We start from the raw sequence: 72089 nt of genomic DNA on the forward strand, positions 1-72089 counted from the left end.
AGCCATGCCGCATTAAAAGACTCTGACAAAAGGAACAGTACAAAAGACACGGACTCCATGGGGCATACACAATCTATCCCCCAGACTTATGGTATAAATAACAAGTCTCAAGTACAAGAAAATTCTCTTTGATCCCAAGATTCTCTCACTTATTTGCAAACTTTCAAGAGAATTTACTTACTTTGACATCGGAAACTCTCCGGCCCCAAGGCTGCCCTCTCCTAGTTGCCTCCATTCCTATCTTTTGTAGGCCCAAGTTCTGAAAACCTGAGTTGTCGGAACCTAATCTAAAGGCATGCGAAACACGACGTTAACACCACCTACATTTTTCCCACTGTTTGCACATCGTTCAAATGCTGATCCTTATCCATGGACAAACGAGGTGATAAAATTTATGATTCTGAAGTTTCTATGTTTAAATCCACTTTGTGAAGGCTATATTTATGATTTTTTATTGTAAATTGCAGCAGCCAATGGGAGTACCATTTAGACCACCAGCTTTCTATCATTTGCTCCTCCAATTCCCTATCCGGGATGTTCAAGTAATTCTAAAGAGATCACAGAACTCACCTCGTCTACTAGGCGGTTGCTGTTTTCTTATAAAAACAATACTTATCAGGATAGCTCAAATGCGGGAGACGAGTACATTGAAAAACAGTAGGTATACCACAAACTTTGCATTGGGTTTACACTTACATTGCCGTGATCTATGTTATGGAATATTGCAAGAGGCTAAAAATGCACTAGTTAAGGAAGTAACATCGATGGCTGAGGAAGTAGCACCGAGAAATCATGGAAATGATGATGATGGTGTTATGGAGCCAAGGTTGGGAATGTCACTTAAAATTAAAGAATAGTTGTTAGACTTCTACAAGCAATATAGAAAACAAACTGAGTTTGGCGTAATGACCCAAAAAAGTAAAAGAGAAGATGATGTGAGTGTTAGATATTTAAAACTTGGTTATGCTCATGGTGGTAAGGTAAGGAATTGTACTACTAATGTTTCTAAACTACGTCCGACTACGAAGACGGACTGCAAGGCAAAGATTAATATTATTTTCCTTGATGAGGTATTGCATATAACAACTGTTGAGAATGCACACAACCATGGGCTAAGTCCACAAAATGCAAGATTCTTTAAATGTAATTGACAAATTGATGAGTCTATAAAAAGACAATTAGATACTAACGAAAAAGTAGACATAAGTATGGCTAAAAACTTCAGCGCATTGGTTGTCGAGGCAGATGGATTTGATAAGTTTCCATTTGTTGAGAAAGATGCACGGAATTAGATTGACAAGGCACAACACCTTAGGCTTGGTAAAGGAGGTGCTCATGCACTTCATCAATATTTTGAGAGAATATAGTATAAGAATCATGGGTTCTATTTCTTGATGGATTTGGAAGACGATAAAAGATTAAAAAATGTTTTCTTGGCCAATGCACACAGCATAGCAACATATGGGTATTTTTGGGATGTTGTGACATTTGATATAATGTACCTAACAAATAAATATGGCATATCATTCACCCCTTTGTAGGAGTGAACCAGCACCATGGCCAATATATACTTTTTAGAGCAGGTCTGATTTCAAGCAAAAGTTATCATCATTGACCAAGACAGGGCCATGAAAAATGTGATAGAATAGTTTTTCTGAATACTCAACACAGATTTTATTTATGGCACATCATGTGAAAACTACCAAAGTAGTTGGGTTCGCATTCACAGTATAGTTGTGGTTTGAAAAGTGTATCACAGAAATGTGTGTATGATTGCCAGACTTCTAAAGATTTTGAGAAGTGTTGGAAGATGTTTATTGGTACGTATAATTTGCATGACAATGCATAGCTTCAAAGTCTATATAGTGAGAGAGAGCATTGGGTTTATGTATATCTGAAAGAAACATTCTGGGCTGGAATGAGCACAACTCAGAGGAATGAGAGCATGAATGCATTTTTTGATGGTTTTGTGCATTCAGGGACGACGTTAAAAGAGTTTGTCGATCAGTTTAGCATTGAGGAAGAAAGTAGAGAATGAGATTATTGCAGACTTTCACTCATTACAATTCCATGTATAACTCATTGGAGAAGCAATTTCAAGAATTTTATACTAATTTTAAGTTTAAGAAAGTACAATCCAAAGTAATGAGGATTATTTATTCTCATTGTATTCTCATTAGGACAGAATGAGCAATTTCGACATATCAAGTTAATGATCAGTTGCAAGTTGAAGAATGCATCAAACGAGTTACATACCAAGCATACTTCAATGAAGATGAGTGTGTGGCGAAGTGCATGTGTGGACTATTTAAGATGAGAGACATTTTATGTAGACACATTCTTGCTATTTTCTCAGTAAAAGATATTTGATCGGTGCCTACAAAGTACATTATGGACAGGTGGAGGAAGGATATTAAATGTAGGTATGCTCTAATTCAAAGCAGTTATGATGATTTTAATGGTAAACTAGTTGTTGGTAGGTACTCTACTCTGATTATGCTATGCTATAAAGTCGTTACAAATGCAGTAAAAGATGAAGATAATTAAATGGATATGGTGCAAAAGTTACGGGCAATGAATTTGCTTTACACAAAAACCAAGGTCCTGCCTGCACTAGCGAATACTAGTATTTTGGTCAATGAAGTTGAAGTTAGAAGTTCCAAAAAAGTGTTAAGTCCTCGCATTGTGAGGGGTGAAGGGAGGCCCCCGTTGAAGATGATGGCACCTGCAATAGAGAAGATTACAAAGAAGTCACAAACTAAAAATAAATAGTCGAGACCGGTGCCAGGAGGAAAAGAAAAAATGTATTCGATTTGTTTCTCATACAATTTTTTTAGTTTGTTTTCCAATTATATTTAATTTAATTTTTTATAGTTGAAATGTAGACAAACAAACTTTCGGAAGATGTATTGAACAAAAGTGGCGCTGTAGCAACGACATATGAGGTCTTGAACAAAAGTGGCGTTGTAGCAACAACGAACGAGGTCTTGAAAACAAGAAGAAGAGGTCTTGAACACAAGTGGCGCAACACCAACAATAGATGAGGTCTTACTTATCGGCACACAACAAAGTGTTATTATACAGGTATGTAGTACTTCGTTTGAACTTTTAGCTGTGATTTGGATGACACAACTCAGGGGATTTTTTCTAACTTTTTTACTCTAATGTTACAGGTGGATCCTCAACATCATGCCTCTCTCGAGAATAAATGAGGATTCAAACTCTAGTTGTTTATGCTCATTGTTGGCATTATGATCATGTTTTGATTTGGACTCTAGTTGTTTATGCTTTAGAAGCTGGATATAACTTGATGTATTATTTTATAAGTTGATGTACTAGGTTGAACTCCGGTTGGTTATTCCTTGATGGAATCTAGTTGTAACTCTGATTGTTAATTTAATAAAAATGTTTTATATTTCACATTCTCCATATATTAGGAATTCAACTTACTTATTTGATGTAGAGTATGTTATATTGAAGGGATGAGAAGCCTAGTACAGTTGGAAACATAAACTTTATGATTACAAATTGAGAACACTGCATATTAATGAAAAAAAGGTTTACAAGTTACCAGTCTAGCTACAAGGAAGCACTAACAAATTTAACAATCTCGATAAACCTATTAACAACATTCAAAAAATTCCTTAACACAAACTTAATCCTCCATTGATTTTGATCCTATCAAACATTTTCTATTTTCACAAGTTCTTTTTTTCTTCTTCATTGTTATCTACCCATTTGAAATAGTTGCAGTGTGGTAACTCCTGCTTATAAACAAACAAACAACATGTATGTAAAATATCAAAATTTTGTATAAACCCGAATGCACGTGAAAGTAGAATGAATAGTTGGGAGAGTCATATGAGCAAAAAATACAAAACAAGAATGTATAATTATACCTTAAGGTTTTTGTATCAGCTCCTCTAAGATGAATTTTCTCAATAGCCCTAAAAATCCAAAGGTTTTAGTCGTAAAGTATATGCAATGATTGCATAAAGTAATTGAGTACTCTTCAAGCAAATTTGCAATAGCAGTTCTAACCTCATCATGTATTTCACCATCAAAATCAAAAGCCCAACTTAGTTGCTTTCAATTGAGTATTCTTCAAATGAATATGACTTCCTTCATTAAGGTTGATACGGCTTCTTGATTAATTGCAAATTTTTTTTTTGCATTAATAAAACATTTAGGAGGACCACACAATACCATCTAATTGTAGAATCAAACATCTTGGTGACAACATGACTGCCCATTTTTGTCTGCAGGTGATCAAGTGGATGGAGGTAATCATATTCTAGTTTTTTTAATGAATGAATTTGGTGGCCAATTAATTTTTTAAAAACCTATGGCTCAAGGAATTTTGATCATAACAAATGGATACAACAAACTGAGCCTACTAGTTGCAGCCATTGCCAACCAAATCTATAAACAAAATCAACATGACAGTGCAGGAAATCAACCAAAACAAGCGGCTACAGGCTGCTTTTGAAAATGACAAGAATGTGGAACAAGGAGTAGCTGGGGAGATACAAGAGGAAGAAAGGAAGAAGTCCTACAAGTTGAAGATTTGGGCACTAGGTCGGAATCTTGCAAGTAGTTAGCATCTCAGATGAATGAGCTAACAGTTTCCCTAAATGCCAATATAATTACCCCTCCCTTGGAAGCTATTGAGGGTTCAAATTCAGGAAGTCCAATTCAAGAGATTGATAAATGGATACGAGCACTTAAAAAGAAGATTTGACTTGCAGAAAGACAACAACAGAAAATTACACAAGATATGAAGCCAGAACGGTTGGACAAATTGACAAAGGTGGAAGGCTTTCGTAAGTAGCTAAAACTTTTGGAGGATAAAAAGGCAGAAATGGCAGCATCATAAACAATTGTTGGGGAAGATAAACAGATCCTTGATGCTTTCTTTCCTTGATCAAGACAAGAAAGAATCCTTGTAATGGTCAGAAGTGAAGTTCTATCTATCCAAGATTCGGTTTCTTAAAAAAACAAATGAAAGGAAATTTTCTTTGTGAACTTTTCTCAAACACTTCACAGACTCATTCTATTTTCTACTTTAACAAACCTCAAATAAAATTTTCTACTTTAGTTCCTTCAATGAGAAGAAGTACTAACACCGGAACACGTACCACAGGAAAATCAAACACCAAGAAACAAAGAAATTCTCAAATCTAATTTCTTGGGAATGACTGAGAAATTGTTGGGAAACACCAGAACGCACCTGAAGCGTTTTATTTCCTCAGTTGCCGACCAGACTGAAAATAAGTGAGAGAGATTTGACGCAATTGGGCCTTGAAATAGTTGATAAAATACTGACAGAAGATATAAGAGAGATTAAGCCCTAGTTACAGCTGCAAAGAAGATGGTGCAAAGAAAAAGGTTCAGCTCCATTTAGCAAAGAGAAGAGGAAAGAACATCTTGGTACGCACTGTTTTGAAGAGGAGTTGCGAAGAGAAGAGGAGTTGCAAAGAGAAATTGTTCTCAGTTCATGCGCACGATCATCTGCGAAGAGGAGGAGCTGGAAAGACGTTTGGGGGATTTTCGTTTCATTCCATGCTGCGCACTGTTTTATTTAACAAGTTGGCGGTCACATGGATTTCGTGCCCAAGGGCTGCACGAAATGGACTAACTTTAGCTTTTTCCTTTTCCTATACGACAATCACTAACGTTTGTCAATAAACAAACAAAACAATTAAAAAGGAAATACTTAGAAAATTAAAGAAGAAGAAGGAGAAGAGGAGAAGGAAGAAGAAAGAAGAAAGGTGCAAGTTGCAAGGTTAACCAATGCAAAGATTGTGCACGCTTGGCCTCGTTTGTTATTGCAGATGAGATGAATTGAGATAAAAGTTGAAAGTTAAATAAAATATTACTAGAATATGTATTTTTAATATATATATTTTTTTAAATTTGGAAAAATTAAATTATTTATTTTATTTTGTGTGAAAATTTAAAAATATTATAATAATTAAATTAGATGAGATGAAATGAGTTGAGTTGAGTAATTTTATGAAATTGAACAAGGCTAATGTAGTGTTGGTGTATTTTCATATACCATACCAACCATACCATACCATACCGTTGCCGTACAAATATATTTGCCAATGAAGCATTGGAAACTAGGAACATCTTGAATGGGATAGTGACTGGCAAGAACTTACCATTAAGTTTAATAAACAATAAAAATGAAGTAAATTAAAAAGAAAAGCAAAATGCCCCTGCACTTCAAAACCTCACTTCATTTTGCTCTCTGTCTCGGCCCCTCTCTCTCTTTCTTCCTTTCATTCACATAGATCAAATTCAAAAACGAACAAAAAATTCGCTCGTCTGCCAAATTTATCCTCAGTCCTCTTCTCTTAGTCACCCACACCAATCCCTCTCATTTTCTGCATCTCTGTTTCTCTCTTGTTTCCTCCGTTTGTCTTGCTCCAATTGTACACACAAATACAGATTCACTCAGAAATATATAACATACAAATATACATTTACTGTCCGTGGTTTTTTTTTTTACCGGCGGTTGCCAAGATGAGCGGTGGTGGGTCCAGGGTTTCAATCCCAACCAGTGCGAGGAAGATGATCCAGAACATCAAGGAGATCGCTGACCATCACAGTGACGAGGAGATTTACGCAATGCTTATGGAATGTTCCATGGATCCTAATGAGACTGCTCAGAAGCTCCTTCTTCAGGGTACGATTGCTTCTATTTTCAGCTTGCATGTGGTCGTGTTTTGATGGCTCTTTTGGGATCCATACGTCGGGGCTCCTCCGTTTCTTCTCTCCTGGGTTGTGTTAGTTCAGCGTTGTTTTGTTGTGTCTTCGATTTTATTCTGAGTTTGATTAAGCTTTGGTTGTAGAGGAAGTGGGAGTTTTTTGAGTTTGCTATTATGGGGTTTAACTGTTGGTCTCCTTTTTGTAAGACTAGTTGGAGATTCTGATATCGTCTTTCTGTTTTTGACACCTTTTCATTTCTGAAAGAGAAGCTCTTTTTATTTATTTATTTTAATAAATTTTAGTTTTGTTGGATGCTAGGAATGATATTCTGGACCTTTAAGGGTTTATCTCATAATTAGATTGGTCTGTTTAATTTTATAAAATAAGGACTAAGTTACGAAATGGCGTTTTATTTCACAGCCATTGTGGGGCTCCTCATGAATTGCTCCCAAATACATGAAGCTCGTCCGTAACTCGATTTTGCGTTATTCTATCTGATACCATCTATTTGTTTGCCCAGAAAGCCCAAGCAAGAGACTAAACTAAATCTAGAAACTTGATCAAATAGAATCTTTTTTTATGTATAAAAAAACTGGAAACTTCTGTACCCAGAGGAGAGAGGCAGCTGGGGATTGTGGGGAGGTAATAAGATTAGATTGACCATGGAAGTTAGTTGCATTAGGTGTGGTGAAGTTCTGATTTTTGCATAACCGGTTCACAGGAAAGGAAAAATTATTTTCAACATTTTACCTCCCAAGCCCCATATCATTTTGTAGCAACCCAAATGATTATTGTCGTAATGATCAATAACCAGTTCACAGGAAAGGAAAAATGATGTTCAACATTTTACCTTACAAGCCCCTTTCATTTTGTAGCAACCCAAATGATTATTGTCGTAATGATCAATACTTTATTAGAAGTAACAATCAATCCTAGTCATTAGTCTGTACTCAGTGATACATGCCACAGTTGTGGTTGTGAAACATATCTAATTCATAATAATTATTTTTCATTGGTAGCTTTCCTCTCGTGCTTGGAGAAAGTTCGTTATACTGATTACTTTCTGCAAAAGCTTGTATTGTAGTTGTTCAAAGAATCTTTACTTCAAAATAATTATTTTTCATTGGAAGCTTTGAGTTTTGGTTATCAAGAATTTATTGCTACCTCTAGTGCTTGGAGAAAGTTCGTTATACTGATTACTTTCTGCAAAAGCTTGTATTGTAGTTGTTCAAAGAATCTTTACTTCTAAAAAAAAAAAGTTGTTCAGAGAAAGTACTTTTTGGTTGTTGGTTGAAACAGTCCATGGACTATTTGTTAGTTTTACATGTCGTTTCTGTTGCATATAATTACAAAGTGGTTCATCATGAAGTGAAAACTATTAATTTTGGGATTGTAGAGAGCAGTATTGGTCTGGATTAAGACCCATTTTGTATGAGGAACTTACTGATGATGTTACCATGCAGTGAAAATATTTGTGCATCTCTTATGGTTTCTTGGTTCAAGCAAGTGGTTGGCAAGTCTTTCTGATTTTGTTTCCTGTTTTGCGTCACTTTATGCCCTCTTATAATTTACATCTGATTTACATGTTCTGATTTGAATGGCTAAGATTTTGTTTACACTATTGACCATATAGCATGTTCTTTTTTTGCCTTTTTGCCCTTTTCTTTTCCTTCTTGACCAAATTGAGATGTGTAATTTGTTGTTCCACAGACACATTTCATGAGGTCAAACGGAAACGTGAGAGGAGAAAAGAGGTAAGACGTTTCTATTGGAAGTTGCCAATGGAGCAAGGTACTTTTGAATTTGTATATTTGAAAGTTTTATAGGATTGTGACATGAGTTATCAGTGTTATCATATTGGTGCAAACATATATTGGCTGCTAAGCCTTACTTTATTATGCGAAATGTCTACAAAACTATGTGCAATTACAGTGCTTGTGATCTAAAATAATGGCTCACCATACTTCCTCACAGGCGAATGAACAGGCAGAATACTGTGGGATTTTATGCATGAGCTTGTACCTAGTTGTTGTGATCTATACCGTGCATCACTTTAATGAAATACTGATGGGCATTCCTGTAAAATGTTAGTTGAGAGCACTTGTGATCAGTTAAGTTAAATGTTTCTAATCCATACAATTGGAATATATATGCAGTGTAAACGGCTACAAATAAGTGTGTGCCTGCTTTACTTTGCTTTATTTTTTGTTTCAAATAATCTTTCTGGGATAGGGTCAATGGTGGAAAAGGCTGAAATTTAGTGATGGATCAAGGGATTTTTATTTTTATTTTTCTTAGGTTCTATAATTTAGTGATGAGTATTTGTTATATTTTTCTTCAGACATTAGTACTAAGTTTTCAACTTTGTTGTTTATATATATATTTTTTTGATAGGTTACTTTGTTGCTTTTATTCTTGCAGAATCTGAACAACAAAGAATCAGCAGAATCACGAAGAAGGCCAAGCATTCAGGGGCGAGGTGGCAGGGGTGGTCGAGTGAATTTGACACCTCGTCTCTTGTCCCATGGTGAACAACCAATTTAAACTAAAATTTCCTTTAGGATTATTGGCCGGAATACTTTTTGCCATATCCCTTTGTTCTAATATATTTAGGCTGACCTTGTTGCCATTAGCTGTCTTTGTTGGTTAACTATCTCCACATATTCTCTTGCATTGACTTTAACTGGCTTACTTTTTTGTGGAATATGATTCTGTGCTATTGGCCTGAGTCTGGGGCCGAGGAGTTCCCCTCCCTCCTGGTTGCAATTATTGTATCATTGGGGTCAGTCTTTTGTCATAACAGCTAAGCTGACTGGCTTCTGTATACCTCTTTCCAGATGCTGGTGGTAGGAGGAATTCTGATCCTGGAAAGGAGAATGGAATTAACCAAGCTGCAGAAAAGGCTGTCATTCAAACTCTACCAACTTCTCAGGACACAAAGACTAAAGATAAAAGTTTGGTAACAAGGTGGTTATGGTTTACGAAGTCCAACACTCATTTATACTTGTTAGGTGATCTACATTGTAGTTTTATAGTTCATAAATTGGTAAATTTTCATACAATATGTGACTAAATATCCCTTGCAGCTCTGGACCCGTCATTGCCAATGGGTACACTGGTGGTACTGAAGAAAGTTTATCCTCTGTCCCGATTACTAATTTGGGAACTGCAACACCTCCTGCTTATACAAACAAAAATTCTGTGAGTACCTTTGGAACTGGGGACTTGCATGGGCAGCCCTCACCAAGCTCCAGTAATTGCTCAGTATCAACGATACCATCATCTTCATCAGCAATCTGTTTCTCATCTTTGGACCCTGTACTAGTACCATCTAATGATTCAAGGCTCCCAGGTGCCGTGGGTGCAATTAAACGTGAAGAAGGGAGCAATCAACCTCCTGGTGAACCAAATGCACTTATCCTTGCAGAGAACAATACTGGTCAGGACTCTAAAAGAAAACTGTATTCAATTTGATTTTCTTAGTGGTTAGATTAATGCAGTTTAGGTTTTATTAATGACTTACATGGCAGCCTTCGAGATTGGTAGCTCTTCCATACAAGGAAAGGTGCTGAGCAAATCCCAAGGAGCTGGAAAAAATCAGCCTGCTGAGTCTTCACAACCTTCATCTACATTAACTCATAGCAGCTCTTTGGTTAGTCGGCCTTCATCTAATTACAACAGCCGACCACATCAAATAATTGGCCCTCAGAAAGGTATTTCATTTTGAAAACATTTGTCTCCATTTTCAATGAGATCTTCAAGGATGTTAGTTTAACTCCCCCACCCCCCAAAAAATCCCAAAATAATGATTGACGGAAGGAGTGAATTTACCATGGGTTTTTTTTTTTTTTTTATAACAATACAAACACGCCATGGGCATGAAAGTTCTTAGTTTTTATAACAATACAAACCCCCCATGGACATCAAAGTTCTTACTCATTCTGACCTGTATGTAGACATTGGTTTGGTCCTGGAATTCTGAGTCGTCCATTTGTGTTTCATGGCAGCTGTCTTTTTATTCTTATCCAGAGCATGTTTCTGTTAAAAGCGTTGTTTGTTTCAAAGGTCTAGTGTTTCATATTTTTTTCCTGGAAATTTGGACCTATTTTTCTATTGGCCAACTAGAGTTTTATCTTCTGTTTTCCTTCTTATTGCCTACTTTATTTTTTGAATGAATTGAAACAGATCTGACTTCCCAATTTCTCTTTCTGTATCTAATTTATTTTTATATCAGTCTGAGTTACTTCTATGATGTGGATGACTTGCTCAATACTTATGAGAAGTTTATGATTTTTGTCTTCAACAGTTGGTTCTAATAAGGAATGGAAGCCAAAGCCAACAAATGCTAGTGTTGTTCAAGGTTCCGGAACAGCTGGTGCTACTGGGGCATCTGAGCTTTGCATTGTTTCAGTTGAAGCTGCTGATCAGACACAGCCTGAAACTTGTGTCCTTGATGTGGAAGAAGCAACTTCAAGGCTGCAGAAGAAGCTTGGAGAGTTATATCCTCCACAGCGTCAACCTGTTATACTTCCAAATCACATCCACGTCCCTGAATCTGAAAGGACCAAGTTGAGTTTTGGAAGTTTTGGTGCTAGTTTTGGAGTTACTACAAGCTATGTTAGTGGTCCCGATGGTAACAAGAGCTCCACACCTCTTTCCGAAGCTTCACAAGATGTTGGAGAACCTGCAGAGGAACAGGCCTCAAGGTTTGGACTTATATACTTTTTAACTTTAGTAAGTTTTAATGTACTCTTTAGTATATTAGATTTACGTTACTGTGTACTTCCTATGTACTTGGCTTGTGTCTCTTTACATTTTGAATAAAATTAAGTACTTACAAAAGTAGTTTAGATTTCCTCATAGTATGGATCTTGTTCTTCACTTCTCCTTTTTAATTAATTTAAAGAGAGTGAGTTATAGTCACATGAGAAAACAATAAGGGGGAGTTGAGTAATATAAGTACTAATTTTCTTACGGATATAACCATGTTAGAAGTGGCTGTAGTAGTGGGCTACTGCAATCATTTTATCATCAGTGGCTTAATGATCCTGTGGAAAAATGCTAGTAAGCAGCATATATTTTCTGGAATATAGATGAATCCTGGCATTGTAAAAAAATAATAATTTGTTTCATAATTTGGTTTTCAATGGGCTTGCATCCTTGGCAATTTTAAGGATCTTGTAACAAAGGTCAACTATAAGTGCCCAATGTTTTTGCTGTTCTTTTTGCCCCCTTCATCTGGCTTCTGTTGGACCAAGGTTTTAAATAGTCTAATGTTCGTACTTTTGGTCCTTGCATGTTGATCCCTAGTTTACTCTGCTGCAGATTTTGCTGTAGTGAACTCCATTTTAATGTTTTACTTTATTATATTGTTGGTCCAGCAATCAAAATGCCTTGGAAACTGCCGAGGAGGGAGATTATCTTGATCATTCCCAATCACCTACAAATGGACCTGAAAATTTATCATCTGGTCATGGTGATGTGTCATCCAATGCAATCCCAGAGTATAATGAAGCCAAACAGAAAACTGCATTGTCTCTTGAAGGCAATCAATTCACAGGGGTTCATACTTCGCCAAACTACAGTTTTGGTCTTGTGCCTCCAATGTTAGGGAGTCAGCTTGCACCATTTGAAAACTCCGAGTCTCAAGCACGTGATGTTTCCCGTCTTCCAAGCTTTGTTGTGAGCCCTCAAACCTCTGTTATTCTTTGTTATATGTTCATCTAGCTATGCTAAATCTATATTCAAAATCTGCAAATTTAGATATCCAGTAAGTTCAAAATTGAACATCTAGTTCTAATGTGCCACATATTCTGATTTATTTCGCGTATGGCTTCAAACTTCGTGTAATGATGGTAATGTTAAGTATTCTGAAGTTCTGCAATACTTTGGTTGACCCTAATTTAGGGCTTAAACTAATTACTGGTGGTTATTAGTTGCCTTTGTGTCTATTGGCCAAACAGCCGTTTGATCCCAGCTATTATGCCCAATTCTACCGCACGGGTGCTGATAGTGATGGTCGTCTTTCTCCTTTCCTTTCTCCTGGGGTCGCCACCAAGTTCAATGGGAATGTTGCAGTATTGCCTCCATCAAGTTCTCAGCCTGCTCAAGAGGTTTACATAGATAAAGCACCTTAGTTTATCATTATCATTGAAGTAAAGTACTTTATATATATAAAAAAAGGTTGAAATAAAGCCTTTCTTCTGGATTGAATTATTTATGACTCTCATGCATGGTATATACTTCCATGAATATTTTCTATTACTTAATATAAAACAATTATTCTTTACTTATAAAAAAAAATATAAAACAATTATTCTTCGATGAATATATTTCTATTCTCCTTTGCTTGTGTTTCGTCAGTTTTTACTTTCCGATTATCAAACAAGGAGTAATACTCATTTATCAAAGAATCTATTGCCTATATATATTTTTTTTTCAGTAAAGAAGAATTTTATTAATAAGAAAAGTAGGCATAGCCCAAGTACATGGGACATATACAAGTGCAAGACCTATGCATGATTGTCTAAAAGATACAAGGAAGTCGTGCCATTAAAATCTCTTACAATTGACCAATGAAATAAACCATTAAGAGAAAACATTCTAAGCTCGTCCATTGTCCGTTCGCGATCATCGAAGCTCCTTCCATTTCTCTCCATTCATATGCACCACCATATACAAATTAGGACCATCTTCCCCATGGCTGGAATTTGAGAATTACCTTGTATGTCTCTCCAACTAGCTAGTAAATCGACCACCCCTCGAGACATCACCCAAAGCAATCCCACTCTAGCATAGACATATATAATTTCTTAAATATCCTCTTTGTATTCTATTGAACCACTTCATCATTTCATTCTATTTTATTGATCTATCCTAGCCCTTCACATGCTATAAAGGCCTTTCATTGTATGCTATTTATTACTATAATAAGCCCACTTGATTTTTTGACATTGAGATAAAAAAAAAAAAAAAAAAACAAACAAACAAACAAAAGGTTTGGAAAGGTTTCTCACCGTTATAATTAGTAATTCAATAGATAGGGAAAAAAGGACTTTTCATCTTAAAGTGGTTATTGGTTTCCCATTATTTGTCTCATTGGCTTTCCATCATTGAACTCTTCTATTGTTTTATTATGGCTTTTCCAATAAAGAACACAAGACTATTGATCTTATTGTAGCTATTGACTCTTTGTTATTTACCCCTTTGGCGTCCTCACCTCTTAACTATTCTACTTTGAACTTGTATTCTAACCAGTTGATTCTTATGTTTGTTGACATATAAAAATTGCCCTTCCTTGGAGAGGTTCCCTGACAAAAACAAAAAAAGCCCTTCCTCAAGATTATAAGTATATTCTTGCATTTTAGACTCGTTGTGATAGAAATTTTAGACAACTAATACACGATAGTCAGGTAATTATTCCCTCGCATTGTGCAGGCCATCATCTAGTTAGGCATAATATACTCAAATCACAGTTGATTAGCACCAGTATCAAGTATTGGTGATCTACTAGGTGGTGCAAATCTGCTGCTCAATTCTTCAGGAGGCCAAAACCAAGCCCAATCTGTAATTTAGGAATGATCTCAGCCAACTTGATCGTAGTAAATAGCACCTTGAAATCAATTTAGTTCAATATATAATCCTCTCATGGCAAAAGGAAAATTATCAACATCATTGTGTTTTGTGTGAGTCCTTTAAGCTTCAGAAACATCTGCCTTTGATAATAACAAAAATGCATGCCTTGGACAAGTTATAGCATTGTGGCTCTCACTTTACCAGGCACTTGCAGGTGTGATTGTCAAAACACGTTCAGGTCATTTGTAACCTTTCCTCTTAAGAACATTATTGTGGTGCTGAAAATAATTTGGATTACAAATTTTACGTTCGGTGAATTTGTTACTGGGATGAACAATTTTTTTCCTGCATGTTAATGGGTTAACATTTTACTCTAAGTGTGCATCCTAACATGTTTCTGTATTTATAGGGTGGCGCCTTGTCTACAGCAAGCCCAACCCTACTGGTGACTCAGGCTGCCAGTCTCATGCAAAGCTCAATGGCTATGACTCAGCAGCCAGTCCCCATCTATAGGCCACCTGCTGGGGTTCATATATCCCATTATCCTCCAAACTACATTCCATATACACATTATTTTTCCCCATTCTATGTTCCACCACCAGCCATTCACCAGTATCTGGGCAACAGTGCATTTCCTCAGCAGCCTCAAGCTGGCGGTGTATATCCAGCTCCATCAGCCGCAGCTGCCACTGGGATCAAATATTCACTTCCACAATACAAACCAGGAACTAACACAGGAAATCCAGCACATTTTGGAATGCCAAGTGGCTATGGGCCATACAGCTCCTCCCCAGCTGGTTATAACCCTTGTTCTACTGCAACCGCAGGAAATGCAACCAGGAACGAGGATCTTACTGCAACCCAATTCAAGGAAAGTAGTGTATACATTAGTGGGCAGCAGGTTAGCTTTTATTTCCTGTTTCTGTCTTGTTCCTGTAACCATTTATCATGTTGCGTTTTAAAGTGGCTTAGTATCATCTTAGAAAATGTTTAAATGACATAGTAGTATGATATTGAAAGCAATATCTGAAAGCTAGACCCCCTTGCCACACCTTTATCTATTGAGCTTGAATTGCAAAAATAACTGCAACATGTTTCCGAAATCTGTGGTGATGCTGAAGCAAGTAGTTGGTAGCAGCAATTGAGGTTGGGGCATTGCAATGAAGTAGTAAGGTCTATTTATTTTATCTAGTTGTTCAGTTGTTCTTCTCTAGGTATTTGTAGCTATTGGTGGTGGCCAAGTTTCTGGGAATTACTAATCATCCAAACTATTGGTGGTGAGGAAACAATTGGTATTTATGTATAGAAAGGTAAAACAGTTGTTCAGAAATTGTTTTGATAAGTAATGTTTGCTGGAGGTGGTTGCCGTTATCTCTCTCTCTCTCTCTCTCATTTTCCTTGGGGGTGGGTGGAGGTGTTCATGGTAAATTAATGGTAAAAATTGTAATTGAAAGTCTCCATTCTCATTCCCGTTGGAACAAAAATATCGCATGGATCGATATGGAAATATTTGGTACCTCAATCCATGATTTGTGTAAATATTTATAGATATAAGTAGTAGGACGAGGCATTGGGCTTGGCCTAAACAAAATGTTGGAGGGTCGAACTTAGGCCTGTTTCTCAAACATGGTGGGTCAAAACACTATCCGGATCCCCTTCCTCAAGTACAAGCGTGAACAACCCTTAGATACCACTAATGGCTGTTTAGGTTACCACTTCGCTGTCACAAAATAGGTTGGTGGTCACTGGCAACCCTCTGGCTGGTAAGCTAGTGTAGATTCCCTACCTCATGTAGTGTGAATAGTGGCTGAGTGGATGTAAAAACCTCTAGGGTTATGTGAAATGAGGTTTCTTCTTGTTCCCAAGGCGATGATGGCTTCCTCATCTCTCTGATTGTCCTCTGTTGTCTCCTCCAACTATAGATGACATCGCTTTTGTTGAAAATGAGGAGTCTCAGATGAACGACGAGAAGGAACCTTCTAGGCTCTTGTGCACTACTAAGGACAATGACTTGGTGATTTCGGATGATGGGTCATTGAAGAGCATGATTTGTAGTTGGTGTGCAAGGAGACAAGGGTGGGTGCTTCTATAAATGGTTTGGAAGACTCGGGGGATGAGCCTAGTCCTATCTGCTCATTGCCTCTGGCTCACTCTTGGGTTGGTTTGCATTCGGATTGGGTTCTGCAGAAGGTGGATGAAATTCATGATTGCGTAGGGATTTCTTGTGAGGGCTTTGAAGAACAAGTTAAAGCTCTTCTTATTGCTATCAAGGCTGGACAACCTCTTTTGGCTAGATCATTCTCGAAAAAAAAAAAAGAGAGCGTAAGAGACTGGTATTCTCTATCAATTATGATGCAAGGGAACGTAGTGCAAGTAGAGGAAGGTACAAAGACAGGGTGAATATCAGTGATTTATGAAGCCAAATATCATTTCATGGAATGTTCAGTGGCTGAATGACCCGTGTAAGTGTCTTCATGTGAGAAATTTGATTCGGGAATGTATTAGAATGGTTAAGTAGTGTCTATGTTGTTTAAGGGTGGTCCAATGTCGAGTTCCAAGTGTTTGAAAGTAGAATCGAAAACTTTTATTTTTTCAAAGAGAAATGATAGTTGCAGTTATGAGTGTGCAAGCGCCGCGCAATCATTTTGAAAAAAGTGAATAAGTACAGGACCCACATGAAAAGAAATTAATTTTTTAATAGTGAACCCCACTCTTTTTTAAAGCGACTGCACAACGTTTGCTTATTCCACGGCTGTATGTAATATTATTATTTTTTTGAATGAGGAGGGTAATTTTATTCGCATTACTGAGAGAAGCAAAAGGGTGGTCAAGTTTGTTTCTCTTAGTGTGTTGACAGTGTCATGGGTGGTTAAGGCGATGGACGATTGCTTGGCTCACCCTTGGCATGTTGGTTTTGTCAGAAAGCTATGGGATGGTCATGGTGTCCTTATTATCCAGGTTCATGCTAATTTGAAGGGGCGCTTATTGCTTGTGGACGATTATGGGAATGGGAATAATAAGGGTTCTCTGATTATTCCTGAAGGTTTGAAGGGTAGAGGTTGGCAAGATTTCGTGTTCAATGCTCGCATAGTGGCTGGCTCTAAAGTCTTTGTTTTGGTAGATGAAAACAGAGCTCAAACTGTTCATGCCTTACAAGCTCTGGTTAGCTATAAGGATGGGTCCGATGGCTCATTGCCTTCGGGGAGGGCTCTCCTCTCAAAGGGTGCTTCATATGTTTCAGTCTTGAAGAAACTGGCATGTATTCTGGCAGGAAATAGACCACATAGTGGGGAGGATGTTAGTTAGAGGAAAGGGAACGTTATTGGCAGTGATGTCCAAAATGGTTGGAAGTCTTCATTGCATGTTGACAAGTGGCATCACAAGGAGGAATGTGGGGTGGGCTGTTCGCATTCTGTGGTTATTTCGACTGTGGTAGAAGTTGAAGGGTTGTTGTGGGCTGCCAGAGCAGAGTTATCAGAAGTTATGGAGAAGATTACATGTTTAATGACCAAAATAGATATGAGTTTGAATTTGGTCATGGGCCTGAGCAGTGGGATGAATGGCCCACTTCATTTAAACCCACCCTCACCTATCATGTAACGCCCCGACCTCAAGGGTTCGGAGAGTTAACTCACATAATTTGAATATGAACTCCAACAATACCAATGTAATTCCAAAACCAAGAATATATTCTTCCAAATCTTCAAACAATGTAAACACTTCAATAAATAAACCATTCATACCCACATATCAAATCCTCAATATCACAACCCAAATAAAATATCAATCTTTCTTCATGTCTCAAATAATAAACTAAAATAAACTAAAAATTGACATATGTCCCATACACTGTCTAAATCCATTGAAATCAACAATAAACAAATAATATCCAACAACTGTACTAATATTGCGGGATATCCAAACTATTCTCAACTAATCTTGTCTACAGACTCTAATACTGATCCCCAGCTGAACTGTCAATGTTATCTAAAAATATTATGAAGATTAAGGGGTGAGTTATTAACAACTAAATAAGCAGAGTATATACTATCATATAAACATGAGCATTTATAACGTTCGGTATGCAGAACAAATAATTGACTTTCAAAATGCATAAACAAAGCTTGGTACAAAAAAACGTTAGAGCGAAATTTCCAGAAAGACAAACTTATTCCCAAAAAGAAAATCCATTGGCATATTCAAACTGAAACATTAAAGTCATGTCATCTCGTAGTATCACATCGGGACAAATATCATGTTTAACCCCCGTGGTAGGGTTATAAACCACCATTATACCCGTGGCTAGGCCATATACCATGTTTCACTCCCGTGGTAGGGTTATAAACCACCATTATACCCGTGGTTGGGCCGTATTCCATGTTTCACCCCCGTGGTAGGGTTATAAACCACCATTATACCTGTGGCTGGGCCGTATACCATGTTTCACCCTCGTGGTAGGATTATAAACCACCATTATACCCGTGGCTGGGCCTTAACAGAAAACATAATAGATATCATCGGAACCAGATCACATTCATATACATAATTAGAATTCCATGCCAAGGTTTTCAGATGACACATCATATTAAAACAGAAATACTGAATAGCTTTAGATCACTTAACATGTTCAAAATAAACAGAATCAAAATATTTTCATTTATTCATAACAAAACTTTTAGATTTTCATATTCGCTCTTTTGCATAGTTCAGAAACAAAATGTACAAAATTAGCTCATGTTTACACCAGTCATGACAGAAAATACTCTCTTATATAGAATTTATGCATATGCAGAATAAACATCTGAGGTCGTTTTCAGATTTCATTTCAAAAACAAACATGTTTATTTTCAAAACCTATCTCATTTCGTTTCTTTTATGCAGAACTAGTATATGAACCCCGCTTACCTGACTTCCGTGTATTATCAACATCTTGAGTCGGAACTCTAATAGTGACACCACCTAAACAAAACATATACCCAACATTTAATAAACCAATACAGTAAGTTACTATTTATTGAGTAATAAACCAAAACAGTCCATTCTTAACTCAATAACTATCATAACAATTAAACCCAAACAGTACTCTCCTCAAACCATTCGCATTTAAAACCCAAAACAACCACCTTTTATTAACACCAAACCAACCATAATCATTTCCAAAACCAACAACAGCAACTCCAATGATTAAAACATAACCCAAACCATACTTCATCTCCAACCTTCAAATAAAATTTTCAGTGCAAGCATCAATATTTTAGTCATTCAACAATTCAAGACTTACATAAAAAAATATCCAATACAACCAACTCAAAATACCCATAAATTTACACCAAATAGTCTCAATTAATAGCCCAAAACAGTCTCACAAAGCCATCCAAAAATCATACTCAACTTCAAGAATTTCATCACACTCCACCACAATCCAACATATAAAACACCAACACAATATAAATTTATAACTGTAATAGATTGCCAAAAGTCACTGCAGTAGTGCAAAAAAAAATCTTACCCATGCCACACTCAAATCAGTAACATTACTATATTTCACAACTAACCACAATATCCAAACCCTACCAAATGCTTCGGGAGTGACTTACCTAACAGAGTCACAAAGACTTCAAACCACTTCGAACCAACACAACCCACTGTAGTCTACTCCCAGAAAAAATTCACAGCAATCTCTAGTGAAAGAGAAAGTGACCTGCGCAAGGAAGGCTTGAGAAGTTTGAGTGTGTGCGTACAGCAAGCAAAACAGAGTGGTTTGTGTGTGTAAACAAAACAGAGCAAACCCAAATAGAAGAGAGGCCTACTCGAGTAAAACCAGAAGAAAAGGAAGAAGAAGAAAGAAATAAAAAAAATAAAATAAAATGAAAGAGAGATGCCGGATTGAGAGGAGGAATTACCAACGGTTGTTCAAGAAAAAAAAAAAAAAAACTGCAGTGGAGTCAAAAGTTGAAGCTCCAACACCTGGGTTGAACGCACGGTGAAGGGATAGAGAAATTGAGAGGAACCGATTGAAAAAGTCTGCATTAAAGTGCGAGTTCGTTTCTTGAGCGTGATAAGAGGTAAAATCAACTGCAAGGGTTATGGGTTTGGTGCGCACGGTTTGAGCAATATGCGGAAATGCAGTGCAAGGGAAGAAACCGTGGAGAAGAAAAATAGTGCAGCAGAAAAGGGGAATTAAACACTCATCGAAACGACGCCGTTTGAGCCTCTCATCAAGTGCTCGTGGGCCGGGCTTCGAGCAACCGGGTTGGCTTCAAAAGAACTGGGCTTAGAGCCCGAATGTTACATATCGACAATGGGCTTAAGTTGGCAAATGGACATGGCGATGGGCTGGGCTCAACCAAAAAGGTTGGAGGCCCAATCTCGAGGCCCCTTTCCAAAATGTGGCGGGTCAAACATCCTATTGGGTCCTCTTCCTTGGGCCCAAGCGCAAATATCTCATAGATATTGTCGGCAGTCGTTTAGGGCATCCCTTTGACGACACAGAACAGGTTGTCGGTTGCCGACGACCTTCCTGTTCCTGAGTTAGTGCTAATCTCCTTCTCGAACATGGAAATTAGTGGTGGAGGGGCCGTGGATGCCTTTGCGGCCGTGCGAAATGAGGTTTCTCTCGGTCTTCAAGGTTTTTCTAGCGTTCCTATCCATACTGATGCTTCCCAGTTGCCCTTTTTAGTTTTTGATGAAGCCGTATTTGATGGTTTTGTGAGGATGTCTCCTCAGTTGAATGTTGAGTAGGAATCGTCTAGGGTTTTGTGCACCACTGAGGATAAGGTTTTGGGCAATTCGGATGAGGGGTCTGTTGAAGAGCTTGATTTACAGTTGGTATGCAGGGGGTCTAGGGTGGAGGCTTCTCATAATGGATTGGAAGACGTGGGGGATGAGCCTAGTCCCATTTGCTCAATGCCTCCAGCGTGTTCTTGGGCAGGCGCGCATTTTGATTGGGTGTTATAGAAGGTGGACGAAATCCGCGATTGCCTAGGGATTTCATGTTAGGGTTTCAAAGAGTAATTTAAAGCTCTTCTTATCGCTATCGAGGCGGGACGACCTTTCTTGTCTAGATCCTGCTCAAAAAAAAGAAAGAGAGCTCAAGAGATTGGTTTGCTCTGTCAATTATGATGCAAGGGAAGGTAGTGCTAGTAGAGGTAGGCGCAAAGACAGGGTGAACAATAGTGCTTTATGAAGCTGAAGATTCTCTCTTGGAATGTATCAGGATTGAATGACTCATGAAAGTGCCTTTGGGTAAGAAATCTGATTCGGGAATGGAAAGTAGATGTCATTTGTTTGCAAGAAACCAAACTGAAATCCATTGACAGGAATATTATAAGAAGTTTGTGGGGTTATTCTTATGTGGGAGGGGCTTCTTTAGCTTCTCAGAGGGCTTTGAGGGGTATTATTTTGATGTGGGATAAGAGAGTTGTAAATCTGGTGGATGAATTTGTTGGGGAATATCTAGTGGCTTGTTCTTTTATGAATGTTAATGATGGCTTTGGGTGGAGCTTTGCTGGTGTATATGGGCCTAACGTCAATAGTGAAAAAAGATTTCTTTGGGATGAGATTGCTGGCTTGTGCAGTTGGTGGGAGGGTGCGTAGTGTATTGGTGATGATTTTAACACCACCCGGTATCCAAGTGAAAGGTTGAGGGATTCTCTTATAGGTTCGGCCATGGTTGATTTTTCTGATTTATTGTTTGATCTGGATTTGGTCGATTTACCTTTGGCTGGGGGCGATTTCACTTGGTCGAATGAGAGGGCATGGTCCAGGTTGGATAAATTTCTTGTTTCCCCTTCTTGGGAGGTGCATTTCCTTGACTTATGTAAACTTCTCCCTAGATTAAGTTCCAATCATTTCCCTTCCTCTTGGACTGTGGGGGTATTCATGAGGGGCGAAGATATTTTAAGTTCGAGAGCATGTGGTTACAAGCTGATGGTTTTGTAGAAATGATAAGAGAGTGGTGGTCCTCTTCTCAGTTATCAGGTACACCCAGTTTTGTATTAGCAAATAAACTCAAAGCTTTGAAAACATTTTTGAGGAAATGGAATGTGAAAGTCTTCGGGAACATAGGGGATCAAAAAAGTCTCTTTTGGAGGAGCTAATTTGTTTTGATGAAAAAGAGGTTGCCGGGGTTCTATCGGTTGATGAGAAGGAAAGGAAACTTGGTGTTGCTACTAAACTGGAAAAAATTACTCTGATGGAGGAGATTTCTTGGTGACAAAAGTCTCGGGCCCTTTGGTTGAAGGAAGGGGACAAGTGCACCAAATTCTTTCATAGAGTTGTCAATTCTCATCGAAGTAATAATGCCATAGAGGTGCTCCACTCGGAAGTTAATGTCATTAAGGAACAATCTGAAATCTAGGACCACATTTGTTCATTTTTATGAAAAGCTCCTACCAGAGAGAGCCTTATTCATGGCGTCCTAAGGTTGATGGGTTGGAGTTAGATTCGATTGACCAGCCTAGTGCACATTGGTTGGAGATAATGTTTGAAGAGGAGGAGGTGCTCAATGTGATAAGAGGAATGGACAGAGATAAAGCCCGAGTCTAGATGGTTTGTCCATGGCATTTTTTCAGGTATGTTGGGACATTGTGAAGGACAACATCATGAAGGTTTTTCTTGAATTTCACTCGTGTGTATGAAATTCAAGAAAAGTCTTAATGCTACATTCATTGCACTTATTCCAAAAAAAGTTGGGTCCGTGGAGGTGCATGGTTTTTGTCCCATCAGCCTTATTAGTAGTGTTTATAAAATCATCTCAAAGGTGCTTGCTAATCGTTTGAATGTGGTTATGGGGAAGATCATCACAAAATTTCAAAATTCCTTTGTTAAGGGAAGACAAATTCTTGATTCCATTCTTATTGCTAATAGTGCTTGGAGAGTAGAATCAGAGGTGGCATTCTCGGCATCCTTTGTAAATTGGATATGGAGAAGGCTTTTGACCACGTCAACTGGGATTTCTTGGTTTATACCCTAGGTAGGTGTGGTTTTGGGGAGAGGTGGTGTAACTGGATGAAGTATTGCATATCTACTGTTAGATTTTCAGTTTTGGTCAAATGGTACCCCAGCTGGTTTTTTTAACAGCTCCCGGGGATTCAAACAAGGGGATCCACTGTCCCCTTTTCTTTTTGTTTTAGTTATGGATGTTTTGAGCAAAATATTGAAGGCGGCGGCAGATAGGGGATTCATATTGGGCTTTTTGGTGGGCAGCCCTTCGTATGGCAGCGTTAATGTTGCTCATCTACTCTTTGCGGATGGCACTTTGATTCTTTGTGAGCCAAATTCTGATTAGATCCATTCTTTATGGGCTCTCTTTTGTTTTGAAGCGGTATCCGGCTTAAAGGTGAATTTATCAAAGTCTGAAATGATCCCTATTGGTTTGGTTAATAATTTAGGAGATTTGGGTTATATTTTGGGCTGCAAAGTCTCCAGTTTGCCTTTGAAGTATCTTGGCCTCCCTTTTGGGGGAATCTCACAAATCCAAGGCTATTTGGGACGGGATTATAGAAAAGATTGAGTTTCGATTGACTGCTTGGAAAATGATTTATTTGTCCAAAGGTGGTAGAATCACTTTAATCAAGAGCACCTTATCTAATATCCCAACTTATTTTCTATCTCTTTTTCCTTTGCCTACAAGAGTGGCTAATAGAATGGAAAGGATATTTCGTGCTTTCTTGTGGGGCGGTATGGAGAATGAGAAGAAATTTCATTTGCTTAAGTGGGATAAGAAGGCTCATTAATTCAACTAGTCTCTGTGTTCCTCAAATGGATCTCTAAGTTGTTGAGAGGTTAAGCGGCTTCCCGGACTTAAACGAGGTTTGCCAGTATAATATGGTTCGGGGTTAAGGCTCATTGAGCTCAAACCCTAGGTGGGACCTTGATCTCAATCTGCATCCACGGGAAGATGTCGAAGTTCCCACTGAAGAGGCCCCCAAACTCTTTTTTTCTTTTGGTAAGTGGTCTATCTGTCCACGACGATAGCTCTTCTTTTATTCAGGATTGATCTTCCCCCTAAGATTTGCACTCCTCTTTCATTGGGTGGTTTGGGGATTAGAAAGCTGAAAACTTTCAATAAGGCACTTTTAGGGGAATGGTTTTAGAGGTGTCATCTAGAAGGGGACGCTCTTTGGAGGCTTGTTATTGAAGCCAAGTACGGGAGTACTTGGGGTGGTTGGTGTTCCAATGAAGTAAGAGGGGCATATGGTGTGGGAGTGTGGAAATTCATTCGTAATGGATGGGACGAGTTCTTCAGAAATTTCAGATTTGAGGTGGGTAGGGGAAACCAGATCAGTTTTTGGCATGACTTGTGGTGTGGGGATGAGGCCTTGAAGAATGTTTTCCCCTCTCTTCGGAATTGCTTCGAATAAAGGTGCCTTTGTGGCTAATTACATGGATAATTCTGCTGGATTTATTCAGTGGTCAGTAAGCTTTATTAGAGATGTCCAAGATTGGGAAGTGGGGGACATTATTGATTTTTACAGCTTACTTTATGCTTTAAACATAAACTCTGGAGGGGAGGATAGATTACTTTGGAATCAGTTTGGTAATAAGAAATTCTCGATTAGATCTTTATACAAGGTCTTGGTGTCACATTCTTCTACTGACTTTTTTCCTCAGAAAAATATTTGGAGATGCAAAGTGCCTCTTAAGGTGGCTTTCTTAGGGTGGTTGACTTCTCATGGAAAAATTCTTACCATTGATAAGTTAAGAAATCGTGGTATTGTTGCAATGGGTTAGTGCTTTATGTTCAAAAGATGTGGTGAATTGGCAGATCATCTTCTTCTTCATTGTGATGTGTTGAAGGCTTTGTGGGACGAGGATTTTGCTAAGGCGGGGAATTGCTTGGGTGATGCCCAAGAGGGTGGTGAGCGTCTTTGCTTGTTGGGGAGGGATTATAGGAAATTGTCAAATAGCAACCGTTTGGAAGATGGTTCCTCTTTGTTTTATGTGGTGTATTTGGAATGAGAGGAATGGACGCTGTTTTGAGAATAGAGAACGATTGGTGGAAGGGATTAGAGCTTTCTTTTTTCATACTTTGTTGCTTTGGGCTTTGGTTATTGTATTGGATAGGAATAGTCTTAATGACTTTTGTAATTTTTTTCAAGGTTAGCTTATAATTAGGTGTCTCTCTATGTACACTTCCTGTGTATTTGGATAATGCCTAATTATGTTTATTAATAAATTTCTTACTTATAAAAAAAATGATCCGGGAATGGAAAGTAGATGTTATTTGTTTGCAAGAAACCAAATTGAAGTTCATTGACAGAAATATTATAAGAAGTTTGTGGGGCTGTTCTTAAGTGGGATGGGTCTGTCTTGCTTCTCAGGGGGCTTCAGGAGGTATTATTTTGATGCGGGATAAGAGAGCAGTAAATTTGGTGGAAGAGTATGTTAGGGAACTTTTGGTGGCTTGTTCTTTTAAGAACGTGGATGATGATGGTTTTGGGTGGGGATTCGTTGGCGTGTATGGGTCCAATGTTGATAGTGATAGAAGATTTCTTTGGGATGAGATTGCTGGTTTATGTAGTTGGTGGGAGGGTCCGTAGTGTATTGGTGGTGATTTTAACATCCGAGGTTTCCGAGTGAAAGGTCGGGGGATTCTCATATTGGTTTGGCCATTGTCGATTTCTCTGGTCTTAATTTTTTATATGGGTTTGGTTGATTTACTTTTGGCAGGGGGAGATTTTACTTGGTCGAATGGAAGGGTATGGTCTAGGTTGGACAGATTTATTGTCTCTCCTTGGAAGGTTCACTTTCTTGGCTTATGTCAAAAACACCTTCCAAGATTAAGTTCTAATCATTTCTTCATTCTATTGGACTATGGGAGTATTCATGAGGGGTGGATATATTTTAAATTTGAGAATATGTGGCTAAAAGCTTATGAGTTTGTGGAAAAGGTGAGATTGTGGTGGTCTTCATATTAGTTGTCGGGTACTCCTAGCTTTGTTTTAGCTGGACCAAAGCTTTGAAAAATGATTTCAAAAAATGGAATGAGGAAGTTTCTTTTTGAGGAGCTCCGTTGTTTTGACGAAAAGGAGTCTACAGGGGTTCTCTTGATAGATGAGAAGGAAAGGAAACTTGGTGTTGCAACTGAGCTGGGAAAAATACACTTATGGAGGAGATTTCTTGACGACAAAAATCTCGGGCTCTTTGATTGAAGGAAGGGGACAAGTACACCAAAGTTTTTCATAGAGTTGCCAATTCTCATCGAAAAAATAATGCCATTGAGGTGCTCTACTCGGAAGGTAGTGTTCTTACGGATGGTTCAAATATTAAGGATCACATTGTTCATTTATATGAAAAACTTCTTATGAAGCAATATTCTTGGAGACCCAAGGTTGATGGGACAGTGTTAGGGAGGACGTTATGAAGGTTTTTATTGAATTTCACTCATATTTGAAATTTAAGAAAATTCTTAATGCTACGTTCATTGCACTTATTCCAAGAAAGGGTGGGTCCGTGGAGGTGAAGGATTTTTGTCCCATTAGTCTCGTTAGTGGAGTGTACAAGATCATCTCGAAGGTTCTTGCTAATCGAGTGAGCGATGTTATGGGGAAGATCATTACAAAGTCACAAAATGCTTTTGTCAAGGGAAGACAAATTCTTGACTCTATCGTATTGCTAATGAATGTTTGGAGAGTATAATTCATAGTTGGAGCACCAACATCCTTTGTAAACTTGACATGAAGAAGGCTTTTGATTTTGTTAACTAGGATTTTTTGGTGTACATTCTTGGCAGGTATGGTTTTAGGGAGAGGTGGTGTAAGTGAATGAAGCATTGCATCTCTACTGTTAGATTTTCGGTTTTGGTTAATGGCACCCCTACGGGTTTTTTTAATAGCTCTCAGGGATTGAGACAAGGGGACCCTTTATCCCCTTTCCTTTTTGTTTTAGTAATAGATGTTTTGAGCAGGATGTTGAAAGCAGCGGTGGATAGAGGTTTTATCTCGGGTTTCTTGGTGGGTAGCTCTTCACATGGCAGTATTAATGTTTCTCATTTACTCTTCTCTGATGACACTTGGATCCTTTGTGAGCTGCACCCTGGCTAGATTTGTTCGTTACGGGTACTTTTGCTATGTTTTGAAGCTGTTTCCAGCTTGAAGGTGAATTTTTCGGAGTCTGAAATGATCCCCGTTGGTTTGGTCAATAACTTAGGAGATTTGGCTAATATTTTAGGGTTTAAGGTATCTACTTTACCAATGAAGTATCTTGGTCTCCCCTTGGGGACATCTCATAAATCCAAGGCAATATGGGACGGGGTTATCGAGAAGATTGAATGTAGATTTGCTGGTTGGAAAAGGATTTATTTGTCTAAAGGGGGAAGAATCACTTTAATCAAGAGTACCTTATCTAACAACCTAACTTATTTCCTATCCTTATTTCTTTTGTTTGCAGGAGTGGCTAATAGAATGGAAAAGATCTTTCGTGCTTTTCTGTGAGGAGGTTTGGAGGACGAGAAAAAATTCCATTTGCTTAAATGGGACAAGATTTGTACTCCTTTCTCTTTTGGAGGTTTGGGGATTAGAAAGTTGAGAACTTTTAATAAGACACTTTTAGGGAAATGGTTGTGGCGGTACCATCAAGAAGGGGATGCCCTTTGGAGGACTGTTATTGATGCCAAATATGGGAGTATTTGGGGAGGTTGGTGCTCAAATGAAGTAAGAGAGGGAGTATGGTGTGGTAGTGTGGAAATTCATTCGAAACAGATGGGGGGATCTCTCCAGAAATCTCAAATTTGAGGTGGGTAGGGGTATCTGGATTAGAGTTTGGCATTATCTATGGTGTGGAGATGATGTCCTGTAGAATTTTCCCTTCTCTTTTTAGGACTGGCGTCGATGAAGGTACTTCTGTGGCTCATTATATGGATAGTTCTGCTAGTTTTATTCAGTAGTTAGTGATATTTACTAGAGATGTCCATGATTGGGAGGTGGCGGACATCACTTATTTTTACATCTTGTTATATGCTCTAAACATAAAGTCAGGAGGGGATGATAGATTGCTTTGGACTCATCCTGGAAATAATAATTTTTTGGTTAGATCTTTGTACAAGGTCATGGTGATACATTCTCCTACTGATTTTCCTTGGAAAAATATTTGGAGAAGCAAAGTGCCTCTCAAGGTGGCTTTTTTTGGTTGGTTGGCTTCTAATGGGAAAATTCTTACAATTGATAAGCTGAGAAAGCGTGGTATAGTTGTAATGAATTGGTGTTTTATGTTCAAAAGGTGTGGAGAATCGGCAGATCACTGTCTTCTCCATTGTAATGCGGCTAAGGCTTTATGGGATGGGATTTTTGTTAGGTTTGGCATTGCTTGGGTGATGCCTAAGAGGGTGGTGAATCTTTTGGCTTGTTGGAGAGGTATTTAAGGCAATCGACAAATCAGTGCGGTCCATCCGATTTGGTCCATGAACAGTTTTTTTCCTCTTTTCTTTTTTTTGACAGAAAAATTAATACAAAAAATTAATTAAATTAGTAAAATTAAAATTAAGTGAACTCTTTAAAAATTTATATATAGTTAATGAATATTAATAATTTCATTGTATATATATTATATTCTTTATGCTTACTTGCAACTTAGGTATCTTAAAAAAAAATTGTCTAATTAGTTTAATTAGGTGTAGATAGTAGAGTATGTATCTACATATAAATAATAATATGATTTATCATATGATATATTAGTTAATTGATAGCATGTTATTTTATAATATAAAAAGAGTTTAATCGTTTGATATATCAAGTAGTTAAATACTAATATTAATATTGAATCCCAACAATAAAAAGATGCGTATAAAACTAAACATTTATAAAATTTGAAAATAGAATTTATTCATGTTATACAAGTTGATTGCGTGTTTCACTGGTTGATCCGCAATTGACATGTTTATTAATCGTGTCTTACCAGGTCCAACCCGTTTTGACCAAAATCCAAATCCGTTTATTTCATGTCGGGTTCACAGGTCGTGTCATATATTGCCACCCCTATCTCCAGAATTCCAAAAGTTCTATTGCAACACATCAAAGGTTATCTTCTTGTCATCACTGGACATAGAAAATACACGACAAAGGTAAATGTCAACTGTACAAACTATGAAGTATTGAAACACACTTAAAACGAAGAAGAAAACAAATGAAAACAAACACTGCAGATCTATACCCATCAACACAAGCAACTGAAATTCCCCATTGAAATTCACCAAGAACCCACTATACCCAAAGCCCAGATTCCTAGACTCTAATTATCAACAAAAGGAGGTACTTATTAAAAAAAAAAAAAAATTATTAACGAAAGGAGGTAGATTTTGTCCTGTTTGAAATACAAATAGAGGGAACCCAGCAATTCAAGCTTCTCAAATATGAGAGCAACCTGCAGTTACATGGCTTCAGAGTGTATATTTAAGCTTCCCATCATCTCCAAAGTATAGCTATGGTTTGTTGTGCTGAAGATGATGACAAGAAAGGAAGCAACAAAGGTTGTCCATGCCATAGAGCGGTGATTGGAGTTGGTAGCAACGGAGAGGAAAGTAGAAAGGATGAGATGAAGTTTGGGCGACATTATCATAGATTTCAGATCTGCACCTTCTTAATTGAGAGATAGATCCAGTGCAGCCTGATTTATTTGAAGTACAATGGGAGGTTTACCACTTACATGTCAGCCTCCCATTGGATGGTGTAAAGCTCAGCTTTACCCCTTGCCTGGATTCAAGATTTTTTCTGTAAATTTATCATGTCTTGTATTCTGGAATTAAAATTAAAAAATATATATTTTAGATGTAGACGTGGGGATGGCTGTGGCAGTTGCTGTGGTACTGTTGTTGTTGTTGTTGTTTTTTTTTTTTTTTTTCGTGGCAGTTTAGGTCAAACATGTATGATCCTTGCTACATCCTTAATATAATGTAAAAATAAATGTATAGCATCCATTCGCATTTATGAAAATTGTAGCAAGAATGTAGTGCCCGATTATGATAATTCCTGTCTTGTGTGGTGATCTGTTGGTTTAACTGTGCGCTGGTTATATGCATGAAGAAGATCAAGAAGCTATTTTTGGAGTTTCGAATCTAAGAATCAAACTTGCTAGTTTTCTTGTTTCCTTTTCTTTTATTACATCTGGAAAGACAGTCAATGGATTTTCATTTTCTGCAGGGCGAAGGTTCTGCAGTATGGGTTGCTGCACCTGGGCGAGACATATCCAGCATGCCAACCAGTTCAATTTATAACCTTCCACCTCAGGGACAGCATATGACTTTTACCCCGACTCAGGCTGGCCATGGCACCTTTCCTGGTATCTATCACCCTGCGCAAGCAGTAACGGCAGCAGTTGTGCACCCACTTCTGCAACAGTCTCAGTCAATGGCTGAAGCTGTTGATATGGTGGGACCAGGTGGCAGTGTTTATCAGCAGCCTCAGCAAGCACAGATCAATTGGTCAAGTAACTACTGAAACAGTGATCAGAGTTTTAATTTTTTCTCTCTTTATAAACAGCAGAACAAGAAATTCAAGTCCAATCTTTGGATTTTTTGTGGGAACTCCAGCAAGTTTGGATGGAGGTACACATAAAGACGATACAACGCTGACTGGATTGTGGTGTAAATCCGCTGAAGGGGGCTGAAAAAGGTGATGTCCACCTGTAACCGATATTGACCACGTTTAAGTTAGTCAAGGTAGGTATGTGCAGGTATTCTCTTTCTAGCTGCTGCTAGATATTTCACCGTTTTCCCCTTTTAATAGTACCAAACTTTTCCTCTTTTGTTTTAAATTCTGAAGTCTTTCGACTCTAGAGTTTATTGTTGAGTGGTGAGAATCTCTTTCATTCTTCTTCTTCTTCTTCTTTTTTGATGTCTGAGGTGTTAAAAGGTTCTTGGAAGGTAAGATATAGGTTGTTGGAGAGACATTCGTTCCTTTCTTTCATCTTTCTGCTGTCTTACCTGTAAAGTGAATTTTGATAGTAAGCAAAGGATTTATGTTAACTATTATGTTTTTTTTTTTTTTTTTCCTTCTTAAAACGAAGGCTAACATGTCAATTATTTTGCTTATCTCATGTGTCATTGATGCTTGCTTCGTATATAGAATTTTGGGGGAAAGTTTCAGGAATTTCTTATTCTCATACATAATAGAAAAGCCCAAGATTTGGTATTTCACACTTTCGCTTTGTAGACAATATTGTCCTCTTGAGAATGTAGACGCGGCTCATTGGCATTTAATTTAATTAATTAATTGTATGAAATGTCTTCTAATTACGTGAGTGTGTCTTTAATTTTAATGTACCCTGAAAACATGCTAAGTGTCTGCCAGGAAAAAGCATATGCGAATTGGTGTGCGTAGTTATGGAAATGTTTTGCAAATTATGTTTACTTGAATGGATGAAATTCCATCCCCTTAAGAGTGTGACAATGCACTAAAACTCATAGGCGCCGAGCATGGAGAAATGTATGTAGATTGTTTGATTGACTACTTTTTAATTAGAATCAATGTATGCCAAACCGTGAGAACCCCATGAAGGGATGACTTGTACTGTGTAAATGTGTTTATGCTTATGCTTGGGGGCATTCAAGTGACTGCTACCCTTAAGCTGGCTTAAGTTCTTGGCTCAACTGATTCAAGTGCGAATCTCTATCTATGTTCTGTCGGTAAAAAGTCAATAATTTACATTACTAGTGTGATGTGGTTGTGTTGCACGGATCCGAAATTTAGTCAGGTAAAATAAATACTTGTTGAATTTACATGATTTCTAGAGTTCCTTGTCATTAGAAAGAAGTGTGAAAACATATGATAAAAATATCAACCAATGACATGACAAAGAGAGATTACAAAATAAATATCATTGTTTTGCACTTGAGTAATGTTATACAGTCGTGGAATGCGCAAATGTCGTACAGTCGTTTTGAAAAAAAATAGTCTATTATTAAAAAATTAATTTCTTTTCATGTGGGTTCTATATTTATTTTTTTTTCAAAACGACTGTACGACGCTTGCACATTCACGATTGTAAGTATCATTGCCCATAAGCAAATATTAATTTTTTAATAATAAATTTTATTTTTTTTCAAAGTGACTATACGACATTTATGCATTCCATAATTATATGTAGCACAAGTGCAAAGAGAAATGATACTTTTGCACTTTCATGGTCTTAATTACACCGATGGTATGACCACAAGTACCACGATGAGGCTTTAGACATTGCCCATAAGCAAATATTTCACCCTTCGTATCATTGTTGGACTCTTTATCTTTAACGATATGTACTAGTGTTTTGCAGGGTAACAAAAAGAAAATTATTACTTAATTTTTAAATATAAAGGTTGTGTTTTCGTCTTATCATAATAATATAATATGTCACGTAATTATAAATATTTATAAACATAAATTTAATTATTTGACGTAATATGTGAGTAACACGAAATTATAGAACATTTTTAATAATTAAAAAAATATATTTTAATTTAGTATAAATTTATGATTTGATGTAATATTTTAAAGAATAATGTTAGAGCTCCCGCTAAAGCTCTAGCATATGTTTTTATGTGTTTTTTTTAAAGTTATTTTTTATATAAATTTTTTTAATAATTTTAAATATTTTTAAAAAATAAAAAAAAGTTCACAACATTATTAAAAAATATTTTTTTAATAATGAAGTAAAATAAAAAATCATAAAAATATTGATTTAGAAAGTATTTTTTAAAAAATAAAAAATCATAAAAAAATAAAAAAATATTTTTTATTTTATTTCGTGATTAAGAAAGTATTTTTTAATGATTATTTTTTTACTTTTTAATTAAGTAAGTGTTTTTAATGATGTTTTAAATTTATTTTATTTTTTAAAAATATTTAAAAATATTAAAAAAAATTTATATAAAAAATAACCTTAAAAAAACACATAAAAACATATGTTATAGCTCCAGCGGAGCTCTCAGTAAGAAATGTAGCATCGTCCTATTTTAAAATTTATTTAATTTTTATAAAATATATTTATAACGAAACCCCTTGTTTTTTAAAAACTCAGCGGTTTTGGTAAAACCCTAGTTATATTTTTGTATCCACCAGAGCCTGGAGGAAAGCAGCAGCACATCTCCGACACTCCTTATTCCAAGTAAACCTTAACCCTAGATTCCCTTTACCTATGCCCTGAAATCGAAATCTCATCTTATAAAAAAGACCCCATTTTTCTTTTACGCGGAATCGTTGGTTTAGCTGTTTGATTAGCTCTGAGAAATTTAGACTTCGACTGGTTGCAAAGTTGGCGAGGTCGGGCATGGCTGAAGAAACCCTCGTGGCAGATCCTGCAAAGGTTCCGAGGAAGAGGAGGTTAACGAAGAAGAAGGCCTCTAGGGCTAAGAAAAACCCAAAGAAACCAATGTTAGAGGGCATTGGTCCGAACATCATCAAGGTTAAGAAGATTGACGGGAAAATGAAGAAACTGTTCCGCAAGCGAGCGCGAGAGTATAATTCGGATGAGGATAATGACAACGACTCTATGGCCGTCACTGGAGATGACGAATCATCCGAGCTAGAAGAAGTGGCTATGGATAATGGAGCTTCCGATGATGAAGAAAATGATGAAATTATTCCCGGAATTACGAAGTTTGTGGAGGGTTGTAGAGCATTCAGGATTGCATTCAGGAGTATTATCAAGAAGAGTGTGCCTGATGATTCACTTGTAAGCTGCCTAGCTGTTTGGTTTCTTTTCCAGACTGGCATTTTTATGAAGATTGCTCTGCTTTGTAGGGTCCGGTGCTGTCGGCGCACAAGAAGCTCATTGCAGAAAAGCTTGCGGAAGAGGAGGCTGAGAGGAAGATCAAGGGTGATGCCAAGAAGGAAAAGCTCTTGGTAATTCAATCTAAAAAAGTCGATTATTCTGTCGAACAGATGTGTTTATGTGTGCTTGTGTCTATTTAATTGATATCCGTCTCTCACCTGATCCGATTGGTTGCTCATCAGACTTCCGCCTTCCATATAATATAGGTGGGAGAAAAGGGGCATGTTAAACCTGATAATTATTTGGATTCGCATGCAAAGTTCCTCGTAGGCGTTGCTACAAAAGGAGGTACGGTTTTTACGTTTTGTTGTTTAGGATCATGTGATGAGAGCAATGGTTTTATCAGATTGATTTTTATACTCAATAATTCTAACTAAGTTCACATTACCGTGTGTGTTGCCGGAGTTTCAGTGGTCAAGTTGTTTAATGCTGTAAGTTCTCATGAAGCTTTTCCATTCTGTCCTTTTTTTTTCTTTACTTAAATATTGATTATTTTTCATTTCATTTTGTTGGATTGTTTCTATTGCAATCACGTTCAGTTCTGAACTTCTGTCTTTTGTAATTTATGCAGGTCAATAAAGCACAAAATGCTCAGAAAGGTCTGAATCCTTTGAGGTCTAAGGATGCAAAAGGTATGCTGATAGATGGCGCATCTACAGTTGTCACCTTTGACAATTGTGGATGGCGCATCTACAATTTGAGACCCACTTATTCGTTGATCAACCATATCTCGTAGCCCAGTTGTTTGTCGTCACCACATCGATGTGAATATCTTTCTCCAGTTATAGCCTAAGATGCTCACCTTCCCAAAAAGATTTGGGGATTACTTTCCTTGTAAATGCAATTTGTCAAGTATTACTGAGTCTCGTATGATTAAGTTTCAGAATCACATATTTCTCTCTCGTATACCATCTGTGTACTTGGGCTATGCCTAATTATGAGGATCAATAATTTTTCTTACTTATCAAAGAAAATGTTTCAGAAAAGCCTTGGTGTGAACTACTAATATGACGGGTGGACATAAACTTCCCATTACAATCAACATATTCAAGAACTTCCATAAACCGTTTCAAGTTCTGGTGTCCCTCCACAAACATCTAATTTTAACATCTAAGCTACTGCTTTGATCATTGCGACCAAGTGTGCTCCATGACCAAACATCTACAAGACTATGGAAGATTCATATGTGGTTGTTGAAAGCTGCCACCCAGTCTTCATATCTATATTCTTCCACTCCCTATCTGGCATAACCATGCTAAAGTGCAACCCCATGTGTTTTGTAACAAAAGGCAGGAGTAGCGTTCTTGTCTTTATGCATTCTGCTCAAATTTTATGTTTATCTAATTGTCTTCTCTTACATACGCATTTTTCATCTACAAAAAGAAAGAAGCTTCATTGTACAGGTTCATACCTGACCAACAATAGTATTACCATTGTTCATAAACACCACAATTTTGGGCAACAATTTGAAGTTTACAATTTTCTTAATCATTGTTTTTGGGTGAGACTGCTCACAGGACCCATGATTTGCTTTTGCTTACTGCCAATTTTGACTAGATTAAATATCAGCTTATTCAGTGTACCTATGTTTAATCCTCACCATGTCATCATCGATTTGATCCACGTTTCTCCTTAATAGTTGCTTCCTAAAGTGATTCTAAGTGAATATCTTTGAATATTGCCAGCACTGAGGAAGCGGAGGAAAGAAACCTTTTTCTCAGAGTTGGGCAAAGCCTCACAGCCAGCAGCCGATACCCCTGCTAAGGTAGTCTTTTTCTCTTCTTGAATTTCTTGGTTTTTATTTTTTATTTTTTTGTCCTTTCGATGGCCAGTTTATCTACGGATTTCTTTTTACTTTATTTTGTGCTGTGCCTTTTTTTTTTTTTTTTTTTTTTCTTGCCAGTAGGCCTGCTACCCACACCCGCATGGGCGGGGGGGCTGAGCTTAGTCCCTGTTGGACAATCCGCCCACCGTCACAGTAGGGGTGGGGCCGGGTACCCGTACCCGTTCCACACACCTACTTTCCAGGAGGGAGAAGAGGTGGGGTGGCCCGGTGGGGGTGATCTGGATACGTTTCTGAATCTTTTATTCTAAGATATTACTAAAACCGTCTTATGGAGTGTGTGTACAAATGGCATTTATCTAGTATCTTTTTTATACCTATGAAAAAAATGTAATCACTCTTTTCTATCATCTGTTTTACTCACAGTCAACTTCATACTGTACAGTTGTACATCAATTTATGCAATTTGATGCATGTTAATCAAGGAGTGACAACTGCCATGCATTTAGGTGGTCTTAATATCTCGAGGCTTTCACAAATTTAGATGACCTTTTATTTTTTGTCGTATTGTGATATGCAGGGTCGTACATCTACTCGCCAGGTGGATGAAGAAGGGCCTTCCTGGGCTCCGTTGCGTGATAATTACATGTTAACTAATTCTAAGCTGAAGGACTGGGATAAGTTTCCTGTAAGAGTTTTTCATTAGTATATTGTTGAATGCGATTCTATTAGCTCTTACACGCATATTCCCAAGCAGATGCTAATTTATTTCTTGAAAGTAACATTTTTTTTGCAATATGCTGCAGGAAGCCAGTGTAGCAGATGACTTCAGAAGCATGTCAGAACATGGTAATTCTGACGATTATTAATTTTTGGAACTTAATTAAGATTACCGTGATTGTTTGTCAGGCAAACTTTCTGTCAGCTCAGGGAAACCAAAATTTTGTTTCTTTTACCACATAGGAAGTTATTTATGCTTTGAATTATATTATTTATATTCTTGTCAAAAGTAATGTGTTGTTTATATATCAGTATGATTGTTTTTGTTATCCATTCACCGTAAATGAAGGCTTCAGGCAGTATATGATTACATAATTTTCGTGACTCCATTACGAAATTTCTTTTGGGCGAGTGAAAGGTTAGCCGCATTTGGGTGATAATTTTTTATTTTTTGTTTTTATAAGTAATAATATTATATATATATATATATATATATATATCAATATGAGTAACCAAATATAGAAGAAAACACCTAGCCCATATAAGAGAGCCCCTAATGACCCAAAAATCCCATATAAGAGAGTCCCTAATGACCCTAAATTCTACTAGCATTTAGGTGATAATCTGCGTTTCAGTGATTCACTAGTCACTCCATGCTATGAATGCATTCATGCATTTGGTAATACCAATTAGTTCCATGTATTGAAATTTTACGCAGCCTCTTGATTCATACATCCAAGTTTCTAATTATACAATTATGATTCTGTCTGTGAAAAGGAGTCTTGAGGGCATTAGACAAACAACAAATGGAACGAATGATATATATATATATATATAAAGCACTAGTTTTCATATTGCTTCTTTTTTTTCTTTCAATTTTCATAACACGTTATAAAGCTATCTGTGCAATTGATTGATTGACATGATTGTTGTAAGTTTCGTTAAATTTAACTGTACTATTTTTTATTTTACCAAGTAAACTTCATTATTTATGGGAACTGCGAGGGCCACCTGAGGTGGTCTCGAGGGTTTCCACCATAAATGTAAAATGCATTTTTTAGTGTTTTTTTTTTCAAATAGTTTTAAATAAAAAATCACAAATTTATTAAAAAAAAATGTTGACTAATGATACATTCAACATATTTTATAATATATGTTATAAAATAAGGACATTTTTATAAAATAATAATAGTTTTATAAGATATTTTATAAAAATATCTATTTTTTTAAAATATTGTTATATAAGGTATTGTAAAAAGTGACCTGTGTTTATTATTTTCCTTTGGATTTTGGAATACAGGCAAAGTGGTGTTGCTTTGTCCTGTCATAGATGCAACCGTCACTTAAAAATTTATACTTATAATTACATGACATCTATTGATGAACTACGTTATTTATTATTCGCACTTCGAAAATACCTATTAACTTTGTTCACTGGAATTGCCAACCAGAATATTATTATTTGAAGAATGATATAATTATATAGAAATTTTATAAAAATAAATTTATAAATTAACGTAATTTTATGTATATGTTAGATTTATTTTATAATAAATTTAATTTTATAATATGTTAGCTCTATCACGTCAATTTATGATTTGTTTTTATCAGTTCTATCTATGTTTAAAGTATTTGTCTTTATTATTATTATTATTATTATTATTATTATGTCACACGTGTATCACATCTGCAATTTTCGAGTTGTTCCGTACATTTTCACATCTGACGGCATGGATCACAATGCGAAGTCATATATATCCACGCCATTGGTGATGTTGGCAGCTGGTGGGTTCAAGACCATTGAAGGTGTAAGTGCAAAATGCAGAGTGATTTTCTTCCAGAAGATTGTCTTCAGTTCGCATAAATATTTTGAATAGTTTTATGTAGAGGTCAGCGACAAACCGAGAATATTTAATAAGGAGCATTTCTGAATAAAAATTACGAACCATCTTACACAAAACTTATTTGTAGCAAACAAGAAGGCCATATATATAATACTACCGAAGTATAACAATTATAGACAATACCATAAACTGGCTGCCAACACTATAGATCCAGTGCTATTACAACTTTTTCTACAGGAAAAACAAAGCCAAGCAAACTATCCGCACAGTTCCTTTAACATGAAATTCTTTCGCACTCACGGCAACCCAAAATATTTACACTCATGTAGAACCACAAGATTCCCCTCTCCAAAGCATATATATATATATATACACACACACACTAGGTCAGGAGTACGTGCAAGGCACGTATGCCTAGTAGGGTGAAATAGTTTTTTTACAAAATACTTATGTGTTCACTGTATAGTAAATAATTCTCTACATGTGATACATAATTTCATTTAGAAAAGAAAAATTAATCTCCAAGAGTAACCGAGAAGAAAGTCCCTCCAGCACTCACTTATAAAAAAAAAAAGTCTCCCCAACACTTTAAGTTCAATAAAAATTTATGTACTTTAAATTAAAACGATCATCTTATGACAGGAGGGTCATTATGATTCAACAATACAGTACCTCTTCAACTAATTTTAGACTGATAATTCAAAACATATCTATTTGATCATGACCAACAACAATAGTCATAGATGCAGAGCTCTGAGATTCACAACCAGGTCCAAAACTCCCACTTCGACCTCACCTCCCATGACGACTTCTTGGAGCAAATGCTCTCCATCATCCTTCTTCCTTCATGTTCCTAGTCTAACCTCAACCTCGTTAGGACCCCCGCAAATTCCTCATTTTCCAGTAATTAAGGAGGAAGAACATACCTCTACATTAAAATTAAACTCAATACTAAGAGAAGGATCATGTAAACATGAAAATCAAAACAGCGAATAAAAGATTGAAACAGACAGAAACAAAAATTGTAACAAACAAAAGCAAGTTATTTTCTCTCTCAAATTCTTCGAATTTTCAACTATTTTCTCTTGATTTCTTAATGAATTATAGCTATAAAACATCTAGAAATGATTGCTAATGGATGCAAGAACACAAGTCTTTGGGAGTGTTGGAGTATTATCATTATTTCAAACCTAATAAATCAATTATAGTCAAGCATATCTTTAAAAGAGAAAAGAAAAAAATCAAATACTGCATGAACCATTCACAAGTAAAAAGAGTTTATATATTATTATCCATGTATGCATTTCAACCCTTTCTAGGTGACAGAAAGTTAAATCCATGCCAATTAGATGGCTTGAATATAGATATCGATGAAGAAAATCCAGCATAATACAGCACCAACCTATATATATCCTATTTGATGCAGGGAGTTCAGGTATGCCAATAGATGTTCAATTAGATATCGATGAAGAAAATTCAGCATAATACAACACCAAAGGGAACACATTAGATATACATTGTCTGCTAATATCCTTATATATCTATTTACAAGCATACTTGTCAACCTAATCTCAAATTATTTGTTTTATTTACATAAAGACTATCATTTTATCAAACATATGATGTTTCTAATGGCAATCCTCAACCATAAGTGTGGGCAAACCCAACATAAGATCCAAATATCAATTCCAACACTTGAAAATTCAAAAAACAGAACAAACACCCATGTAAATGAGATACTTTATTCAAACACAAATGACTATATATAAAAAATTCAAAAAACAAAAATACGTCCAAAGTCATGCATAGAATTTTCACATATAGAAAACAAAACAAAATAAATATACAACCACGTCTTGTGATACCCAGCAAACACTTACATCAGAATAGACCTTAACTTGAGTGTCTTAACTTTGATCTCTAATTTTGCAAATCCTAATTAGCTCAAAAAAAAAAAAAAAAAAGCGGTCTGCAGTTAGAACTAAAATGTATGAAACCAAATTGAAGAAATTAACAACCATTATTCCCACTAAAGTTACTTGTTTCAATTCTATTAATCAGCTCGACCCTTGGTTTATTTAATTCTTGAGAACCAAAAAATAACTGTTATTAACAAGCTACAGCTGTCTGAAGACCCTGTTTGGCTGCAAAGAAGCAAATAGAAATGCCCGAGAACAAAGGAAATTAGAAAAATGTAATTTCTGTAAATATAGAAACAAGAACAATTACAAAACTTCTTCATTAGAGAACATTACACCCAGACTTAAAAAAGAAAAAAATCAACCCCTCCGATTTGAGTAGGAAGATTTCAAAATTTATACAAAATCACTAAAACACTATATCCATATACACGAAAGCCAAATAAGAACAAAGCCAGAAACAAAAACACCCTCTGTGCACTGTTGTTACTGCTTCTTCCATCGTTCATTTGTATTTCCCTTAGCCCAGATTACATCACAAGGTGTAGACTGTTAACATATACATGATCTGAACAAAAAAATTAAAAAAAAAAACTTCAGATCTCAAAGAATCTTACATTCAGATTTGAAGAAAAAAAAAAAACTCCACCTTTCCCATGAAGAACAACTATTTTCTTCATTGGCTGACCTAGGCTGCAATTTTCTTCATTTTCTTTGGGACCAAACATGAGAAACGTCTGTAGAGAGGAGATTTGAGAGAGAGAGAGAGAGAGAGAGACACAGTTGAAGAATCGTGAGGACAGAGAGAGAGACCTTTGGTTTCCGACAAAAAATAGATTACAAAAGACAGAGGTGTGAGAGAGTGAGTTTGAGGAGGGGAGAGAGAGAGAGAGAGAGAGAGAGTGGGAGTTTCTAAGAATTCAAGAGAGAGAGAGCGAGAGAAAGGCGTTGTGGTTGGGTCTCACGGCTTCGATGGTTTGGGAGGTTGCGTTTGACAATGCTGCTACTGTGAGTGGCCACGTTGGTAGCTAGAGGAAACGCACGACGTCGCTAGCGGCTACCGAGAGCGAGAGAGAGAGTAGGTCTGACTGTGTAAAGGTTAGAGAAACAGATGGAGGTTGAGGGTTAGAAAGAATCGGCGTAAAACAGAGAGAGCTGAGAGAGAGTAGGTCTGAAGGGGAAGAATATACAAAGGATTGAGAGAGAGCGAGAGAGTGGGAAGGGGAGAAGCTTCGAGAGGGTCACAGCTGAAATTAAAAGCTTCCTCTTTCGGCTAACACAACCCGCAAAACATAAATGACAAAAATAATAAATCCAAAACATCCTAACACTTAACGGATAAAGATGTGAAAAAGTAAAAACTAACTGAAAGACAAAAAAATCACTGTTCCCAAAGCTGTGGTAGTGATTTAACGTTGATTTGATAGAAAGTTAACGAAAAACAAAAATTTCCATTTAATGGCCGTTTGATAGCCACTCATATAATAGTAATATATATATATATATATATAATCCCGTGCTATACAATAATACATGTCATAGAATGAAGAGAAATGTAGAATAAGTTTTTCTTTCTTTTTCTTTTTTCCTGAGTACAGAATTGCATTTCACCAGACATCATACTCTTTGGTGAATATGAATCCCACGCTATCAATTAAAAAGAAACGAGAACATTAGAAGCGCTAACATCTTCATCCATTGCATTGCTTCTGTGAGTACAGCCACCCACCATGACATGGCTACTGCATTTATAGAAGTGACCAAGAGCATGGATTACAACGATCGTTAATTAGGCTGGAGAGAAACGGTAGGTTTCTCCTTTCCCAAGATAAATGCGCAGAGATGGACATAAAAGCCCATAACTTGGATTCAAGGGGGCTATGTGGTCTTCTGTTGGATGTGTCAAAAGCCATCAATCCTTCGTGGTGATGATGATCAAAATTCTGCTCTCCTCAACTAATTGGTAAAGCATTGGAAACCAGCATTTTATATCGACCGTTTTCTCCTGAAGAAAACCAAGGCCCCACAGATATAACCTTTCTTCTTGCCCGCTAAGTGAGGCCACTCAGATATAATAATACAGTATGTCATTGCACAGGGAAATATGCATTGCTGTCATCCATTCTTTTGGTAACAATAACTGATTCCTCCAACAGATCATCAAGAGATTCTTTTATAAGCATGGTTAAAACTGTACTCTCAATAGCTTCTGGTTTGTGTCAATGGATCACAATCATAAGCATCACCAACTTTGACAAAGCGCCCCTTAACACGTCTTCTTACGTCGGCCCTGGCTTTGCGAGAGGCATACCTCACTCTTTTCTCGAACCTAGAAAACAATTATAAAGTTAAGAACATAAAACACTGACTAGGAGATCGCCATGCCAAAATGCTAAAAAATTCGATAAGAGTTCAATGAAAATGCCATCATTTTTTTTTTTCATTAGGATCAAATTTTATTGAATCATAGAAAGAGGCATAGTCCTAGTACACAAGATGTATGCAAGACAAGATGCCTAATTAGGAGAAGTGATGGATACAAGGAACTCATGAGAACTAACTCCATTAAAATCTATATCTGTAGCATCAGCTAGGGTATTACATATTTGTGAGCATGTGTAGCATTATGATTGAATGGCATATTATACACTGGTACATATAAAGACATGTACATGAACATGTATGCATTTTATTGTTATGGCATGCATGTTATATATTGGTACATATAAAGACATGTACACATACATGTATGTATTTAATTGTTATAGCATGTAACCCAATCCAGACAGCTAGGTAGACATTCAAGGACTCGGAAAACTTCATAACCACATGCTCTAGTAGAAGAAAAAGAAATGGAACCATGAAATTGTTAAAAAATACATACCATATCCAAAGAACTAGTAATGCAGGGAAGAAATCAAGAAAACCAAACTAGAAAACTTTATCCCCTGGAAGCTATAGTACAAAGAGTTGGTAAAGGAAGCAGAAGACAGTTTTCAATTTCGTGATTACTTGCGTGCTTTCTTCTTTTCCTTGTAACGCAAAATGGCATTCCCACGATTAGTAGATTGGACGGAACTCTCAGGGCAAGGAGAACACCAGGGAGGCTCCCCCATGAGAAGTATTGAAGAAGCCCCACAATCTTGATAATCTCTAGCACTACTCTCTCCAGTAAGACAAGAAAACACAAGGCTTGAATGCGCTTGCATTGTTGTTAAACAAAGTATTGGTTCAGTTTTAGAACTTATCATAGAATCAGCAGACGCTGCAGTGCTGCATGTTGGTTGCATTGCATTAGCTAGTCCAACTGAGAAACCCTGGAGAAGAACATCGAGATTTGAACATGAGTACATTTTCAAAGAATTATATTAGGAAAAGGTTAAAAATGGAGGGGAAAATATAAAATCCCATCTACTATGACTACATGTGAGATGGAGCACTCTTTTAAGGACACCATGCGCATCCAATTGTTCTAAGCATGCTAGTCCAATAAGCTTGTGAACAGTAATCAACATTAGAATTTTTTGACAAAAAAAGTGCTTAAGCATTACTGTTGGGTCCACCCCCAGGTCATGATTACATAAGTGTATATCAAGTCAAATAGTCATGCCCATCATATAAAATTCATGCACCTTACAGTAAAAGATCCAAAAATCATGCCTTCAAGCAAATACAATAAAGAATCCCTTCTTGAAGGAAAAAACATTGGCAATAAAAATCACCTTGTCAAGTTAAAAACTGAAACTGCATTCATCAAATAAAAGTTTAATCAACAAGCAATACTTCTTTCTTGGCATAAACAAGCAATACTTGCTGGTAAAAAAAAAAAAAAAAAAAAAGAAAAAAAAAAAAAGAAAGAAAGATGGCATATTTTAGTATCCTCAACACACTAAGGCCTAGTTTGGACAATAAGTTGAGATGAAATGAATTGAGATGGTTTATGAATAGTAGTGAGATATTTGAGTTGAGATAAAATAAATTAGAAATGGTTTGAGTTAAAATATTTTATGGGGTTTTGGGAAAGGAGAGAGAAAAAGTTGAATAAAAATATTATAAAGTTAAAATATTATTAGAATATTATTTTTGTTTTGAGATTTGAAAAAGTTTAATTGTTTTTTGTGTTTTGTTTGGAAGTTTGGGAAAATTGTAATAATTAGATAATGATTAGATAAAAAAGTTGAAGATTTGAAATTGAAAGTGTTTGTGGTATTTGGATATTGAGATGAGATGAGATGAGATGGGATGAAATGGAAGCATCGCTCTATCCAAAGCAGGCCTGAGAGATACCAACTTCAGAACCAGGCATGGACAGACTTTGAGACACAACAGGCAAAGCACCAATAAGTATTACGCAGGAAGCCTACATTTCAAAGAGGATATGAGATGAGTACCTCAGCAGCAACTGCACCCTTACAACTGGAATCAGTAGCAGACATGTCCTTTGTCCCAAACAAGCTACCAATACCACCATTTTCAAGAAGCTCTTCAGAATGACTGAGAGCTACACCAAAGAGTTCTTCATAGTTTTCAATATTCAAATCCACTTCATCCATTTTGAAATCTTCATACAGATCATCTTCTTGACAGAGTCCAGGATCTTTTATACCAGGACAGCATAACTGCATGTTAATAAGGTGAAATTTGGATGTCTTTGATGAAGAAACCAGATATAATTGTTAAACAAGCTCCAATAAACCATGCAACTTAGCTTAATTTTGAATGCTACAAAAACTTAAAAAAAAACGCAAGACATATATACCAATTGTTTCGTTCAACATCTTCAAGATGTAAAGCCCAAAATAGAGTCCGGAGTCATCACAACCATGAAAAATGGGAAGGTATGGGCACCATACAACTGATCTTGTAATAAAAAAGCGACTAGAAAAGACAATTTTAAGAAACAAAAAGGAGAATTGGAACCTTTAATTCCAGCAGGAAGACTACTGGTGGGACCACAAGATTACAGGAAGATGTAAAGCTCAAAGTAGACTCCCAAGTCATCATAAGCATGAAAAATGGGAAGGTATGGACACCATAAAACTGATCTTGCACTAAGAAAGCGGCTAGAAAAGACAATTATATGAAACACGAAGGAGAATTGGAACCTTTAATCCTAGCAGGAAAATTACTGGTGGAACCACAAGATTACACGTCTACTCCATTCCCAAACTACTTTAGCTTCAGTGGTCAGGTTTTAACAAGTTTAGAGTGTTTGGAGTACCAATATCAATCGAGCTTTTGCCAAGTCTACAATGTTTGGAGTATCATCGTCAATCTAGCTAGTGCAGCATTGGAAATTTGAATGGATGGTACAAAAATCATAACTGGTGGAACCACAAAAGCATATAAAATCTTTTAGGGCTTCGCAGCATATAGTAACTCCAGTTAATAATTGGCATCTACCTTATATGACTTGATAATCAGCAAGCTAAGAAGATTTAATAAACAGAGAACAAAATTTGAAAGAGAAAAATCCCAGTACCCAGCAAGACTGCAGTGATTTTATTGCAGTTTATCCCATAAACTGTAAATTTTCTCTGCTGAAGAGTAAATGAGACAATTGAAATTAACCTTGGGCAAGAATGCATTTGAAGAACCAGCCGGTTGGTCCAGAATGTGAGGCCGAGAGGATCCAACCCAAACATTGCACTTCTTCAAGCTGTGCACAGTATTCAATTCAACTGAACTAGATATATTTTGACTCGTGTTGTTTTCTGAATGGCCCAAAGCAGTTTTTGCATTATTCTCCATTATGCTCATCAATCCTAGTTCCTGTTCACAAGTAGATTCACCCACAGAAGGGGAATCTAATACGAATGACCAGATTGAAGAAAGTTCTGCAGCTGAAGGGCACCCAGAATAACAGTTGATTGTTTGTCTCTTATTTGTTGAAGTTGAGGTAGAAGTGCCATGACCTATCCAATCACAATTCTGACAAAGAGAGACCCTTTCTTGGGCACATCTTACTAATGCAGGTTGTGAATTGCATCTTTCACATAATAATGTTCTCGAGTGACGTTTGGATAAGGCATTAGCAGAGTGAACACTTCGGTCACATGACAGGCATAAGCATGCAGCATCTGACCGGCAATATACCATGGAATTTTGATCCCCACAAAAATCACATAAATAACCCATCCTTCAATTTATACTTGTCCTGTTACCAAACCCCTAGCCAAATTATATATTAGCTTGCCAAAAGCAGCTACTTACACAAACCACAATTCTTCCTAGTGCCCTCCCTTATAACGTTCAAATAATGCATATAGAAACAAAGGCAATAGGTCAGGTCATATTAAATAAAAATGCATTTTCATTGGTAAGAAATTGGGATTACACCTCAGATAAAAGGAAAAGGTCAATTTCAGAAGAAATTTAGGTCTGATTTGGTTACACAAAATCAAACTATCTCATCTCATCTCATGTAACATTACAACTTTTTCAAATTTCCACACAATATATAATAAACAATTCAATTTCTTCAAATCCTAAAATAAAAATAATATTAAAAAATAATATTATAACAATATTTTATTCAACTTTCAATAAAATATCTCATCTCATCTGAACTGAGTAACCAAACGAGGCCTTACTCTCATCTTGAAGTTCCAAAGAAAGAAATGCAAGGAGGCAAATCCAGTTACTGTTGAGGTCGCACAAACTAGAGAGAGAGATCTTTGAAGCACGTGTTACAATTAAAAGTATATGCTTTTGTCAGCTACAAAAGGTGATCCATGAACAATAAATCGTATAAACGAAATAAAATCACATCTTTCTTTACAGGAGAATGAATTCAAAAGTTGAAATGTTTAGAAGGGTCCAGGAAAAAATACTAAGTTTATAAACAGGATGTTTATCTTTCTTATTCATAATCGCCAATAATCAAAATAAGATATTAACTCTATGATCAATCCACAAGAAAATGATGATACCAATCCAAATTAAATATGCAAAAAAGGAGAGAGAATCAAACCTGCCATGTGCTTTGAAAACAAATTAAAGAAAATATAGAGAAAAAAAATATAGAATCAAACGAAAGCTTCCTCCTTAAAGCAAATTAAATAAAAATAATTAACTCCAAAATTCAGAATAAGAGATTCACACGACAAAATCAACTCCAAAGTTTTGAAAAAATAAAGGGTACCCAAGTGATAGTTTTTCAGTGCGTTCAACATACATAACAAATCTAGCTAGGTTAAAATTTGGAGCTTTTATTCTTAAAATTTTATTGAGACCGCTCACAAGGAGATTTACATAAAAGAAAGAATATTAAGTAATCATGCAAAAAAGCGAAAAAAAAAAATAATAACAAAACAGAGAACCAGAGAGCACAAATGGAAAAGGAAAAAAAAAAAGAATCAGAAAGAAGGAAAAATTTACCGTTCGGAAAAGAGGTGGACAATATCGAAAAAGAGCTGAGTTTCTAATTAATTATAGAAAAAATACAGTCAATAAAAGAAATCCAACGAACAAGACCTTTCCAGCATCTCCCGTGTCTCCGTCCGTGTTTGCAATTTGCCGAGGATAGGAAGATAGGAATGGAGTGGGTGTGAGAGCAAGTACGGGCGGTAGCATGAGTGCATGTATGTGCGGGAAATGTGACATCACCGCGAAATAAGAATAAAAAAATGCATACAAAGAAGGAAAATTGAGTCCTTCTACGGTCACCGAAGAAATCTCCGGTGTCCCGAACAGTGCATTTTTTTTTTCTTTTCTTTTTGTTTTTTTGTTTTATGTATTTTTTTAATTATCATAAATATTTTTAAAAAAAAAATAAAAAATTCACAACATCATTAAAAAATACTTTATTAATCACTAAGTAAAAAAAAAAGTTTCAGGACTCAACTTTCGATGGATTTAGCATTTATGATTAATGCCCGAAGTTGTCGGGCGATTTAAAAAAATAATAATATTTATAGTCATAAATTCTAAATCCCGTGATTCGTTTTAAAAATAAATAAATATAAGACTCATATAAAAAAATTAATTTTTTAATAATAAATCTCATTCTTTTTAAAAAAAAATGTACGAAATTTTCATAATTCATGAGTATATCTAACATTACTATTTCTAAAAATGTTCTAAAAAATTATTATTAGACCTCGTTCGGAATATAGACTCATCTCAACTCATCTGAGTTGAGTTCAAATTTAAACCTAACCCAATATCCAAACACACACAACTCATAAATCATTAAATATCATTCAACTCAAGATTCTATAAATCATTTTCAACTCATGAACTCTCTCTCAATATCAATCTCAAGTCACTCACTAGTAAGGGTATCAAATCGTGTTAACAGATCGTGTTCGTGTCGTGCCAGAATATGTACATTACAGTTAATGGGTCAACACGAACACGACCCATTAAGGGTTTTGTGTCAAAATTTCAAATACGAATACGATACGATTTGATAACGGGTTGACACGACACGACCTGTTATGAGTCATGACACATTAAAAATAAATTGACACGACTCGACCCGTTCCTACCCGTTTACGTTAACGGGTTGAACAAACACGATACGACCTGACACGACCCGACCCGTTTGACCTGATTATAAATTATAAATATAAATAATATCTATAAAAAAAATTTAACTACAAGTCTAAAATTACAATCCAAACAAATATCCACACACATTGTAACAATATATTAAAATTACATCTCAAATATAATAAACAAAACACACATATTAAATATATTAATATTACAATCTCAAATATAATAAAAATTAAAAACACAAATCTAAACAAATTTAGAACTTGAAGAATGAGGTTGAGCATCCTCCAAGTCCTTGCCCTTATTGTTCTCCAACTCCATTACTTCTTCAGTTAACTCGTCTAATTTAACTTCTTCTTGTGTTTCCATTAAAAAAAAGATATCAGTAAAGTTTTATATCATTGAAAAATTACAGTCATTTATTCAATAAAATAAAAATAATATTACCTTGTTCCTCGCCATATAACTAATCTCTAGTGCAAACTAATCCTTCAACAATATCTGCTTTTAGTGCACTCCTAAGGTGATCAATGATACGCCCACCAACACTAAAAGTAGATTCAGATGCAACTGTAGAAACTGTAACACTCAAAATGTCACAAGCCATACGAGCAAGATCAGGATAACGAAATTCATTTCCTTTCCAAAAGGAAAGAATCTCAATCTTTGCATTTTTTCCTACCCTAGGTTCATCCAAGTAAAGATCCAATTGACTTTTTTTCATATAGCCAGAAAGTTCATCAGGTCTAAATCTATCAAATTCTTGTACACAAAAAATAAATAAAAATATTTTCAAGCCAATATGTGATATGAAACAACAATATAATATAAATCATTAAACAAAAAATATTATTTGATATTACCTCCAATAAAAAATTATTATATGAAGACTGACTTTCCTCTCTACTAACAGTGCTATCAGAAGTCGTGATAGAACATGTCATTGTGGGAGCACTAGAAGAACCATATTTCATGAAAAGAGATGACATTTTGCTCCGAACATTCATATACTCTATGGAACATTCTTCATAAAGTTTTGTATAAGAAAAATCAACAAAATGAAGTTTGTATCGATGATCCAATATAACTGTTATAGCCAACAACACATTGAACTCGGACCAATATTTCTTAAACTTAGCAAGCATTTTACAACACATTCTCTTCATGTAGTCATCTTCACCCTTAGAGTGTCTCTTTAATGTAAAATAAATTGAAAACACTGATGGAAAGTAGAGATTGGCTGTAGGGTATTTCATCACAGAAAAATTACAAGTGGCTCTATAAAAAACTCTCAATAATCGTTAATCTTCTGTACTCTTTTCCACTCAAATATTAATGGACAATGCTTAAAAATGGAATCAGTCAACTCCAAATAAGAAAAGGCACGACGATAGAAAATAGCATTCTCAAGCATAAGATAAGTAAAATTCCATCTAGTGGGGACATCCCGTCTCAACCCTTTCTTGCTATCTAAAGATATTTGATTTGTTGAATCTATAAATTTTATTTTCCTTGTTTGTGATCATTTGACATACTTGATACTTTCATGAACTTTTTGGATAGCAACATCAATCTCTTTCAACTCATCTTGTACTACCAAATTCAGAAAATGAGCACAATAATAAATATGAAAGAACTCATCATCACAAAGAAGAACTTTCTTAATATTCAATTGAGTTTTTAACAACTCTACTAAAACATCATTAGAAGAAGCATTGTCTAAAGTCAATGCAAAAATCTTGTGTTGAATTCCCCACTCACACAGCAAATTATAAATTTTTTCAGACAAATATATGTCATTATGTGGTGGTGGCATAAAAGAAAAGTTTAAAACCCTTTTCTGCAGAACTCAATTCTTATCCAGAAAATGTACTGTAATGCACATATAACCATAAGTGGTTATAGAAGTCCACAAGTCAGATGTTAGACTAATTCTACCAGGAGAATCATTTAACATGCATTTAATCCTTTTTTTTTTTCTCGATGATACATATTAACCAAATCAGCATTGGCAGTCTTCCTAAAAATAATTAGAACATCTGGACGCAAATATTATAATAAAGATCTCACCCCCGATTATTCAACAAACCGAAAAGGCAATTCATGCTTCACAATGACAGCTACCAAAATTTCTCTATATTGTTCAGTGTCAAATTTATGAGTGCTTACCGAAATATTTTCACTATTTTGTGATAACATCATTTGACCAATATCTCGTGAACTTCTCCTAGGGCATGTGTCAATGTGACGTTTCATATTGCCGGTTCCATATTTGCTTGCTGTCATGTAAGTAACTTCACACATCTTGCACTTGGCTCGTGGTTTGTCATCATTGATCTCAGAATCAAAAACCATTTCAAAAAAAGCCCACACGTTTGACTGTTTCCTTCCTTTTTGCTTTAACTTCCTAATTTTGAAAACTTTCTGAGTCAAATGAGTCCAAATCAATCAAATCGTCATTCACTTGCTGCTGAACTTATCTGACAACAAACAACAAGAACAAATGTAAGAGTAGGATATTATATTAATATATAAGATTTACAAAGACTTATGGACAACTGCGGTGCTAGTTGACTGAGAAATATACATGGAAAGGATGGAATGAACAACTACTAGTTGATCTCCAGAAACATATATCTGTAAATTATAGGTCCATCAAACTACTAGTTTATCCTTTGGCTAAAATATTGTAGTAAGATCTTTTTTCTTTACAGTTGCCTGTTTGTGCATAAATTATAATATCACAAGGAAATGCTTAGGTTTTTGTAGGCGTGTATGCATTAAATTTTTAATGGAGTACTTTGTTTATTGTAAATGCAATAAATGCTTAGTTTGTCTTTTGGAAATGCTTAGTTTATCCTTTGGCTCAAATCTATTCCAAAAACTAAGAAACAAATTAACAACAAGTCTTAGGCTAGCCATAAGTAAATTTCGTTTAGCATGGGTCTCAAAAACAGTAAAAGCATAACATACCGAAATTCGAATCCCTCCAAGTAATATTCCCTTATCAATGAACGTATGGCTTTTTGAAGCCTTTTCATAAACAGCTTGTATCCTTCTTTTATTTCATTGTTGTCATACCATTTTTGCTATTACATCCATTCCTTAGTTACACTGTCATCACCACTACATTCCCAGTAGGTTCATTACAACCAAATCGAAAAGTCATTGAGAAATTGAGATTGTGGAGATCTCAAAAAATCTCACCAAGTACAACATAACAAATATAGCAACGAAAATCAAATCTTCTTAGAGTGGGCGGCGTGGCGCTGGCGGTCGCAAGTGCGAATCCGTGGCTTTAAGTTTGTGTGGGCGACTCGGCATCACTGTGAAACTGGAGGAGGGCGGTGTCACCGTGAGGCGTGAAGACTGAAGAAAACTGGAGGCGACGAGGCGTCACCATGAAGAGGAGTGGAGCGGCGAGCCTAGAGGGGGGGCGGCGTGGTCCCGACTTGCGAGGAGTTTTTGAAGAAGAAACATAGTGAATTTTAAAACCCGGGAGAGGGGGGGCTGGTTAGATTAGAGTTAGGGTTTTTTTTTTACTTTTTTTAGTTTTAGGTTATAAGGGTATAAGGGTAATTTTAGAATTTTTAACGGGTCATAATGGGTTGACCCGTTAGTGACCCGTTAAGTAATCGTGTCTTAACGGGTCAACTCGTTTTGACCCGAACCCGTTAACACTCAACCCTAACCCGCTTTTATCGTGTCGTGTTCGTATTGGGTTAACGGGTCGTGTCACATATTGCCACCTCTACTCACCAGTGAATACAATCATCATCCACTACTTTTTTTTTTATAAATACAACAAACGTGGAAAAATAAAAAGAAGTGTTTAACAAAAGAGATAAGTATGTTTGGATATTGAGATAAGTTGAGTTTAGTTATGAATAGTAATATTTTATAAATTTCATTGAGATGGGTTTAAATTTTTTAAGTTGAGATGGATTTAACTTTGAAAAAGCTGTGGTTCTACCCCCAACACAACACCTAAAGGGGGTGAATAGGTGTACTACAATTTTGATGGTCTATTCAAAAATATAATTAAACATACAATTAATCAATGAAATAAATCACACAAATAATCAACATAGAAATTTGGTCACGAAGTGAAAACTCATTCAAAAAAAGTCTTCAAAATCTAAAACCATTTCGAGTGTAAGTCACCACCTCAAATTCACTATAGAAACTTTAGTTTGTTACAACCAATTTAGAAATATTTATAAAACCTTTGTAATGGCTAAACCTGGCTTGCAACACTATGAATGACTCATTCGATCTTTACATGCAGGTAGTGCCAAAACTCTGACCTTTCTATAGCTTTCCACAAGAACCTCTCGATCTCTGCATCAACGGCAGCTCGGAAACCTTTTGGTCAATGAACACGTCCACACCAATGGACTCAATTGTGTTTAATCTTGAGTGCGATATGATGGAGATGTATTCTCCAAGAGAGAATTAACTTTGAATGTGGAATGGAGTTTCTCTCAAGTGCTCTTGGAAGAGGATTTGTTTTAGCTCAGTTTCTCCACACAGTAGAACAGAGTATAAGTTTCATTTTATACCCACCAAGGAATATGGCGCTCAAACCATAGTTTAAGTGACAATTCTGAACATTCACTCGAACTATGTGTCGAGCGTATGTCGAGCGCACGATATACTTCAGAAGCCGCTCGAGCTCCATATTAAGTGAGGGTTGAGTGAACTCTTTGTCTACATTTCGCTCAAGTGCTACATCGAGAGCCTTTCGAGCGAACTCTCTATATGAGTTCCGCTTGAGCGCTTGTCGAGCCAACTTTCTGTATGAGTTCCACTCGAGCTCCCTGTTGAGCGAACTCTCTGTATGAGTTTTGCTCGAGTCATGTTGAGCTCACTTCGATCATTTTCACTTTAACCCACTTCAAAACTTGTTACAAAATAATTTTACAAAAGTTTTCACAAGAATATATCAACACACTCATTTTTACATTAACAATCTCCCCCTTTGGCATTTCTATGACAAAACATCCAACCTATACATGGACGTAATCCTAACACACCCCACACAAGATTCCTATATATAGGTTCAGTCTTGAACAAGCTGGAATATTCCTGCAAACACTTAACAAATAGATAAACATATCAAAATAGAAATGCAAGAAATATTCACATATGTGTAATCAATGTCTGCTAACAAATTTAAAAGCAAGAATTCAAGTATAGACAAACAAGCATGTGGCAAGCACATTTTTCATAAAAAACATCATCATTTAAAAGATCAGACATTGGGTTTCACAAATAAATACAGCGGCATAAAAAATAGTGTTTCACAAAAAAAAAAAAAAAATTCCACTATGATTGCACGCTACTCCCCCTAGCTGTATCTTATCCTACTCCATATGATGCTCCCCCTACATGTATACCATACTCCCCCTACATACATATCACTCTCCCATTTTTGTTACAAAAGGACAAAGTGCTCAATCCTCACCACTTTCATTATCCTCATCGGTGGTGAGAAGTTGGATGTCTCACAAGTCATCAAATTTATGTGTCACCAGCTGTTGTAGGCTATCTATGTGAGTATCGAGGCGATCAAGATGAGCATCGATGTTATCTACACGTGTATCCAGACGAGCCTTGATGCTATCTACACAAGCATTCAGACTTTCGATATGAGTATCGATGTGATCAAGACGAGCATCGATGTGGCTCAATTAATCAAGTACCATTTGGATGTTTAGCTCATTAGAATATGGTGCAGAAGTGGATGGTGCCGAGCTAGATGGCTAAGAGCTGGATGACCTAGAATGGGACGACTTAGAAATGGGTGCAGGAGGATGCTCAACATCCAAAGGATGAGGGCGAATGTGTGCATGACTCAGTTGAATGGTCTTACAACCAATATGAGCCTTAAGAGGGATTCTAAACTCATGAGGGGGAATAATGACAAGCTGAGACAAGGTAATGCACGTGATGAGACACGTGAAAGTTAATCCAGTCCATTTATTGTTGGACTGAAACGCCTCAAGGATGACCCAACACAAGTGGCATCCCAAATCAATGGGAACTTCATTGATTAGAGTATAGAGCATACTAGCTTTGTCGAGGCCAATATCACTTTGATGCCCAATAGGATAAAGATTGGGGAGTACCATTTGACTGAAAAGGAAGTATTCAGGTGGGAACTCAATGGTATGCAGTGGTGTCCTACCATCCCACTTAATCTTGTATCCACACAAGTACGCGTCGATGGTTGGCTTGCTGGGAGCGAAAGCTCTTGTATATGGATATGGCATGTTGGTCATATGAGGGGCATTAAGGAATTCAGCTAACATGCTTGGAGTCACTCGAAATTGGATGTTCTGGAGACTAACTTCAAAAGAGCCGTCATCTGAAATGGCATGAATGTTGGAGTAAAACTCCAGAGCCAACTCGATTGAAGGGTAGGGATGACCAGTGATTAATAATACCCACTCACGAGACTAAAAAATGTGAGGCACGATGGTCTCGTGAAGTTCACTAAGGGAAATCTCACTCTCAACAATGGGAGTATGATGAGAGAAGTTTTGAGCATAGAGTTCTCGTGCCTGAGCATTATGAAAGTGTGCTTGGGCGAGAACATGAGGATTTTGCCGGGATTGCACACATCGAGACATGGTAGCACTCTATAGACAGCTCAAATACTAACATTGAGACAATATGCTAAACGACATAAATGATCCAATATATGTATGCATAATGTGTTGACAAAGTGTCTAATGTGTAGACAATGCATGCCCAATGCATGATGTTGAAATAACAAACATGGAGAGATAACAAACATGCCCAATGCATGTGTTGTCTATGTCAATGTGAGTTTTAAGACTCCATGTATGTGCTATGACTCTCCTAAGTACTCACACCACACAATAGTGACCCAAAATAGTGTATGATCAATGCAAAGCTAATGCATGATGAAAAACAATGTAAATACGATAATATGACCATTTGGGCATTTCATCGAATACTTGGTGTGCATGCTATGCCAAGCATGGGTGTAAAATTCCATGGGTGTTCCATCACTCTTCTAAGTACAACACAACACTCAATAGTGATTGACCCACAACACCTCCCAAACAGGTATACTTAGAAATCAGTGATGAACACCTGATGACCAAAACATAATGGTCAATCCACTTCCCAACGCGAAATGAATGACCCAATGTATGCATGTGCAATGGTGCCTAAAGTGCTTAGAGTGAATAACCCAATTGGCTTGAACAATGCATGACTCATGATGCATGGACTAGTAATAGATGCATGAAAATGTGCATGAACATTGCAGGCTCAGTATATGATGATTCAATGATGAAAAACCCTTAGAAATAACAAAATGCACCATTTGAGCATGTGGTCAAACACTTGGTGTGCATGCCAATGTGAGTTTGGCAACTTTATGCATGCTCCACAAGCTTCCTAGGTTCACACATCATGCAATGATGATTTGGAATGTGTGAAAAACACGAGGTTGATGTCCAAAATACATCCCAAACCGAGATTATAACACATCTTGTGATGATCAATGTAAGTGCAACAAAAAGTGCCATTTAGGCATTTCCTCGATCACTTGATGTGCATATTATGCAAAACCTAGGGTTAGTGCATGTATGTTCTCAAAATTCCTAAATACAAGCACATTAATATAAACACCAACATTTTCTCTATCAACATCACTATCAATCTCCATTTCACAAACCAATTTCATAACCCAACACAAGAGTTGAACATGAGATGCACGACCCAAGATGTCTAAGTGATCAATGCAAGGCTAATGCATGATGAAAAAATGGGAATGCAACAAGATGCACCATTTAGGTATTTCCTCGAACACTTGGTATGCATATTATGCAAAACTGAGATTTCAAATTCCATGGGTGTTTCATGACCCTCCTAAGTACAATACATCATTCAATGGTGATTGAGATTGTTCAAGGACACGAAAAGTAGACCCAAATCTTAAACTGAGATTCAGATGAGTCACGTGATAAAAATAAAAGTGTGTTAAAAAACTCTTCTCAATCCGAAATGGATGACCGGAACCTCAAGTACAAAGCATACATGATGCTCAAATGAATGTAATGGACACCAATGAGACCCAAACATTTATCCTATGAGGGTCAAAAACTGAAATCCCTCTATACATGAGGATGTAAAAATGAAAATATACAATGCACGAGATAGGTTGGAGGATAATAGACTTACTGTGATTAAGAGGAGATTTGGTGAGAGGAATCAAGTAAACGATGCATGGAGAGGTGAATAGATGAAAATCACATGAAGGGAAAGATTTTGGAGAAACTTGCGAACTACTCGAGCGGCACAGAGAAATAGGGGCTTTAAACAATCACTTGATCGAATTTTAAAACCTTCAAGCGACAACTCGAGCACCAACAGCTCGAGCGGTAAATAGAGCGAAAGCTCAATTGCTGGGCAACAATCCCAGTTTTCACATGATATGATTCAAACATTAATGAAGTCAATTTAAAGTTCAAAAATACACATCAAATGTAAAAGAGCATCATATTCTCATAATAATACCTTTCTCGACTTTTTGGCTAAGATCAAGTGTAGTTTTTTTCTTATCAGTTTAATATCTGATACGTGGTCCAATGGGCCACACGATATTAAATTAATTTTTTTAGGGGTAAGGCCCGCCACAGTAGCTTGAAACTGGAGCCTTTTAAAAAAGAAAAAAAAATAATATTCCCATAAATCACTCAGGTAGCAAATACAGAGTATCACAAGTAATAAGGACATGCATGTTTAGAAAGTCCTTACTCAATCAAGAAATTTTAACTAGAGGACATGAGTAGAGTTAGGTTAAACAAGAAAGCATAAATGCTTGGGAAGCCCTCTCAAGATACAAAAAGTCAAATCTAATGTTGTTAGGACATGTATGCTTCTGTTTGAATTTCTGTATCAATAGTGGGTACTGCATGACCCTTTTTTTTTTCTTTTTTCTTTTTTGTGAACATCATCATTTTTTTTTTCTTTTGATATATAAGATTTTTGCACAGAAAGAAAAATAATGGGGTCATATAGCCCGGTACGCAAGTGGAGCTCCCTTACACCTTTGATTGCCTCTCCAAAAACTCACAGGTAGCAAAACGTCAATTGACCAAGCCAAGTGTGTAGTGTGTGATGCAGTTCACAATTTATAAATAACACACTTGTTTCAAACCTTTGTAACCTATATGGGTATATGATATAATTTTCAAAAGCGACATGCACATAGATTTTTAGAATTTCCAGCACTAACGTCCTTTATCACATCTATGTGCATAACACTATGCATGATTTTTGAAAAACATACCCAAGAGGACACGAGGACATAAATATGCATGACACACAATATACTTTTAACAAGAAAATAAAGAAAAACTATACATGACCTAAACATGTGTAAAATGCATGAATGCGTGATTGTCAGTCTACAGCATAAATACCATATCTGGTCTGCTTTTCCCCCTTTCTCATCCACACTTGTCTCACTTTTGGACTATCCACCTTATTAGTCATTTGGTTGGTAGTCAATTGATCTAACTAGGGGTGCCACCCGCATGGTGCGGGGCGGAGTCACCCCGCCCCGCTACCGGGAGGCGGAGGTGGAGGGATTTCATACCCCGCCCCGCTACCGGGGGGGTAGAAACCACACCCCGCTCCGCCCCCCGCTCAACCTATTGTTTAAAATTTGTTTTTTTAGTCTAAAAATATTTTTAGACTCAAATTATAATATAATTTAAAGTATAAATTGAAATTTATACATTAAAAAAAATACAAACTCATTAGAGTTATATTTTAGATTGTCTTAGCCTCCTAGGCCAACCATTATATAGGAGGCTAAAGCAATACAATAGTGATAGTAGTTGGCCTAGGAGGTCAAGGTAATCCCATTAACTTGAAGTTAATATTGTATATATTTAACAAATTGTATATATTTAAATACAATATATTTATATAAATTACTTATATAAATATTAAAAATTAAAAATTTTTACACTAAAAATAGAAAGAGTGTGGAGTGGGGGGCGGGGCCCCGCAGGGGTCAATCCGCCCCCCGCCCCTGCATGGGATATCCCATGCGGGGCAGGGGCGGGGCGATCGGGGACGGGGCCCCGCTGCCCACCCCTAGATCTAACTTTGCGTTGATCATATCATTTTGCTTAGTTAAGACCATGACTTGACTCCACAAGTTTTGATGCCCTTTTCTTGAGTAGGACTTTTCAATTCTCTTGGGAAGCCTCCTAAGCTCAAAACAGTTTGGTCGGATGTGACCAGTCTTGCCACAATTATGACACACATGACTTGCTTTGTGAGCTCTTTGTTTCATGAAGGGTGAGATATACTTAGGAACATTTATGAAATTCTTACCTCTTTTAGAAGGACAAGTCGTCCTACTTTTAGAGGATGCCAGAGCATACACAGAGTTACTCTTTAATTTAAAACAATCTGGTCTAACCTGACTAGCCTTCTCATAGTGATGATATATTGGGCTCGTGTTGCGAGCTTCTTGGGTGGTGGAATGAGCTTTTGCACATGTAAGAGTTTCTTACCCTTTTCGGATGGGTGAACATTCCTATTCTCAATCAACGCAGGAACAAACACAGTTTTTCCTACATTTTCATAGGAGGTTTTTGAAGTTGCAGGAACATTAGATTTTTCTTAAACATAGAGTAGACCACTCTTGTCACCAGAGGACGTTTCTACACTTAGGAGTTGGTCAACCTTTTGTATCTCATTCAAAAATCTCTGCAGTTTAGTGCTTAACAAACACAACTCACTTTCCTAAATTTTTACTTTATCTTCAAGTGACACACTCCTCCTTTGTAACTGGTCAGTTAGACAAATGGCTTCATTTAGTTTGCCTTGAAGATCTTTTTTTTTTTCTCTTTTGCAGATTTCTATCTTCTCAATATGTGCTTTATTGAGTTTCCTCAATTTCACACATTCCTTATACAACTTCTCATAAATTTCTTGCAACTCATCTTCATACCTGAATTCATTTCTAGATATACTCTCACTTTTGGCCATTGGTTCACTGCTGTGACTTTTGCTGCCAACTGAAGAAGTGAATGCCATGTAGTTGAGATTTTTCCTCGGGGGAGAATTCTCTTATGAGTCACTTGACTCAGACTCACTTTCACTTAGGGAAGCAACATTTGCTTTCTCTTTGGCCTTTTTGTAATTTGCACACTCAAAGCGAATGTGCTCAAAACCATAACATTTTACATTATCTTTGACAGCTCTAGTGTGTTGCTTAGAGATCTTTTCTTGATTTTCTGAACTTGAACCCCTATTGAATTTTTTAAACCTTCTCTTTTGCTGTCCCGGGTCTTTCTAAGACACAAACATCTTCTTGAATTTTTTAGCATAAAATGCTATCTCCTTGTCACTCATAGCAAACTCATTAGATGATTCATCTGACTCCTCTCTCATTGTGTTGAGAGTTATGGACTTGTTTTTCTTTGACGGAGGAAGAGTATATTCATAGGTTTGTAGAAAGCCTGCCAACTCTTCAATTCTTATGCTGTTTAAATCTTTGCTCTCTTCAATTGCAGTGACTTTGAGACGAAAACTCTTAGGTAGAAATCTGAGAATTTTTCTCACAATTCTATTTTTCAGGAATTTTGTCACCTAGATTGAAACTCAAATTGACAATGTAATTCAGGTTGGCATAGAACACATCAAAGGTTTCCTCATCCTTCATTCTAAGTTTTTCAAAGTTGATGGTCAACATTTGAAATTTAGAATTCTTTATGGCCTTGGTACCTTCATGGATAATTTCTAAAATATCCCACGCCTCTTTGCCAATTTCACACGTGTAGATTCGTTTGAACTCCTTAGGTGACACATCCATGAAAATCGCATTCAAACCTTTACTATTCCAATTACAATCATTAATTCATCCTTAGTCCAATCTTCCACCCTTTTGGGATTTTCAGTTCCATCGACAATTGTAACGGGTTGTCTCCATCCTCTTACCATAGATACCCACACTCGTTCATCTATAGATTTCAGAAAATCTCTCATTCAAACTTTCTAATAGGCATAGTTGCTATCATCAAAATATGGTGGTAATGAGAGTAATTGAGACCTATCCATTCTAACCACTAATGCATGATCATACTTAGGAACTAAATCCTAGCAGAGTGAACTCACTCTAATACCAATTGAAAAAGTAGTGGTTCAACCCCACCACAATACCTAGAGAGGGGTGAATAGGTGTACTACAATTTTGATGGTCTATTCAAAAATATAGTTAAACAGACAATTAATCAATAAAACAAATCACACAAATAATCAACACAACAATTTGGTCACAAAACGTCTTCAAAATCTAAAATCACTCTGGGTGTAAGTCACAACCTCAAATCCACTATAGAAACTTTAGTTTGTTACAACAAATTTAGAAACACTCATAAAAACTTTGTAGTGGCTAAACCTGGCTTGCAACACCACGAGTGATCCACTCGATCTCTGCACACATACAATGCCGAAACTTTGACCTTTATATAGCTTCCCACAAGAATCTCTCGATCTCTGCATCAATGGTAGCTCCGGAAACCTTCTGGCCAATTAACACGTCCATAACAATGGACTCAACTGTGTTTAATCTTGAGTGTAATATGATTGAAATGTATTTTCCAATAGAGAATTAACTTTAAATGTGGAATGGAGTTTCTCTCAAGTGCTCTTGGAATAAGCTCTGTTTTAGTTCAGTTTCTCCACACATTATAACAGAGCATAAGTTTCCTTTTATACTCATCAAGGAATATGACTCTCAAATCCTAGTTTAAGTGACAATTCTAAGCATTCGCTTGAGCTATGTGTCGAGTGTATGTCGAGCGCATGATATACTTCAAAAGTCACTCGAGCTCCATGTATAGCAAGGGTTGGGCAAACTCATGGTCTGCCTTCCGCTCGAGTGCTACGTCGAGCACTTTCCGAGCAAACTCTCTGTCGAGCGCTACGTTGAGCACCTATCGAGCGAACTCTCTGTATGAGTTCCGTTGGAGCCATGTTGAGCTCACTTCGATCCCTTTTCACTTTAACCCACTTCAACACTTGTTACAACACAATTTTACAAAAATTTTCACAAGAATATGCCAACGCACTCATTTTTACATTAACAAACTTTTTTGGTTAAAAAGTATTAAGTAAGTTTAGATGAATTAAACTTTTTTATGAGAAGTTGAAAAAGTAGTGGATCTCATCAATGATTGGTTTGAAATGAGTTGAATTTGATTCAACAACCAAACACAACCTTAGGGTTGTTCGGAAATAGAGATGGTTTCATCTAAAAAAATTTCATCTTATTTCCTTCCTAAATATCACTCAAATTCAAACATGTTTCAATTTCAAATCTCCAACTTTTTCATATAATTATTACCTAATTATTACAATTTTCTTAAATTTTCAAATAAAATACAAAAAATAATTCAACACTTTCAAATCTCAAAACAAAAATTATATTAAAAAAATTCTATTCTAATAATATCTTAACTTTATAATATTTTTATTTAATTTTTTCTCTTTTATTTACTAAAATCTAAAAAAATACCTTAATTCAAACTCTTTTACTAATATTTATAAATTTTCTATTTGCTAACCATCCTCTTAAACAGCGAGAAAAGTTTCAATTTTTACTGAATATGTGGAAAGATAGTTACGTGACAACATAACAGAAGAGATCATGTCATTACACCACTGGAGTCAAGCCGGACTTGAAACTTCATGAGTAGAAATTAGAAAGTAAGGGAGGTGCGGCTGTGGGAAAATTCAGGCTTTACTCCTTTCGATCCTGATTTACCATCTCAACGTTTCAATAATTTCACAATAGGCTTAATTATATTGGGTTAAGTTTTTTAAGGGAAAAATATAAAATCCTAAAATTTAAACACAATGATGGTTGCCTGTCAATCTTTTATCGAGTGGTATAAAGTCGTGTCTATCATCTATTAAAGTATGTTTTATTTTATTAATATAATATTTTACATCATATCTTATTTAATTATTATAATTTTTTAAAATTTAATTTAGATATTCTAATTCATCTAATTTAATTATTATAATTTTTTAAATTCTCTCATAAAATATATTAAATAATTTAAAATTTTTAAATTTTTAAATAATAATAATATTAAAAAATAATATTTTATTCAACTTTTAATTTTCATCTCAAGTCACTATTCAAACATTTTCTAAATTTTCACATAAAATAAAATAAATAATTTAACTTTTTAAAATTTTAAAATAATAATAATATTAAAAAAAATTATTTTAATAATATTTTATTTAATTTTTAACTTTTATCTTAATTCATCTCATCATTATAACACATTTAAATTTTTACACAAAATATAATAAATATTTAAATATTTTTAAATCTTAATTCAACTTTTTAAATATTAAAATAATAATATTAAAAACTAATATTTTAATAATATTTTTTTTAATTTTTAATTTTTATTTAAAATCATCTAATTTTATATCTGAATTCAAATCAAATGTTAGGTTTGAGTAGTCATGTATTTTGAGATATTTTGTTAATAATAATAAAAAAATAATTAAATAATATTAAATAATAATAATAAAATAATCTGAATCTAAAATAATTGATAGGATAAAAAAACAAAAATAAAAAAAAGAAACGAAGGATGGTTACGTGATGAGAAGGGAAACGAGCGGCCCTAACGAATCCCGAGGCCGCATCCACCTCTGCATCACCAAAAGTTATATACTAGCTAGGGACAAACTGGTCCTATTATTAATCATAGAGGGTCCCAGTCTCCACCTTACTCCCTTGCTACTCAGTTGAGTTTCACAGCCACATCTCATCCTACTCCTCTGCTTCTTCTTCACTCTCTCCACGTGATAATGGCGTCCATGGCTGCCACCGTAGCCCTCACACTACCATGCTCCAATCGATCCAAACCTTCTTTATCCTCTTCCGCATCCTCCTCTCATGAGGGCCGTATGAGCAAAGCCGCGACTCTCTCGTTCTCCTCTTCTCAACTCTGCTCCGGCGACATAAAGACCGCTGCTTTTGGAGTCCTCCGTCGCCACACTACAAATCACCCCAACCCCACTCCCCACGTCGTCTCTCCCAAAGCCGTTTCAGATTCCAAAAACTCTCAGACTTGTCTCGACCCCGACGCCAGCAGAGTCAGCCTCTCTCTCTCTCTCTCTCTCTCTCCATCGATTGTTTCACTCATTAACTCAGCTGATTGATCTTTTAATTATTAAATCATGTAATATTTAGAGTGTTCTGGGGATTATACTCGGAGGCGGAGCTGGGACCCGGCTGTATCCGCTGACGAAGAAGCGTGCGAAGCCGGCGGTTCCTCTGGGGGCCAACTACAGGCTGATTGATATCCCCGTCAGCAACTGCCTCAACAGCAACATCTCCAAGATCTATGTGCTCACACAGTTCAATTCCGCCTCTCTCAACCGCCACCTCTCCCGGGCCTATGCCAGCAACGTCATGGGGGGTTACAAGAACGAGGGCTTTGTTGAGGTTCTCGCTGCCCAGCAGAGCCCCGAGAATCCCAATTGGTTCCAGGTTTCTCTTTCAAACTCATCTTCCTTCCATTTCTCTTTCATCCACTAGCAGTAGAGGCGAGCGCATGGATTGTATGAACTGATTATTACATCTAAACCCATGTTGAGTGTGATTGTGACAATTATAAGTGCAAGTGAATGGTTGATATAACTTAAACCCTTAAAATGATTCGAGAGACTCTTATCACCCCCTCATAATATCAGATTTACTACTAGAGTCTAGAGTTAGCTCCTAAGATTTTATTTATTTTTTATCTAGCTTTTGTTTGTTTTGTTTTTTTACCTCAATGATCAAAGTTTTTGGTTTTTTTTTTGTGTGTATATTAACCTTTCGAATTACATACAATGCATAAAGGGTACTGCTGATGCCGTAAGGCAGTACTTGTGGCTGTTTGAGGAGCACAACGTGTTGGAATTCCTTATTCTTGCTGGTGACCATTTGTACCGGATGGATTATGAGAGGTTTATACAAGCACACAGGGAGACCGATGCCGATATCACTGTGGCTGCACTGCCCATGGATGAAAAGCGTGCCACAGCATTTGGTTTGATGAAGATTGATGAAGAAGGCCGCATTGTTGAGTTTGCTGAGAAACCCAAGGGAGACCAACTCAAAGCCATGAGGGTTGATACAACTATTTTGGGTCTGGATGATGAGAGAGCAAAGGAGATGCCTTACATCGCTAGTATGGGTATTTATGTTGTCAGCAAAAATGTCATGTTGGATCTGCTTCGAGACAAGTTCCCTGGAGCCAACGATTTTGGGAGCGAAGTTATTCCTGGTGCAACTTCCATTGGGATGAGAGTATGTATCATCCTTTTGTTTTAATCTAGTCATTCTTCTCTCTTAAATTGAATCAATGAAGAGGTGGTTGCTCATTTGCCAATTTATCCATGCTGAAGCCATCCTACTTTGACGCATGTATTCTGTATGCATGATATTATATGGCCATCGTGGATTGGCTTGCATATACTGCATAAGTAAGGAAACATGCAGAGTTAGAAGCATTTGTGGGTTGTCTTACCCTGTGTACCCCTTTGGAGATAAAAACCTTGTGGTATTTTCCCAGGTTCTAGTGAATTCTTTGGTATCAGCAATATGGGCTACATCAATAGTCTCATAATTCACGGCCGCTATCATCTCATTCTAGAAAATGAGAGTAAATGTGTGATTTCAAAACTTTGGCATAACAAATTGATGCATCATTGCTAGCTGAAGGTTTTTCAATCTGAATATTTTTTCTCCTCTTTTTGCTTTGACTTCTACGGAATCGCAACTCCCAGAGGATTAATTGTGTCTTGCTTCTTTGCCTCTATAGGTGCAAGCTTACTTGTATGATGGTTATTGGGAAGATATTGGTACGATTGAGGCTTTCTATAATGCAAATTTGGGGATCACCAAAAAACCAGTGCCAGATTTTAGGTTGTTCTTGTTCTACTAATATTGTTTATGGATATCATGATTTTCTTTTGATATTTTACATATGATAGATAACCAGTATGAATTGTCATGTCTGTATCGTTTTGGACTTTCTATTCCAGCTTCTATGATCGTTCATCTCCCATTTACACCCAACCACGGTATTTGCCTCCATCCAAAATGCTTGATGCTGATGTAACGGACAGCGTCATTGGTGAGGGTTGTGTAATAAAGGTACGTTATTGAAAGGTTATGTTTGCAACCTACTTACAGTTTGTAGTTGCCTTGGTTGTTTATTGTATCACATACTTGTCTGTTTGCCTCTTCAATGTTTGAAAAAACTTCAAAATCTGGTTGTGACCAAATAATTTACACTCCTATGCAGAACTGCAAAATCCACCATTCTGTGGTTGGGCTTCGGTCTTGTATATCAGAGGGTGCAGTCATTGAAGACGCACTATTGATGGGAGCTGATTACTATGAGGTAATACCTGATAAAAGGGTTTTCAACCTGTTTTTTACTTTTTTCTTTTTTGAAGTGTTGATGTGATATCATTTTCCATTTTTATTTTGTGTATATTGGGATAAGTAACTAAGCATTGAAACGTTGGGCTGGGTCTGTTAACATTTTAGTCGAATGGATTTTAGTGTCGAACTGATTCTGATTGTTAATTTGTTATTGTTTTCCTCCAGACGGATGCTGACAGGAGGTTCCTGGCTGCAAAGGGTAGTGTTCCAATAGGTATTGGCAAGAACTCCCACATCAAAAGAGCTATAATTGACAAGAATGCTCGGATTGGGGACAATGTGAAGGTTAGGATCTTTTCAGCTTAACTTACCATCAATCTTTTAATTTGTTTCTACTATGAAGTCTCATGGCTGTGTTCTTATGCATCTTTTCACTTTATTTTTGGGGAAGGAAGCCAAAGCTTAATTTGATTTCTGTTTTAAATTGGCTACTCTGTTTACCATCATCATCATTATTATTTAACCAGGTCTTTGGAGTTCATGGTGAGTCTTTGCTGAAAAGACACCAGAATTATTGAAAGTGAGAATGTAACATCAAAATTTACCCAGTTTTCAATTGTTATGGAAAGGAGAATTTTTCTAGTGACAGAAACGTGCACACATCTCTCTTCAGAATTTCCACTTGCATACTGTATGTAATGTTAATCTTGTCATGTTTGCGGATTAACCTTTACCTCTTCTATTTTCTTTCTTACTTTTTTCTTTCTTCTTTTTTTTTTTTTTTTAATTCTTGCTTTAGTTTTTGGACGGTGCCTTAAGCACTTAAAGATGAACACGCACACACGTATGTATGTATGTATGTTAGTTAACTTGATTTCAACATGTGTTATAAATATTTTCAGATTATTAATGGCGACAATGTGCAAGAAGCAGCAAGGGAAACGGATGGCTATTTCATTAAGAGTGGGATTGTCACGGTGATCAAGGACGCCTTGATTCCAAGTGGAACCGTAATCTAGAAACACTTTTTTACCTGTTCCTGCCGACTATGGAAGCTTCTCCCTAGATATTGGTTTGAGAAGCTGTTATAGGAAAGTCTACTTTCTCTTGAGGTTGCTGTTTTCTCATTATGATGTATATTTTCCGGGTAGTATATTGTAATTTAATAGAGGAAGAGACCTCAAGGTTACTCTGTTTTTGTCTACTCGAATAAGAAGCTTGTCGATACAAGCCTCCATGTTCACCTTTACATCTTATCTACCTAAGTGCTGAAACACCCTCTTTCACATATATATATTTCCCTTACATTTTACAATGAGGCAGAACCTCTCTTTTATACAAAAGTTTACATAGGAATATTCCATATAACAGATATGGCAGGTGTGCACAGAGGCACGTACATGATCAGTGCTACAGACAAAGTGGAGCGTGAAGGCACGGTGCTGGTAGCACTACGAAGGATGATTTGCTGCAGTGGTGAATATTCGAGATGATGCTTGAGTGTCCTCAAGGTTTTGCTCTGCTGTGTAAAGGTCTTCATTATTCTGATGCGCTGCGTTATGATTTGCATGAGCTGCATGTATTACGTGAACAATAAGTATGCGACAAACACCTATATGATAAAGTCTATTGCTGTTTCTTGGAGGGTTTGCAGGAATGAACAGGCCGGATATTGTAATAATATACTGAATGAACAGACCGTGTTTAAGGTGCCACCTCTTGTTAAATGGCATCTTCTACAATTTTGATTGCTAAGATTAGGGTGCTAATTTGTGTTTGAGGGTCGTATTTGTGTCGTGTCAAGTCACGAGTATCGGACCATATAGATCAATCTCAATACGATTTATTTAATTAAACATAACCTTTCAGACTCTAAAATCTTAACATGATTTATATAAATAACGGGTGATACGACACGATTCGTATAACTCATTTAATAATTAATTTTTATTGATTTAACATGAACACAACATAATTTATTCCTTGAACTTGTTTGATATAAATGAATTGTACATTTCTTTTAACTCAAATCAATATAATTTCATATATGATATAAAGATAATTATATAAATCATTTATAATTTCGATTGGATTCATGATATAATGTTTTATTATAAATACCCAACTGAAAAATAATATCATTTTTATGTATGTATGTATATATATATATATATATATATATTTGTCCTTAATTTTGTTATGTCCACTTGAATAAATTGATATGATACTTTTGAAGTATTTTTATTTTGATTTTGATTTTGATAGTTAATATAAAAGATTATTTAAAATGTGTACCATAAGTGAACGTGACTAATGACTCCTCGTTAGAACAACCTAATAGTCTGATGCAAATTTTGTAAAAAGGGTCCGAGGCCCAATTACATTTATCGACCAAAAAAAAAAAAAAATACTGATAAAATTCTTCCCGAAACCTCAAGAAATGTCAAAGCAACATGATCGTTATTGGTCAAAGTCAGAGGATGCGAGAAGTCGACTCTCACACTGTGGTCGCAATTTTGATCTAGAAGGATGGGTGGATGTTTAGAAATAATCTTTATGTAATTTCATTTCATTTCATCTTATTTTATCTTATTTTTTTTAAATATCATTTAAACACAAATACTTTTAAATTAATCATAATAAATTTTTTAAATTAATAATTACAAAATTTTCAAATTTCAAAAAAATAAACAATTTAACTTTTTCAATTAAAAATATATTAAAAAATTATATTCTTTTATTCAACTTTTTATCTCTCTATTCTCAAAACCAAATAAATACATAACTTAAACTATTTCATTATTATTTATAAACTATCTTACTATTATTTATAAAAAATTTATTTCATCTCATTCTTCAAACATCTCAACAAGTGAAGAGATGAAGTATAGGTTTCTGTATTCTGATGGGGGAACTGGGGCAATGGGCCGAGCATATGTAATGGGTAATTAAAGTTTGAGCCTTTGTTATTATGTTTTGGGTCTTTGTTATTTCGTTACTCCTTTGTAACTTGAGTCCAATGGGTGGGTCAGCCCACCCCTTAGTATCTGTTATTGTGTTTGTCGTGTAGTCCGAGTCTAGACGGGTAATATTGGTTGTTATGCTTTCCGTGTGTCGGCCTTTATACGAGGCCCATTCTGCATGTATTTGGTTATGTCAGATTTTATGATAATACATTTACTATCTTTTCCCTTTCTTCCTCTCCATCTATGAAGGTACTCATCCTTGAAGTCAGTCATTTGCCATTTTCATCAAACCTTTAATCAGTTTTTATTTATTTATTTATTATTATTATTTACATAAATACGATATTTATTACAACACAAATACAAGAGTGTTACGATTTTGCTAGGGATTTGATCCCAAGTGACAAATTATGGCAGAAGAAACCGAACTCAATCAGCTAGAGGATGGACTTTCAACCTTGAAGAAATCCAATGATTCTCAGTTGAAAGAACTTGGAGACATAAATGCTAGCCCTCAAAAGATTGATTATGTGGTGCAACAACTAGCTTCTCTAACATTGAAGCTGTAGAAGAGGAACAACAGTAACTCTCATGGAGAATCATCTTCAGGCAAACATGGCTCCTGGAATGAGCAGGTGGAGCAGGGAGGAGAACCCCATTCCTGTCTAGTAAGAATTGATTTTTCTACTTTCCATGGTAAGGATCCTAGTGGTTAGCTATATAAGACTAATCACTTTTGTGCATACCACAACACACTTACACACCATAAGCAAAGGTTACCTTCATTTCATATAGAGGGACAAACCTTGTTTTGGTTCCAAGACTTGGAGAAGTCTAGGAAAATTCAAGATTGGGAGAGTTTCACTAGTGCTCTGTTAGTAAGATTTGGATCATCTTCTTCTAATGATCCAATGGAGTCCTTAACTAGGCTTAAACAAATTGGATTTGTAAAAGAGTATAAATTTAGTTTTAAAGGGTTGTCTAATCGGCTGAGATGTTTATCAGAAGGATACAAGTTGAATTGTTTCCTCAATGGGTTGAAAGATGAGATTAGACTTCGAGTACATTTGTTTAATCCCAAAAAATTGTTGACAGCTTACAACCTTGCTAAGATTCAAGAGGAGAATGTAGTGGTTAGTAGGAAGAACTCTCGAGTTTTTTACTCTCAACATGATGCTGGAATCCTCAAACACAACACTGCCATTGCATCAAACAACACCCACACTAACCTAAAAGCCATCGTTCTAGTTCAAAAACTAAAACCCATCAAATGAAGGAGATAAGAGACAAGGGGTTGTGTTATTTTTTTTGTGATTTTAAGTGGAATTTGGGTCATAGGTGCTAACAACCCAAATCATTCTTGATACGTGAAGTGGATGATGAATTTGATGAAATTGAAGAAGGAAGAGAGGAGGTAGCTAGTGAAGAAATTTTGGACTTCGTCAATAACCCCAACCAACCCGAGATTACCTTACATGCACTCATTGGTTCTTTAAACCCCAAAACCATGAGAATTAAGGGAATGATAGGGAATCAAGAATTTGTTGTGTTAATAGATTTAGGAAGTACTTACAATTTTTTGGACTTTTCAATTGTTAAAAAGGGGGGGAATTCTATTGAATATCCATGAGAAGGTAAAAGTTAAAGTGGCTAAGAGCACTAGGAATGATATAGGCAAACACCAATGCAAACCAATATTTAGCTAACAACCCCATTAAATCTACTGGATTGGAAGAGCCAAATGTAAATTTTTGCTTACAAACTACAATGTCTCTACATATTTGGATAGGTACTATTCACCATCTATTGATTATTTTATCACCTATTTCTCTTTCCTCCCACTTGCTCTCTCTCTCAACAGAAGACAAAACAATAATTTAATAAAAAATTAAATTATTAATTAGCTTATGGTTAGTATAATTGTAAAATATGAAAAAAATAATTAGAAAAATTTATTATTATTAAAAAATAATGTTTTATTATTATTTTGGCTTATAGATGGATAATCCAATGTGAAAATCTCTCTTGAATAGTAAAGACAAAAGGCAAAACATGTGATTTTAGCCAAATTTTGCCATTACCTTTACCTACACCATGGCTAATGCTCTAACGGGGAACAAGTTAGTAGTGAGGGAAGATGTGCATCACTCAAGGTTAAGTTGCAATGGACTTTTTTTTACTATTGGTGCATTTGTTTTAGCCCTGGCTGGTTGTGATATAGTATTAAGGGTTCAATGGTTACATGATTTGGGACCCATCTTATGGAACTTTAGGGGTCTTTCAATGCAACTTCAATATCAAAGAAGGGTAGCAAATTTACAAGGGTTACGTCCCTCCACTCTCATTGAGGAGAGAAATATTACTCAAAATAATAAGTTGGAGAAAAAAGGCTTGTTGTTACAGTTAATTGAGCCTAGGGAGGAAAACATAGCTGAAATATCCCTCCCATCTAAGAGTTACTTAGCCAATATGGGGATGTTTTTGGCGACCCTCAAGGACTACCCCCACATCAATTCCATGACCATTCTATTACATTATTTCCAAACACCAAACCAGTTTTAGTAAGACCATACCGATACTCCTCTTTCTAGAAAGAAGAAATTGAAAAAATTGTGAGGGAATTGTTGAGCACAGGGTTATAAGGCCTAGCCACATCCCTTATTCTTCCCTTGTTTTATTGGTGAGAAAGGTTGATAGTACAGAAGAATGTGTGTTGATTATAAAGCCCTAAACAATGTGATTATCAAGGACAAATTCCCTATTCCAGTGGCGGAGGAGTTGATGGATGAACTCAGTGGATCAAGTCTTTTTTCCAAGTTGTACTTACGTTCAAATTATCACCAAAGC

At 36.2% G+C, this 72089-nt stretch overlaps 4 protein-coding genes and 1 pseudogene across 11 annotated transcripts; 4 read left to right on the forward strand and 1 right to left on the reverse strand.

The window, feature by feature from the left end:
* Window positions 1-6230: 6230 nt before the first annotated feature.
* LOC109000737 (GBF-interacting protein 1-like) lies at window positions 6231-31369 on the forward strand. Of its 4 annotated transcripts, XM_018977711.2 has the most exons (12): window positions 6231-6694; window positions 8428-8471; window positions 9139-9244; window positions 9555-9684; window positions 9804-10156; window positions 10248-10430; window positions 11024-11423; window positions 12099-12399; window positions 12681-12830; window positions 14702-15193; window positions 30429-30714; window positions 30818-31367. In XM_018977711.2, the coding sequence occupies exons 1-12, from the start codon at window positions 6532-6534 to the stop codon at window positions 30892-30894; spliced, it is 2685 nt and encodes an 894-aa protein (XP_018833256.1). In that variant the 5' UTR covers window positions 6231-6531; the 3' UTR covers window positions 30895-31367. The 4 variants fall into 4 exon arrangements, with proteins under 4 accessions (XP_018833256.1, XP_035550550.1, XP_018833258.1 ...); XM_035694657.1 differs by having other exon boundaries at window positions 6243-6694; window positions 30429-31252; XM_018977713.2 differs by lacking the exon at window positions 12681-12830 and having other exon boundaries at window positions 6532-6694; window positions 30818-31369.
* A 1919-nt stretch (window positions 31370-33288) lies between these two features.
* On the forward strand, window positions 33289-36919 carry LOC109000740 (RRP15-like protein). Its single transcript, XM_018977715.2, has 8 exons — window positions 33289-33942; window positions 34011-34112; window positions 34248-34329; window positions 34453-34472; window positions 34613-34673; window positions 35727-35806; window positions 36405-36512; window positions 36631-36919. Exons 1-8 carry the CDS (start codon window positions 33538-33540, stop codon window positions 36691-36693), a joined length of 921 nt encoding a protein of 306 aa, XP_018833260.1. The 5' UTR covers window positions 33289-33537; the 3' UTR covers window positions 36694-36919.
* Window positions 36920-41827: 4908 nt separating this feature from the next.
* LOC109000741 (zinc finger protein CONSTANS-LIKE 9-like) lies at window positions 41828-47921 on the reverse strand. Of its 5 annotated transcripts, none has more exons than XM_018977721.2 (5): window positions 47784-47921; window positions 45879-46464; window positions 44699-44926; window positions 43320-43624; window positions 41828-42636 (listed from the first exon to the last, which is right to left on the reverse strand). In XM_018977721.2, the coding sequence occupies exons 2-5, from the start codon at window positions 46443-46445 to the stop codon at window positions 42507-42509; spliced, it is 1230 nt and encodes a 409-aa protein (XP_018833266.1). In that variant the 5' UTR covers window positions 46446-46464; window positions 47784-47921; the 3' UTR covers window positions 41828-42506. The 5 variants fall into 5 exon arrangements, 3 of the variants coding, with proteins under 3 accessions (XP_018833266.1, XP_018833265.1, XP_018833263.1); XM_018977720.2 differs by having other exon boundaries at window positions 47688-47921; XR_004802552.1 differs by having other exon boundaries at window positions 42528-42636; window positions 43192-43624.
* A 9440-nt stretch (window positions 47922-57361) lies between these two features.
* LOC118349794 lies at window positions 57362-57533 on the forward strand (annotated as a pseudogene).
* A 6065-nt stretch (window positions 57534-63598) lies between these two features.
* LOC109000742 (glucose-1-phosphate adenylyltransferase small subunit, chloroplastic/amyloplastic) lies at window positions 63599-67591 on the forward strand. The gene is made up of 8 exons (XM_018977723.2): window positions 63599-63992; window positions 64090-64389; window positions 64744-65193; window positions 65708-65811; window positions 65931-66042; window positions 66194-66292; window positions 66502-66621; window positions 67179-67591. Exons 1-8 carry the CDS (start codon window positions 63705-63707, stop codon window positions 67293-67295), a joined length of 1590 nt encoding a protein of 529 aa, XP_018833268.1. The 5' UTR covers window positions 63599-63704; the 3' UTR covers window positions 67296-67591.
* Window positions 67592-72089: the final 4498 nt, after the last annotated feature.

The sequence above is a fragment of the Juglans regia genome, chromosome 10, assembly GCF_001411555.2.
Source record: "Juglans regia cultivar Chandler chromosome 10, Walnut 2.0, whole genome shotgun sequence".
In the NCBI taxonomy this organism is placed as follows: Eukaryota; Viridiplantae; Streptophyta; class Magnoliopsida; order Fagales; family Juglandaceae; genus Juglans; species Juglans regia.

Coding starts and splice junctions, on each gene's coding strand:
- LOC109000742 (XM_018977723.2), top strand. CDS start 63,705: ATGGCGTCCATGGCTGCCACCGTAGCCCTCACACTACCATGCTCCAAT. Junction 66,293..66,501: donor TGGGAGCTGATTACTATGAG/GTAATACCTGAT, acceptor GTTTTCCTCCAG/ACGGATGCTGACAGGAGGTT. Junction 66,622..67,178: donor GGATTGGGGACAATGTGAAG/GTTAGGATCTTT, acceptor AAATATTTTCAG/ATTATTAATGGCGACAATGT.
- LOC109000737 (XM_018977711.2), top strand. CDS start 6,532: ATGAGCGGTGGTGGGTCCAGGGTTTCAATCCCAACCAGTGCGAGGAAG. Junction 12,400..12,680: donor CCCGTCTTCCAAGCTTTGTT/GTGAGCCCTCAA, acceptor TTGGCCAAACAG/CCGTTTGATCCCAGCTATTA. Junction 30,715..30,817: donor AGCACAGATCAATTGGTCAA/GTAACTACTGAA, acceptor TGGGAACTCCAG/CAAGTTTGGATGGAGGTACA.
- LOC109000740 (XM_018977715.2), top strand. CDS start 33,538: ATGGCTGAAGAAACCCTCGTGGCAGATCCTGCAAAGGTTCCGAGGAAG. Junction 34,113..34,247: donor CCAAGAAGGAAAAGCTCTTG/GTAATTCAATCT, acceptor CATATAATATAG/GTGGGAGAAAAGGGGCATGT. Junction 34,674..35,726: donor GAGGTCTAAGGATGCAAAAG/GTATGCTGATAG, acceptor GAATATTGCCAG/CACTGAGGAAGCGGAGGAAA.
- LOC109000741 (XM_018977721.2), bottom strand. CDS start 46,445: ATGGGTTATTTATGTGATTTTTGTGGGGATCAAAATTCCATGGTATAT. Junction 44,927..45,878: donor CAAATGCATTCTTGCCCAAG/GTTAATTTCAAT, acceptor ATTAACATGCAG/TTATGCTGTCCTGGTATAAA. Junction 43,625..44,698: donor AGGGTGCAGTTGCTGCTGAG/GTACTCATCTCA, acceptor GTTCTTCTCCAG/GGTTTCTCAGTTGGACTAGC.